We start from the raw sequence: 72,089 nt of genomic DNA, 5'->3' as shown, positions 1-72,089 counted from the left end.
GCCAGTTAGAAAAAGAGCTATTTACCACCATCCTTTGGGTGCAGCCTGCCAGCCAATTCCCCACCCACTGCACAGACCACTTTTCTAGGCATCAATTTCTCCATTTTTCCAAATTCTCCAAATTCTCCAAATTTTCTTTTATATGAGCATAAAACACAAAAGTTCCTTACTTGCAAATTATTACAGGGTGTCAGCAGAGATATTGCTTGTTTTATTTTTTTTGTAAAAGAAAGTAAGCCTGCTGGAGGCATAAAAAAAAACCCACTAAAAACTCCTTCATTTTTCTCAGTTTGGTGTGTTACATCTGTATATGAACACTGCCGAGCCCCACTGGATTCAGGGTTGGATTTTGCCAGCCATTACGTCCCCACAAGAGACAGTTACTTCGGAGGACCAAGGGTTCAGAGGTCATTGAGCTCATAACTTGGTTTCTGCTCACTTAGGGCTCTAAGGAAAAGAGGAGAGACCTGAAACAGTGTCAGGCTAAAGAAACACTTGCTGCTGGTAAGGCAGCCACTGCCAGCGGCGCAGTACTGGGTTAGACTCAGATCAAGCTCAGCAAAGCTGCGGCTTCCCTAAAGACCTGAGTATTTCTGAGGACTGAAAATTAATGTGATCCATGTGTGGTAGTATAGGACATGTACTTTATATATGCTAATACAAAATTTGTATTCCTGTGTGATCCCAAGGTGCTGTCTGTAAGCTAGATTCTCTTAAAATCTTTATTTATACTAGCTTCACCTGGACTCCACAGCTGAAAAGCTGCTGGGCAGAGAAGCCTGTGGCCCCAAGGCAACCCATAAACCATGCCTCTTGCACTGGAACAGGTGGGAGCTGGGACAAACACTGTCCTCACACCCTCCCTGAGGGAGCTTGCTTACCTGCATCATGCACGCCGTGTCATTTCCTCCTCCGCATTAGCTTCCCGCGTTATGAGACAACAGAAGTGTCCATGCGGACAGGCAACTTGTGCTTGATTTATTGTTGCCGATGCTGACACAAGTAATAAATTCAAAAGAGGATGAAAATTGCCTAGCAAGAATGATTCAAATAACACCTGCTTTCTTGGGCAAAGGAGCACTTATTTGCTTCTCCTCCACTGACAACATACTCACTGACCTTTACAGGAATGGTGAAAACTGCACACATGCCAATATTTAAGAAATTAATGCCTTTTTATATCTCACCCCTAAACAAACATAAAGAAAAGAGCACTTACTATATGGCAAAAACATGAAGATTAGCTCTCCTACCAACAAAGGGTAGAAATCCTACTTACTTAATAAAAATGTAAAGATGTATTAGAATGATGTAGAAGATGTATCCATTCTGAAATGTTGATGAATATTTTGAAATGATGTGTTGAATAAGTGATTTTTGTAGCAGCCAGTACTCTCAGAAATATGCCAATAAATGTTTCTGTCCACATATTAAGTGCAAGTTGCAATTCTCCCAAGTGAATGAAATTAAGATTTGAAGTTGACGAGCAATTTGCATCTTAAAACCACTATACCTCATTGAGCACAGTTGATAATAGCATTCTGCCTATTCGCATGCCTTCTGGGTTTCAAGACAGGAAATAGTTGTTGGAAATGTAGTATGTCTTTCTGCATCTTTATAGCTGGAGATCCTCCTATATAAAAATATAGACGAATATGCTTTTACACCCAAAAAGCCTGCAGAGACAGTGGTATCTCCATGCGAAAGATTCAAAACTCAAGTTCAGAAGGCCTTGAGCAACCTTCCTTCGCTGGACCCCCTTTCAGAGTGGGAGCCTGGACCAGAAGACCTCTGGAGATCCCTTCCAGCTACTTTGTCCTGTGAGTTCCTGAAACACTATGTGCTTCCTTGCCAGTTCATACACGCTTTGCTTTAAGAATCCTGTGATTTCTGAAGGAGTTAAAAGGCTAATAGGTGATGCAAAGGAGGGGTGAGTGGAGAAGTCAAAGAAGCGGATTTGTTAGGGTCAGGGCCGTCAACTTTTCTCGTGCCTCTCTACCCCCTTTTTTAATTAGAAGCAAAGTCTGGAACTAAGCCTGTCCTTAGAAAGTGAGGAACAGTTTTGTGTAAAAGGTGTAATATAGATAATGTGAAGCTCTCTTCAGGATGGTGCTGTTGGTGGACGAGCAGCAATGGAGAATGCTGAGCTCTGGCATGTCACACCCTCAAGAGCAGTCCTTCGAGGAGTGAGGTAACCAGCATGTCACATAGCTGTCTCATGGGCTGGTCTGATTCCTGCCTTGCCCCAAAGCAGCAGGCAAAGGAAGGCAGAAAGATCACCAAGACTTTTATTTGTTCTCCCCTTCTTAACTGCGCCGTGACTGCTATGTCTAAGAGGGTGATATGCTACAGCCATTAAAAGTCTAGTAATTTTATTTCCTCTTACAGGGACCCTGTCTCTACTAAGTGTATTCTTTTAATGCACAGATTTGTTAACGGTGTTTCTTTCAATGCAGAGTACTGTTTGGCTGTTCTCTTTCTTCTTTTTTTTTTTTTTTTTTTACCCTCCAGGGTTTAGCTCAACACAGCTGTAGTAATGTATAAGCATTTAAGCAATTAGCACCAGGTATGTTTTAAAATAAATGGCAGTATGTTGTCTCAAGGTAGAAACACCAACAGAGACATTCAGGTATGTGTGGTACTAAGCAAAACTCAATGTTTTACTATTTTATGATAAGATAATATGACTTGAGGGACTGTAGTTAGGTCTCTATCCCTTTCACTTGTGAGAGCTTGAGATGGCTCGAGCACCAAAATGAAAAGAAACGGGCTGCCAATTTCTCTGGTCCCACTGGGGTTGGAAATGAACAGCTCTTCACACTACAGCTGCGCACCAGACACATGCTTTTTTTCATTTAGCACTTGGGACTGACCAAACCTGGAGTCTGATGGACTGCTCAGCAGATGAGTATAAAAGTTCTTTTTTATCATAACTTACACTGCACTGTTTGGTCAACTTCCGTTGTAGCCGTCTCCTATGATGATAGATAGCCCATAACATTTGAGTCACCAAATATTCCTTCCCAAATTAAGTAAAGGAAGAAAAAAGCTTAAAATGTTTATAATGAAAGCCTGCATATCAAGTTATAGATAACCTCAGTTCTGAGAGGGAGTCAGATATCCTCATTTTTCTTGTGTAAATCTGGACCTTTTGGTATGAGTCTAACACAGGTCATAGCCCATGGGTTTCTGAGCAGGAGGCTGATAACACTATAAGTTGTGACTGTGGGACCGAGAGATAGGAATATCCTTTAAAGTGTGAGTAATAGACAGAAATGTTTTCTACAATGACCAAATATTATTTTTCATCAGCCCTCTAAAAAGTTTCAACCTGCCCTAATTTTCTCCATTGAATCTAATAGAACTGGATTAAACTACAGGGGAGATGAGAACATAAATTTGATTCCTTTCATTCCATGTAATATTAGGGTTTGTATTCTTTCAAGCTGTAATAACCTCTAGACTTCAGCAAAATTGAAAACCTTTAAATAGCCTTTCACAACCTTTCAGTGTAGTAATGAAGTTTTAAGTGCTCACTGGGGATTTTCAGTTCAGAAAAATCTAAGCAGCAGTAGATATTAAAATCTAATGTTTACTTCAACTCTTTTACAGCCTAATGGGTTTTTCTGACAGTGTAATTTTTAAAAGGTTGGGTTTCATTTATTAATATAGTATACTCACCCTGGAAATCTTTCTTCTTTAAGGACTCTGGTGGGAGCCTTACACTTACACTTTGTTGGAACACCTGAAAAGCCAGCTAGAACAGGGAAAAGAGAAACTTGCTAAGACCCAACTAGAACAACAAGCAGGTTAAAAAAAAGAAACACTCATGATTTAAACACCACAGGAGGCAAAAAACAAATTAAGGATGTAGATTCCCTGTGTGCACATAATTACAAGTATGCGAGTCACTGGAGTCAGCACGGTTGCTCATCTACCTAAAGACCTAGAGAGGATGTCTGGCTGCACTCAACTCGGGGAGAAGCTAAACGGATTTTATTTATTTATTTATTAAGCTGTTGCTCAAGGGGGTAGCAGTGGGGAGAGAAAATTGCAGGGTGAATTTACACTGATTAAAGAAACACAGTCTGTGTACACAGGCGTTTCTGAGGCACAGTGTGGGGCTGGAAGGATTCTGGTTTTGTGTGCTGCTAAATTAGCAGAGAAAAGAGGATCTGAGTTTCGTTGAGACAATAACAGTATAAGTCCCAGAGGGATATTTTTCATTGCTGTCTCACTCTATATACAATGTTTTATACATATATATTTTTATTATGCATACAAACAGTTATTAATATTTGCTGGGAACATATAGTAATGTGACTGGGAGCTTTGCTTCCTTTCATAGTAATGCATTCAGATGGCACTTAAATATCTTTTGTTGATAGTTTTTCATCTTCTGCTTAAATCATAAAATAAAAGCAGAAGGAAATACAGAAATAAGAACATAACAAAATGTTCTAATATTCTTGTATCTAACAAGTAAAAGTCCAGTGCTTCTAATGCAACAAATTACAGTATATTTTCATTAAGAAAATAACCAAGTAGGAGAGGGAGGATTTGCTTATGAATATTTCTTAAGTACATAAACACATGCAAATGAAAAGAAACAGGTCCCAACATAGACATATATGTAATAGCAAAGCATCCCATGACTGGCTTCTAATTTCTAGCTAATTTTAACTCATCAGTGTGTGCTTAACTTTAAGAGCACATTTATTTCTATTGCTTAAACAAAATGCTGTTGGGCTAACAACCAGTGCAGTGCCCCAAGCCACCTACTGGAATCCCTGTTATAGGTCCTTGTTTACCCATTCAGGCCAGTGCTGGCTCCTCGGGGAAAGGAGCTTCCCGACTTGTCTATGATGCTCTGCTGCTGCTCTCAGGCTCTACTTCATGGAGAACTGAAAGGAGAGTCACAGATTGGTGGTCGTAAGAGCTTGTCCTGGTTTCGGCTGGGATAGAGTTGATTTTCTTCCCGGTAGCTGTTATAGTGCTGTGTTTTGCATTTAGTACTAGAAGAGAATGTTGATAACACACTGACGTTTTGATTGTTGCTGAGTAGTGCTTACACCAGTCAAGGACTTCTCAGCTCTCAGCTCTGCCAGGTGCACAAGAAGCTGGGAGGGGGCACAGCCAGGACAGCTGACCCCAGCTGACGAAAGGGATATCCCATACCATATGATATCGTGCTCAGCATATAGGGCTAGGGGAAGAAGAAGGAAGGGGAGGACATTTGGAGTGATGGTGTTTGTCTTCCCAAGTCACCATTACGTGTAATGGAGCCCTGCTCTCCTGGAGATGGCTGAGCACCTGCCAGCTGGTGGGAAGCAGGGAATGAATTCTTCGCTTTGCTTTGCACGCAGCTTTTGCCTTGCCTATTAAACTGTCTTAATCTCAACCCACGAGATTTCTCACTTTTACCCTTCTGATTCTCTCCCCCATCCCACCGTGGGGGGAGTGAGCAAGCGGCTGTGTGGGGCTTTGTTGCCAGCCAGGGTTAAACCATGACAGAATCAAAATGAAAAGTTGCCAGCTTCTAGTTCCTGGCAGACATACTTCAACTGTTCAGCACTCCTTGCTCAACAACAGCAAAGTGTTAACATCTCAGAGGATGTCAGTTGTCAAGCAGCACAAAATGGCACAACTCTTCAATCTTCCCGAGTAGTGTACAGTGGAAGAGGTTTGAGAGAGGCATTGCTGGTTCAGAAAATTCAGTCATACAAACATTGCAAGGAAAGTTACTTCACGAGAAAGTCTAAGAGACTGAAATGTGGAATTTCCCATTTCACGTGTCATGTGATGCTCAGGATTAAATACTTTTGTTGGCTGAGACATTTCCAAGGAGTCATTTGAGCCCCTGTCATGGGTATGGTTGGGGCTGCTCCTTCTGCGGGGGATGAAAATCTCTAGTCGGCTTTCCTCCCTGTCTCCAGATATATGAACTCTTTCTGACCATGTGAATGCAGCTTTCTGCAATATGCATGGTATAGAAATGCAGTGCCAATGGAGCAAGTCACTTGCTTTTTGTCTTTGCAGGCAAAAGTCCCATTCAAATTACTTTCCCATGAATTTATTTAAATCAGTTTTGGGTAGATAGGAGAGGAAGAAAACAAAAGGTTAGGAGCAAGAGGGAATGCTGACAGAGAAGGAAAGCAGGTTAGAAAGAATAATTGAGACCTAGAAGAAAAAATGACAAAATGGATTACCCACACCTCCTCTGTTCTCACACAGTAACAGAAAGAAGCAGGGGAATGAACAAAAGGGAAAATGCGATGCAAAGAAATGATAGTTGAGGGATACAAAAAGCTCAGAACAGCTGGTAATACATGCTGGGCTAGCTCCCTCACTTGGTGTAACTCCACAAATATTGTGGGTATTTGGAAGTAGCTTTATCAGGGCAGGCATGTGTGTCAGACCCACAGAGGGAAGCAAACCCAGGTCTACTTCTAAAGAAGTCAAGGTGATATCCTGGCCTTTCCTTAGAGTTAAGACTTGGCATTCAGTCTCTGCTCTTGGGAGATTTGTGTGCCTCGGCCGTTCCCCACTGGTCTCCAGCCTTGTGCCCCAACGGAGCAAAGCATGAAATTCAGGCAGACCAAAACGAAAGCACCAGGCAGCACAGTGGTAAATGAGAACACTGCTGATGAAGACAGGCTAATGGACATCAGAGAGAATAATCTGAGGTATTCATGCACATTGCTGCTTTGAAATTAGCTGTAACCACTAAGGAAAAAGCCCAGGATATCGCTCTGGGCAGGTCACCGTAAACCTCTGCTTAATATGCAAATGCAAAGCAGTAGATTAAGAAGTGACCCAGCCAAGCTGGTTATCTGAGGAACTGGATGCAGAATAATACCGAAAACAGTGACAGTACCATGATTTGAAAAGATTCCTTTCTCCCTCCAGTTCTATGCTGTTCCTCAGCTCAAGCAACTCCATCTTGGAAAGATATAACAAGAGGGAGGGGCTTCAAAAGGCAAATTTCTGGCACAGTTTAGGACAGAGCAAGATTTTGGTTTGACCAGATGATCTTTCATGTTCCCTTCCAACCTGGGCTGTTCTATGATTCTATAATTTTGAAATGAGAAGAGGCTGAAAAATATGTACGGAAAGGTCATTACCCAGAAGAGGTAGTTTACTCCTATGTCCCCTTTTGCTTAAGAACATATGTGAGAAGACAAAGGAAAGCCGAAAAACAATGAACTTTAAAAAAAAAAAAAATTATTTTAAGCAATATATCCAGTCACTAAAGATGCTTCCAGATCCTGGGAGCTGAAATAAGAACTGAACGTTTGCATGGGCAATGAAAACCTCGATCCTATTTCCAGATACATGGTTCTTCTTACATAGTTCTTACTGATTGGGATTATAAAAACTGACGTTGTTGGGCATGAACCAACTGCCAGCACATGTCTCCATTGCAGGATGGTCATATCTGCTGTGCAGATATGACTGAATTAACTGAGCAAGAGGTGGGCAGATATCTCACCCAGAATTGTACCCGCTGTCACTCCAGGCACTTGAGATTATTACATTTATACAGAGTTTGGGTATGTCTTCATGGCCCTGCACTCTGCCTGCTGCCTTAAAAGTGACAATGCTAGATAAGAACTTCTCTTGTCAGAGATTGCTTTATATGCCTTGCACCTTTCTCTGATTTGAGAGTCATGCAAAAAGACAGACTGAGAAAAGAGTTCAAGGTCATCCTAGTCTGTCTCTCTTTGACAGAGCTGGGCCAACAAAGCTATGTGTCCTCATGCACATTTGTCTATCTTTGAGACCAAATTATGGACATTCCATAGCCTGCTCATCCACCACTGTCACGAAAAATAGATTATTTCCTTTGTTTTTAAAGAAGTCTTTTTTTGGTGCTTGCTATTGTCTCTTTCAGTCTCGTGAAATGATCCATAGTAGAACATTCACATTTGTCTTTCCAGATGCTCTCCAACACCGTACAGTTTTCTTGAGTGTCTTCAAAACTCAGCGTGGTATTTTAGCTGGAGATTCTTCACTGCTGGATGATTATTTTGTGAGCATCTCCCTATGCTTCTTGACCTCTCATGACAGCATTTTTGAAACAACAGTGCTTTGGTTATTCACGTTAGTAAGGTGGTATCCTTTTTAAGTTTTACACTCTGTTCTGTCATGCAGGTGGCTAATGAAAATATCAGCGAACAGCAGACTCAGGTGCAATGCACTGCAGAGCCCTGCTTGATATAGTCCTCTGTTTGATATCGACCACTGGTAGCTACATTTAAACTACCTTTTTTTCCAGCAGTTATACCCATCCTGAAATAATTTCCCACAGAACAATTTTCCCTAGCTTTCTCATGAGACGGTGTCAAAAACCTTACTGCAGAGAAGGTGTGTGACATCTACTATAGCTTCCATATCCACTAGTCATTCTCCTGTCACAGGAAGAAATTAGATTGTTTTGATGTGATTGTTCCTGACAAATCAACTCAGACTGTTGCTTATTTTGTTTTCTTTTCAGGGCTTATGAAAAGTCCTTTGTTTAATTGTTTGTTCCACTGCTTTTGGGGGATTTGAAATTGAGCTGGTAATTCTCTGGCTCCTCCTGTATAAACATCAGCTTTCTGTTGGACCTTCCCAGTTTCCTAATATCTCACTAGTCACCCATGAATCCTCAAAGACAGTGGGTAATGATTCTGGCATTGCTTCAGCCAGATCTTTAAATACAATAATCGAACTAATTACTTTTTAACCTCTTATTTGCCTGCATTAACCTGAGGTACTACCCCACTGCCATTGGTATTGCTGGCTACCATATTGTAGCTGGCCTCTGTAGTAAAGACAGATACAAAAAAGCAGTAAGCTTTGGTCTTCTTATTACTGCCTGTTGATAATTTTTCCTTTGCAATTTGTGTTCTAACACCTTTTTGCATCTCTTAGTATTACCAATGTTCTTGAATGATTTCTAGTTATGCACCACGTCACTTCATAGGTGTATCTCATTTCATGCTTTTGTGAATCTGTCTCTATCATCTTTTGCTATTTCTGTAAGCCTGTCTGTAAGCTGACACAACTTTTGCCTCCTGTATGTCTTCAAGCATTCCTGGTAAGGGAAAAGATTATAGTTTACTGAACTCTCTCTGTTAGTTTCTCCTTATTATAGTTTGCACTTGTGTCTTTAGTACAGTCGTGTTGAGGAACTGTCATTTTTCCTTGACTATTTTTCCATTTCCTTGCAGAGTTCCTGGAGAGCTGAGCAGACAATTTTTTGAGGTTATCAACATCTTGAAGTCCATTGGTTTCTGTTTTGTTGTTCTTTCTCCACAGTGATGCTGACTTGAACTGGTTTTTGTATTCAGGTTTTCAACTGACTCGTGCCATTAGTTAGAATCAAATGTAGAAATACTTTGTTTCTGGAGGTTTCTCTGCTTTCTGTATCAAGTAGTTGTTGCCACAGCATCTAAAGGAGAATGGGATTATGTGTCCCGGTGTATCCAGTTTCCATTAGTTGCCTGCATAGCTGAAATGCTTGAGTGCCACCAAGTTCTTTCATTTAAATGATTCTGCTTATTGCTCATAAAAGCCTATTGCACCAGATCATCCTGGTTTGGTGAACTTCAATAGATTCCCCACCACATGCATTTCCCTTTAATCATTACTTAAGAGCTCTTCAGCTGCTCAAAAGCCCTCTACATTCTAGGATCTCAAAGTAAATAAATATGTCCTTAGTATTTGAAACACCACATGCTTCCTTTTTCCTCTACCTGCACTTCTTGAGCAAGTTTCTTATCACCTCATATGCTAGTTCTGAGAACGTGATTGGGTTGAGCCTCTCAGGTTAAGTAAGCAATAATTTTGATCATGTATGAAGACTTCAATCTTCTCTTGTTTATTCTACATACTTGTGTATAGGTATGCACATGCCTAAGATAATTACTGAATTTTATCCATTATTCTCTTCCTTGTCTCATCTCTGATCTTATCCATTCCCCCAAAAATGCTATGGCCTGACCAGATAACTCCTGTGAGTATGTACGTATCTATGGTGGCTTAGCTTGCTTTGTCACCTCTTCCTCTCAGTCCCAAAGACAGCTCACATAGGCTTTACTGGCCCATCTACAAAGATTGACCTCAGGTGGATTAGAGGGGCTACTGGTGTGACTCATTTAGGCTGTTCCTGCACCTCCTATATATCTATATACTTTCAAGCTGAAGTTCCTGAGAGTGGCAGGGGAGACCCCACTTTGTGTTTTCTGTATCTGCATGAGCTGGAGCCTGATGGCTCCGCAGGTGATCTATCTCTCAAAGTCCCTCTACTTCATTTATCTTGAAGTATAAACCTGAGAGTTTTAGATGTGTTTTATTTATAAGCACAGCCTGGGGAGGGAAGTGCAGCAAGTGGGAAACTAGGGGGAAATAACTTCTCTGCAGCTGCGTTGGATTTCCTTCTGCATTATCCATTCCACAAATGGAAGAGCTTGTGAGTAGCTGTCTGGAAATCACAACATGGTCCTGAGCTTACAGTATAGACTCAGAACTTTATTTTCCTCTTAATATCTTGATGTGGATATATTTGAGAATTTTATTCTGGACAGTATATGCAGCCAAGCAAGCGGTGTGCTTTACTCTAGACTACACTTTACTCTAGACTACACTGTGTGTTGTCAAATTAGCTTTTACTCCAGTGGTACAGCATTCACCTTTTCACCCTCTGCACTCTTCAGTGCAGCTACAGCAGCACAACAAGTGTGCATCCAGCACAGTGTAAATCAGCATGCTTGTTTTTAGATTTTTTTGTGTCTGATGTCTTTGTTTGGATAGGTATTTTAATTTCCACAAAGCCACATGTGTGAGAAGTGTTTTCTCCTCCTTGCTCTTCAGGAGATGGTGCATATTCATTTCCAGGATGGTATAAAGAACATGGAGCAAAACCAATGACTTGAAAAATTCAGGGAATGCCTGAGTAGCTATACTGCTGGTGTGTCCACTCCGGGCTGCCGAGGAGAAGTGCCCAGCCCAGGGTGTGCCCGAAAAGGTATCTTCCCCTGGGCTGCACAGCTGGATTGGGGCTCCTCCTGGGACACCTGGTCTTTCTCAGGCTACCAGGCAGCCTGGTGGGAGAGGAAGACATGGGGATGGAGGAGGAGGAGGTTAGCTCTTGCCCAAGTGTCTTGTGGTGAGAGTGGTCACCTCATCCTGGAGGGGTTTCATTAAGTCAGCAGAGAGGGGAGAGGAATCCAGGGACCTCTTTTCTCCCACTGACTTTTTCAACCAATAAACATTCTCCTCCCACCTGCTTACTAGTTTTGGAGGGGGTTTGTATCTTTTTTCTTTTTTACTGAAAATTGCATGATTTCTTTAAAAGACTTGATTTTTCACTGAGGGATGCTGAGAAACATATTCAAGTGCAGGAGTTGGGTGGACATGAAACTGCTGCTTGTCTTCTTTTAACTTTGTCTTCCTGCTATTAGAGATTTATTTTTAAAATTGCGTGTAAATACATTTCACATACTACTGTGAAAGACTGAGTTAGTTAAGAACCGCATGAGCTGCTTTTATACTACAGACTTAGATTGGATAAATAAGGGGAAATTCCAGATCTGGGGAGTGGTGGGGGGGGAGGCCAAATTACAGGCAGTAAAAGTAAATGTTGCCAAATCCTATACATTTTAAACAACAAAAAATGATCTTTTTAAGCTCTTTTCTTTTGGCAGTGCATTGTGTTGAACTGTTCTGATGGACAAGACTACAAAGCCATGGGGAAATTCTTCAAAGGTCTAGCACAATCTGGACCCTTGGTGTGCTTTGATGAATTTAATCGTATAGAGCTGGAGGTAATTGTAGTACCAGTTTCTTAGCAAAGTTGCTATTCAGCGGAAGTGACAAGCTTGACAACTTCATTAACAGTACTGACATTAAACAACATTGACTGAAGCTTACTGTTAAATGAGAAAAAATACAATTTTAGTACATTTTAATCAAACTCAACTGGTTGTCTATGCCAAATCTGTCCTTGTGATTTTTTTATGGCTTCTGCATTCTCTACTGTAAATGTAGCCAGAGAAATATTGCTGTTGCAACCTTCTGAGCACAGTGACAGAGGGAGGTTTGTGGGGAGACATTGTATTTTGTTCATGATAGATTAGCGGCGAGATTTCTCTTCTGCACTGGTATGCCACCTGCCACTCATAGTGTTTTGAAAGAGGGACAAGACAAGACAACAAAAAACAAAAGCAACCCTGCAAAGAGGGATCTGCAACAAATGAGAGCTCTGGGTGTTGGGTTTTTTTTCCTTCATTATTCAGAATAGCATTTAAGAAGGTAATTTATTACACTTGCACAAAACATAATTAAATGTCCATATAGGGAAATACTGCATAACATATTTTCATGTATAAACTGAGGTGATGTGGTTGATCTTTTATAGCTCCTACATTTTTCTGATTTTTTTTTTCTTTCTTTTTAAATCACAGCTATTGGCAACCCTTGGTAGAAGGTATTGACATTGAATTAGGTTATAACCATTCATTTAAATTTCTGCTTCTGAGGTAGCACAGAAACAGGCTTTAAAAATACAATATGCTTGCTGTATTTTCCATTATCACGTATTAGACCATTAGAGATACATAGCTATTTCTGGAAGATGCTATGGCTTTAGCATTTTCATTCATTTAGCAGGTTATCATTTGATGCATAGGGAATTTTCCAATGCATTGGGCAATTTATTAGCTTAAGGGTGTGATGGATTTTTGGTTTTATTACATTTAGTAGCACATTAAAACATCATTTTAAAGTTTAAAAACGAATGTACTGGTGTTTTCAAACCAAAAGCATGTCGGAGGGCTCGCTTTGCACTTCCCTTCAATGCTCTTTGTAGCTGTTCAGCAAATGTTGACCCTTCGGGACGCCGGGTCTGAGCAGGTGCAGGTGTAGGAAGATATGTCTGGACTCACCCCCCACCATGTTTATTATCAGCAATTTGGGTGGGCTGGCAGAGTGGAACTGTCAAACAATCCAGAAGGAACAATAGTATAACAATTTTGCTAAGGTGGACAAAATTACAGGATCATTTCTTCCTTATTGCTGTTTGCTCCTCTGCTAGACTTTAGAAAGATTTTCTCACTAGATTGCAGTACCATGAAGAGCAACTGTGCCTGCATTGGTTCTTTTTCAATAAAAACCAGCATGCACCCCTTTTTATATTAGAGTGCAGCGTAGACCAAGTAACAGCCTGAGTGAAATCTCTTTTGCCTGTGCACACTTTTTTCCTTTGCCCACTGACAGGAGATCCCTCAAGACCAGCACTAAGCTCCTCTTCATTAGAACCCAGTTTTCAATTTAAATTTTAATTAGAATGGATGACTAGACTACTTACCATTCACTGTAATTTCTGCCTACCACTAATCAACAACCAGAAGAATACTTCTTCGTTCTATTTCTAAAAACTAAGTTCCTTTTCTGCAAAAGGTTTGTTGCTGACAGTTAAAATTATTTTAGCTCATCCCATATAGTTTCATTTTTAATGGGTTTTGGGACATTTCTTTTTCATTCTTTTAATGTAAGGTCACCTAGAGCCTGGATTCTTACATTAACTTAGGGCTAGGGTGCAGTTAAGGTTATGGCTAAATTGTAAACATGTGCAGTCCAAAATGTGCTTTATGATCCATTATGATATATTATGTTATGTTAATTAATATATTACATACACTGGATGTAGGAATATATACTCGATGTGATTCAAGTGGAGGATTACACCTCTCCAGTGTTGATTTTACTTGTCTTTTTTATCATTATTTTTTGTTTGTTTTTCTTCTGAGACCTAGCTTGAATTCTAGATAACTTCAAATTGAAAAATAAACCATTAGGAGAGCTAAATATTACCTATGTGGTATTTCTGGTCCTCGAACTGCTGAAGAAATTTATTTCCAAAGAAAGAAATGCCATACAAATGGCAAAGGATTTTATCTAACCAAAATGCAATATACCTGAATAAGGTATTTCTCAGCCTCTGGCAGCCGGAAGCTGCCATAGGCAGAGTGAGCTGGTACAGGATAACTTTAGTAGAAGCCACCCAGACATTTGAATGGTTTGATATCATCTGAAGGCTTTTATAGCATATTTAGAACAGTGCTTGGAAATCCATCAGAGGCCAGTAGGTATCTTCTGGTTCAGGTTGCTGGTCAATCCCTGCAATCATTCCCAGCCACCACTCATGATCACTGTAATTGCCTGGCAGAATGACAGTTAGGTCTGTGCCGGAGCACTAACCTCAGAGCTGTGAGTCAGGAAAGACTTTGGGGTTTCTGAGGCTTTTTCATGTCCTAAAAAGAGCTTAGAACTAACGCAGTTCCTAGTATGTAGGCTTCAATTGCAAAAAAAAAAAAAAAAAAAGAAAGTCATCTTTACAACATATCTGGTTTCTTCCCTCAGTCCAATACCGTGACTTCACTCTCATCTGCACAAGCTCGGCTAAGCTGCTGTCATCCACTCTTGAATCTAGGTATTCACAAAGTTATTCATTCCTCTGTAAGTGTCGAAACAGATGAGAGAAAAACACAGAGACTGTAAATGTCCTGTAGGGAGAACCATTGGGAACTCCACTGGGAATTTTGCCATTAAAGTGAGTAGAACCAAAATTTTGCCTCCTCATCTTTAATTGCTCTTCAAAAGCTCTAACACTGTCACTCTTAATTTTATATGAGTATTTGCACAAGAACATTCAGAATACACAGTGGGGTTTTTGATATTTCTAAATATTTTTAAAGTCACACACTTGAAAATTTTCTTAACGACACACTGTAGGAAAGAATAAATGGCAGAAATGGGAATTTAAAAATTCCCTTAGAATTTTGAGTGCTAAAATCTAAGTTACCGTAAGTTCACCACTGGTGTGTTACAGGGCCTGAAACTGTGTCATGGGGGTAAGTATTTACAAGAATTTCAGACTGTAGAGGAAGCTGGCTAATGTGCTACTGCATCAGGCCAGATATCACATTATAATAGATCACACAATTCAAATAACTTTAGAATTCCTCTCATTTCATAGGAAGATATTATGCTGCTTAAAGAAAGTACACTTTGACACAGCTATAATCACAAGAAAAGTAATACCCTAACAGGAAAATGAAATAGAACATTATCATGCTGGTAGATAGCAAAAGAAGTGGACTCATCTTTTCTGAAAGTGTATTCCCCAAACTAGAGATAAAAACAGTGATTTAATTTCTGTAATAAATATTCTAAGAGAGAGAAATCCAACCTTTTGCTTTCTGACACCAACAATATTTGTTATTCATAATAAAGTGTTTAGATTACTAGCCTCAGCTATTTTTCCTTTTTTTTTTTCTTTTCTTTAATCTGTTCCTTTGTGTTCTGTTTTTTGGGGGTTTTGTTGTTTTCTTTTGTTTTTTTTTTTTACGGTGCCTCAGTAAGTAACATGATTCCAAGTGCGGAAACTGTAGCTATGCAGGTGCTGTAGAGAAACAAGCAGTACAGTCTTAGGGTGTATATCAATAATATTTCTTTGTCATTCTCCTTCTGTAGCTCCCATGGACTGTCACCCACCCTAAGGGTGCCACCCACCCAGGTGCCCCGCTCAGGCATGAGGGGGAAGGAGACATAGCATCAGGCCATGTCATCACTGCAAGGTCAGCTCACTGGGATGAATCTGGTTTTCACCAGCAGAAATAGAGGACGCGTGTGAAAGCTGTTTCACATATGCTTTGGCTAAGCTAGAGCAAAGATGGTGACGTTATGAAGTATTCTTGAAGAAGGTGGTATCCATCGATGCAAAAATTTCTTCAGCCAGTCATTGAGCTAGTGGTTGGTTTCAAGGTATCTAATATCTGCTTTGTTACTTGCATTTATAAATCAGAGAAATTGGTGAAATTATCTAAAAGGAGGGCTTTGCTCCCAATTCACATCAGGTAAACCAGGAAATAAGTCTCTTCTTTTTGCCTCCCTGCACCTGCTTGATTTGAACCCCAGCATGTACTTTCCCTCACTGACAATTTTTGTATCCCTATGTTCAGCAGCACCCTTCTCTTCCCAGCTTCCTCACTTCACCTACCTGTTCTCTGCCACTGATTGAAGTCCAGTTTGGGTTCCTTATTTCTATATTATCTTGTAGAAGCTGAAGCACACACACAGGTTCAGTTTTAACACTATCTTCATAGCCGCGTGGTCTACTCTGTGACAACGATAGAAATATTAACTTGAAATTTGAGAGTCCTCAAAGGATGACTTATTAGTGCTTCCTCCCCTGATCTGTAACCAGTTCCCTCACCTGCAACCCACTCTAGCACATTGATCTTTGTGCACTCAAAATATTGGTAAAATAGATTCCAGTACCTTCTCCAGCTTTTCCACCATCCTGAAAAATGTAACACCCTCCAAGTACAGGATGTGGCTAACTGAAGGCATTGAGTTGAGCAGGCAGAGGGCTAAGGAAGTCTTGCACCACACCCATACATTGCCCGACACTGGTCCTGTAAATTTTGTGCATGAATTCTTTCCAAAATGTGCTTTTCCCATCAGTCAAACATCCTCTGGTGTGTATCTCTGTATATCAGTGATGGTTGTCTATTTTTGTTAATTTTACAATACATGTTTATTTTGTGGTAGCTTGCAAGGCTGTTCAGTTTTCACTACCGTTATTTGACATGCTCTTCTGCAAGGGATCACTTTACTATTGTTCTTCTCTTTTTTTTATGTGCACATGTTCGCACAGCAGCCTTGAGAACAGCACGGCATGATCATTTTTCCTTACAAATGGAGGGAATAGCTGACTTCTCCTATTCATTTTCCAAATGTCACTTCATAAATTCAGCTGGTTTATAACCACTGAAAATGTCCTGGGTAGGTTCTGCTGTTTACTTATTTCCATAAGCAAACTTTTAAAGTAATTTGTCCCATTTCTAACATCTTCAATACTCTTTCCTTGAAAGCTACAAAGACGACTCAGGATAATTATTTTCAATGTTGAAATCCCATTTTTTCTTATGGGTTGTCTTGATATTCATGACCATGGGGGTGAAATATCAGCTACTTATAGACTTTTTTCCAAACAAAATGAAGTATGAAAACATTTGCTTTATCCTAAAGAAATAATTATGTTTAAAAATAGTCCTTTACTATACCCTCCTAAAATTCTCATCCAGTGTACCTCTGACTATCTTTTATATCACATGTGTTCAGTTTAGAAGACTGAACCCCAAGCATCTTAAGATCTTAACCTCTTAAGTTGGATCTGGACTTTTTTCTGCTACTTAAAATTTTGTGCAGTGCAAAGAGTGTGCCCTGGGAATGCTTACCAGCACCTTTGCTAACAGTGCAGAAGGCAAGAGAGGATTTAGATCATTCCTCCAAAGCTCTGCACTAGCTCTGCAGTACTAGTCTTGGTAAAAATGTTTAACATCTATGTAGTAAAGCCACTTGAAATCCTGACCTTACAGCCATAAAAGAAAGCCTAGCCATTAATACTGAAGGCATTATATGCCCTCTTGCTAATTTAGCAATCCATGTTAGCATGTGACTAATGAAACGAACTGCTCAAATTGGTTTACTTGACTGGGGCTTGGATCTGTGCAGATTTCAAAATGTATAGAATATATGTGCTTTTAAATTCATTTTTCTCCTGTGACTACAGTCCTATAAAACATTGAATCTTTACTGGATAGTTGTTTTGTTTAGGACAATGGTCTTAAGTGAACAATTCACATGTCAGAGTGGTATTTTCTTCATGGACATATTGCCAAATTTATATCAAAATCCACTTCAAAATCTATTCTTCACTCGCTATATTTTTGCTGTTTATTTTATGTGCAAGGAATAGATACTCTGAGTGGCCCAAAACTGATATTGTAGCAGAATTGTTCATCACCCTGGCCATTTTAGATGTCCACTAACTTTTCAAAGCTTTTGATTATTTGTCATTAAATGTATGTGAAAGTTGCACTCAGGTAATGGGACCGATATGTTTATAGCATGTAAAAGACTCACTTGCATTTCAACAATGTATTTGACTATGCTGGTATTTATTTCAAGTATATAAATTTCCGAAATTGATGACCACACATCTGTGTATATATTTCACCCTGGTGAAAGGTTGCAGTATTTTCCCCAAAGAAAATACATCCCATATTTTGTTTCCTCATGCAGCTACTGTTGAGAGAGGTTTGGGGTTTTTTTTTAAACTAAGGGCTCAAGACAATATTTATTTTCTTATTTGTTTATTTGTTTAAAACAAGAGTTAGGTCACTACACTTAAGTGTACAGCCCTGTTTCTTTGAAAATGAATGGGAAAACAGGCTTCTAGTTAACTGGAATGTTTGAAAGGATTTCTTCTGAAAAGGCAGATTCTTCTGTTGGAATTTTATATTTCCTTACCTTCAGCAGGGCCAGACTTTAAAGGCCTGAAAGCAGCTCCCATTGATTTTTCTGAAAGTCCCTAATCAAGTATCCAAGAAAGAAATTTGACCCTAAATAGGGATTTCTAGGGCAAGGGGGATTTGTCTGGGCAGTCTGCTTCTGAAGGAAAAAAGCCATATTCTTTCCTCGCTTGAAAGGCAGCTGATGAAAGAAACATAAGGAACGGCTTGACAAAAGGAAAACAAAAAGGTTCTAAACTGCAGGTAGAAACAATATATCTTTTGATAAAGCTAATGTTGCTTTGTGTTAAAAGCAGAGCTCAGATTGCCGGGAGTTACACTCTTTGTGCGATGATTTCCCACCTCACGCCATCAAAGACTTGCAAGCACCGTGTTGAATAAACTACCACTCAAAAAGAGAAACCAGGGGGGAAAAAACCAACCCTGAAGGTAAGAGATGATGAACAGGTGTTGCACTGTCTTTTACAGAGTGTGGGATGCAGATCTTGAAGAGCCAGGTGATGGGGGCAGAGAGGTGGCGGGGTGGCGTGTTTCAGCCCCCTCAGTGCCGTGCCTCAGAGCAGAAACAGAGCACACAGTTGGTCTGATGTTCAAGCGAAAAGCCCCCAAAATGCCATTATCCCATAGAGAAAGTAAAAGAAGTGTTTGGACTTGGATTTTTCTGCAGAACAAGGGCGGACTGTACCCAGTCCCCAGCCCAGAGCAGCTGAGCCACCCTAGAAGGTGGCTGTTCTGCCCCAGAGGACTGCATCCCCAAACCAGGCAGGGGCCTGAGCTCCAGGCAGGATGGCTTTGGGGGTGACTCCCTGCCCTGCCAGATGCCTTACCTATGGCATGGAGACAGCCACTGTCAATGGCATCGGGGAGAGGAATGACACCCTGGAGGCAGCAGGAGGAAAGCGTGACACTGCACAGGCGGCTGCAGAGGTGTGTACTTGCAGAGGTACCCCAACCCCAACCGAGTAGTTGCCCATTTCCCTTTATTTATTTATTTGTTTGTTTATTTATTTATTTTATTGGTTTCTTCCTGCTTGTGGTGCTTTTGCTTCTTTTTTTAAGAACCAAATTCCTAACCAAGAAAGTCGGTGATGTAATAATCAACAAAACAAAATCCTAAACTTCTGAGTAAATTTTCTATCTGCTGCCTCAGCTTCAATAAACTAGTAGCTCCATTTCAAGTAGGTAAGGAATAGGTTATATTTAGCATGCTCATATTAAAAAGGGGCTGTTTATCTATGTTCTTTTTAATACAACTTGGGGAAAGTGATTAAAAGTCAAAATAAAATGGAATATTTATTATTTTGCCCATCTGTTAGTTACATTTGGTTTTTGCATCCCTGGACAGGGTGGAAAATAAGTTTGCATTAATTAATCCAAGCGATTCTCTGTTGTACTATCCAAACATGATGTCTAATATTTGCAGCCTATTTCAGCTCTTGACATGGGTGAAGGGAAATGAAATAGATATATTTGAACGGCTGTAGTGATAACTTAGCAAGGGATCTTTTAGGGGTGAGGGGGGTTGTGGTTTGGGGGAGGTTTTTGTTTCATTTTGGTGTTGGTTTTTTATTTCTTGATGTAATTGCCTTCACACACACATGAAAAAAAAACCTGTAAAAATAATCACTGAACTTCCTCCTTGCTATCTGCAGTTAAGTTGGAAACAATGCATTCCCTGTACTTTGTGCCCCTGCCCTGTATGACAGCACTATATCTTTGATGCTAGATTTCCAGTAGGTAACCTTGTTACTTTGATGAAATGTCTTTGAGAGGTGGGTTCACAGTAGAGAGTTCGCTAGTCTTACTGTCATAAAATGGGAATTTTAGAAGGAACAACAAGAATGTAAGCTGCTTGCTCTTTAGTCTTGAGGAAGGCTTTGTTTCACTCCAAAGCCTGCAGATTTCATGCATAACCCAAATAGAAATTATTTTCCTATTAACTAGGCCTCTTTTCCTGACCATTATATTTTATTTTATTTTATTTTATTTTACTTTATTTTATTTTATTTCTTACTGGTTCATTTCAGAGCTATGATCAGCAGCCTAGTATAGAGAGCAAGGCACATCACCACTCCTCTCCACATGCCACTGCCACTCCCTAGGTTGGAAGAAGAAAAGAACCCAGTATGGCTCCTACTGGGATCCTACCAACCCCCAGTAGGATGTCAGGATGGGCCAGTGGTGAGGGTTGAAAATGTGGGAGTCAGCAGAGTTCTGGCACCTATTGTAAACAAAGCCACCGTTTCATTATGTGGCTGGTGGCAACTCACCAGCGTTTCTTTCCAACAGTCAACCTTGCTGTTAAACTGTGGAAAAGCAAAACCTTGCGGCAAAGCAAATATTTCATCTAAGCTGAATTGTCTCTGGTAAATAAATTTTTTAAAGACAATTTGCTTGAGGTTTGCCATTATATCCAGGAGAGATTTATCAAACCTTTTTCATGTTTCCGTGTGTAATTTTAGGAACTCCAGCTAGCGTAACATTTTTACAGCTAAATAAGTAGCTCAGCTTCACTGGGGACTCAGCTACAGAGACTGCAAACACTGACAGTTTTGCTGAGATAGTTTCATGGCCTTCTAGCACAAAATGATGAGCAAAGAAAACACCAACTCTTGATTAAAAAGAAATCCACTTATTTAACATTCTTGCTTTTAATACCAATTTAGCCTTCAAGTAGCCAGGGTGAAAGCAGATGCAACATTGCATGTCTTGCTGGTACGCATTAATCCCTTGAATGCTTTCATTTTAATTTGGTGCTGAAGTTTGACCTAATTTAAAGTTTTCCAGTTTTATAATTATAAATTGGATGTATTCCAATGGCTAGTGTTATATCAGATGTACTTTTAAAATGAGTTCCAGATTTTTAGTTCTTGTCACAAGATCTGTCTTTGCAACCCATGGGTGACAAGAGTAAAACCTGTCCTCATCCCCACTGGAAATCTGAAAGTTAATTTCCAGACACAGGAAGTGTTGGTTCCCAGCGAAACGATCAGTGATGCCAGTTTGCCATTGCTGACTCTTCATGATGGTGGCAGAGGGCATTGTACTTCGAGGTGTCTGTTTTATACTCCAATTCCCTATTGTCTGCTGGTTCTCGGGAGGAACTGGTGGAGTGACAGAGCCAACTTCCTCCTGCCCCGCTGCCAAAATCACTTTTCTGACCATTATGGAGAAAAAAGCCCTGTGAAACTATTTCAGTTTCAAGTGTGTTAGCACATTCAAGCTTGACCTATCAACTATTTACAATAGAAAGCTTCCTTGAATGTTTATGCTGTGCTTTTGCATTGCAAACCAGCTTCCTTTTTACCCAGGAATTCATAGACATAGCTTTAAAAAACTCCTCTGTGCAGAGGGCTGAGGGTTTCTGGGGTGCCAGGCTGGGAGATCAGAAGCAAATGCCCTCCTGCAGGAACACTAACCACCTCCTCACTTTGCCACCTCCAGGGCAAGAAGCGCCTCTTGGACCTCTCGGCCCCTGACACAAGCATGGAGCAACATGCGTGTTTGTTTAAAACCAGAACCAAACCAAAGGCCCTGACAAAACTGAGTGCTCCACTGCACTCCCTGCTCTCCCCCTGGAGAGGAGAGCAGAGAGGGAATAAAAGATAAATGGCAGGTATCAAATGTGGTGCTGAACACGTGGCTGGAGGGTATGCCTGTGAGAGCTATACTATACACTGGTAAAGAACAGAAATGCATAGTATATAATAAAATTATATATATAAATATATATTAACAATATGTTTGAATTCCCATTTATGCTATGCAGTAGTATTATTGTTAAAAAACTAGTATGATGTGTTGTTTAAAAATGAAAAGCTGACATCTTTTGTCAGGATGATTTAAGACCATATACAGTAAAAATAATCTATCATAGAGAAGAATTTGGCTGGAGATGAGACCAGCATGTGGTCATTGGAGGTTACGTACTGGCAATGTAATGTGTTGTCACCCATCAGAGGAGCTGCCCTGATTGCCCCTGTGTGCAGGGTGATCCTGGCTGAATGGGGAGGTGAAGTGGGTTAGTCCAAACTTCAGTAAAATAGGCTGAGGTTAATGCAGTTAGGAAGAAGTTTCAGCTGCTGCATTCTGGCTTATCATTGGGGAAGGCTCTATCAGATCAAAGTTGGGGTTTGGTTGCTCAGCGGAGAGGCAGTAAGCTATTAAGGCATTGTAATTCAGTCTCATTCACTTGAGAGCTTGCATCTGTTAGTGCTGCTGTGGGTGGATGGGAACTGACTCGCCGGTCCTGCGGATGCTGAGCACGACGTGTATCCTCAGTGCTGCCCTTCCTTACAGCCCACCAACTCGTACATTTCTTTGCCTTCATTTTTTTTTTTTTTTTATTTTACTAGTGTTATTCCCCCACTTGGTTTTGGTCAATCAAGAACGTGTTTCTTGGTGTTTTTCTCTGGGGAAGTCTACATCAGGTTTTCTGGGAGGACAACCATCCCAGGAAGTCACTGGGAAAAAAAAGTGCCTCTTAGATGATCCAAACCCTGAACTGGGATTTCCACTATATTTAAGCAAGCTATGATCTCTGCATATCAGAAATCACATCTCAGTGGAGACTTTATCAGACGTACTCAGTATGGCCCATTATGGTTGGCAATATGACACTTTAAATCAAAATTATTTTAGGAGGCTATTTGTTGCTGGAAATGAAAAGTGATATATTCTAAATGGGCTTTTAAACTAGGGAAATAAAAGACTCAGTGCTTCATTGCTGGATTTGGAAACTCTCCAAGGAAGATTTTTAAAGTTTATATCTTGTTTATAGTGTGTTCTCACTCACATATCAGATAAAATGTTATGTTTTCTTACCTTAACAGTTACTGATGAAAAAGTTTAACAAACAGCCTAACACAGGAATTTACGAAAAATAATGTCCAGAAGGATATAGAAGACAGTTCTATCAAAGATGAACAGTGTAGCTCATCAAAGTAGAAACATTTCATTTTATTTATTTCTACCATCAGTTTGGATGTAGATTCATAAGGCTCACACCAAGTTTGAATTCAGTTCGTTTTGTCTTATCTTTTTTTTAAGACAAGAAAATGAAAACAAAGCCATTAATATCTCCAGTTCATGTTTTCCCCAGTTTATAATGACATACCAGGAGACTCATAAGGACTAGAAATAAATGTCTGCAAAAAGCCGCTGCGTTCTTTTTCTTCTTAGCAGGCAATTGTACAATCAGAGTTGTCTTTTTACTTCAATTGGTGTATGAAGAAAATCCTGTATAAAACATTGAAGATTCTATTCTAAAATCAATCAAGCATTTTCCTGACATGAAACCCCCAGTTCAGATCCACCTTATGTTGTAAATGATAAAGCAGGAGCAATTGCATTTTCTTGTTACAGTTTTGAAAAAAATTGTGAACTCTATGCAATAAGGATTTAACACCTATGTTCTGAAGGTGTAATCCTACAAGAGTAGCAATTTGCCAAACTTGAGTAATTTTTTTTTTTTAATAGGGATGATGTTTTTGGTCTGTTTTGCATTCTGAAAGTGAGAGGAAAGGGGTTGTCCCTTACAGTTGTAGCTGTACCGTATTTATGAAGCCTTCTAAAACTGGTATGAACAGAGCCGTCTTTTCAACAGCTATCACATCGACCTGCAGAGTAGAAAGCAGGCAGGGGTTGCTCTATGCAGGTTGAGAAGCAAAAAAATATGGGCTTTGTGGAAGAGGCAGGGCATTATCCAAAGGATTTTTGTTACTTGCAGATCTTCCCAACCTTGAGTGCATGCGTAATAAACTGTGTCTGGTTAAGGAATCTCTTCGTTGAGCATTTATTCCTAGTTCATAGCATGAAAAGTACATGATTTCTGGGTTAAATACAGCTTTTTTGGTATCTATTGTCAATTCTATTTACAAACACAGGGCTGCTGTTTGGTTTTAGTTGGACCAGGCTTGGAAAGGTGCATCTTTTGGGGCTGGGGACTTCAGGCACAGCATTCTCAATAAAAATAGCTAGAGGATATTTTCAACATGATGCCTCTTTAAATCCTTATAGATTTTTAAGGTGAGGCTTTGCAAGGAGATTCTATTTATAAACAGATTATAAAAGATTAATGGCTTTTTTTACCTAGTGGTTAACCAAATCTTACAGCATACCTCCTGACAGGTTACTTATGTTGATTCTGTTTATGACCTCATGACCATCTGTACTTTGCAGCTGCCTTTTGCTTCACCTCATAAACATGTGGGACACTTTACACTCATGCATCAAGTACACTGAACCATTAAACTCTCCGCTAATCTCTTCCAACCTGTACCTAAAAATGATGTACTCTGGATGCACTGAACCCCCTGAGATTCAACTCAAATAATTTTATGGCAATAATAGAATTATGAACACCCACCAATATATAATTTATAATAAAATCTTCTCTGATTTTGAAAGATACTGTAAATTCTGTATTAGAAAAATTTTAAGTGGTGAAAACGTAAAAAACCAAAATGCTGCTCCCAAACACTACATAAATCAGGTGTTTTTACTGCAAAATGCTCTCTAACTTTTCTGTATGAGGAAATCATTGTCTGGTTAACCAGACAGAAATTCTGGAGCATAAAAAACACGAATTGTATAAGTACTCCTTGAAAAAATGGCTGTTGCTCCATTTTGAACTGGGGAAGAGAAAGAATAGTCTAGTAGCTAGTTGGGCTTGAAAAGGTGAGATTTTTTTTTCCTGGTATTGCACTTTAGGTGAATCACTTAGGCTGGGCTACATTTCATCTGACTCTGATCTAATATTAAGATGTCTAAGTTTGAGCTAACGACTTTGCGCTGCCCTGGCAGGAGAGGTCGAGGCAGGGATATTTCCAGAGGGTTATTCAGTGGACGAGCCTGGGGTGACATCTAACTTTAGCTACCCGAATTAGGGCAGACAAACGTTGTGCTTTGTTTCTGTGACTCATAGGATAATGGCACAGAGAGGCTGGGCAGTAAACGTGTTTTGTGCAGAGAGGTACTCGGGCAGCCTGCTGTTGGAGGCAATATCAGTATCTCAAATGGATAGACAGACAGATATTGCCAGGACATTCCCAGACAGGAGAGCACTTCCAGGGGTTCTGGGATTTGGTTTGGTTTATTTTTAGGGTCTGTTCAAAGTATGAGTGAGGCTTTAATCGGTGGGAAGTCAGGAGAATAAAGCTCCTTTGGTAAAGTAATTAACATTACTTTAATTAATGTTGAGTAATTAATGTTCCTTTAATATTAAGTGAGAGGAAAGATATTTACTGCTCATGCCCTGATTTTTATTTTTAACCACTTTTGTGGGAACTTTAAAGAAATGTTCATGATTTCGTAAGTCTGAAGCTGCTGAGCTGCTGTGAACTAACTGGAACACCTGGAAATGGGGAAAATGAATCAGTAGCACCAGATCTGCACTGATCCGGCTCTTATTTGCTATTCACATACCTGATCAATTTACAAAGTTCCCACCCCACAGTCAAAGAAAATTCCTCATAGAATAGGTGTTACCAGCTTTATAATAACTGAAAGCAGATTGCAGCATTCACAGAAAGCTAGGATTTTTATTTGAGATAAATATTAAATAGAAAGTATAGCATTTAACATTGCAGTTTGTATATATTTTTATATCACCATTTTATTACCATTTTTGATACCCCTGTGAAGCTGTTCCAAGAAAAACCTTTCTTTCAGTTAGAATTCATTTTTCTTCTCGATTTGCATGGTAAGAGGCATAGTTACTTGTATTAAACATGAGTATTCATAGCAACAGATTTCAATTTCGCAAGAAAATTCCAAGTATCTGTAAAGAACCTTAGTATGCTATACTTTAAATTCTGAGGAGGGCACTATCTAGTCTGGAGCAGTTTCGTGGTTCTGCTAAATAAATTGATAGAAACAAATTAAAAGTTAACTGACTTTTATTTAATTATCACGTCGCTAAAGTTTTAAATGGCAGATGTCACTTGGAATAGATCCTATTCTCCAGATCCACAATCAAAATAATCAATAAAACATATTTGCTTCAATGTTTTCTCTGCCTGTAGAAAATAGAAATTCCGTCTCTCATCTGCAATGTGCAGCTCCTGATTCTTATGTGTTAAAGGTGCTGTTTTCCATGGTGCAAATTAAGAGGAAGAAGAAAACGTTTTCTGTATACCCAGCTATTTAAGTCCGCTCCAAAGAGCTGGCTGGAACCAGCATTTTCACACAGATGCAGGCAGCGATAGTCAGATGTCTCCGTAAGAGCTGCTGCTCAGTTTTGGGTGCAGTTCTGGCCATGCTCAGGCTGTAATTTTTTCTGTACAACAGCACTGTCCTTTCTCACCTATATAAATCCCAGAAGTAAGAAGGGATAAGTGGGAGAGGGGTGTGCATGCTCAGGATTTCATGGGAATAGCAGCCATTTCTATACTATCTGTCTTAAAATGGAGACCAGTCAGGGTTTGCTCGTTCTACAGAGAGATAATTTTCTGCTTGAGATCCTGCAAATTAATTGCCAAGTGTCTCAGCTATCCCAGGAGAGGCAGCGAAAGGTGTATTGATAGTACCTGCAGATAGCTGGGAGATATGAGCAGTTAATGGGATTCACCAAGTCACCTCCCCGATGGGGGAATGCGCTTCTGGTCTTAACTTAAAAATCGAATTCACCCCTTGGAGAAGCTCTCCAGCTTTGCAGGCTCAGAGTTTCTCTCCACAACCATGATTTCTAGGCTTAACTGCATGATTTCTGCACAAAGGGAGGTGACTTTGTGAAGCCTTGTCCCTGTCACCACAGCGTAAGTCCTTGGGATAGCCAGTGGAGACTGCCCTGCTACGGCTCCTTCCTGACCTAGTCCTGGGGATGTGGTTTGGGAAGGGGTGGGAAAATTCCCTGCGGTGATGCTGTAAAAGATGGACTTAACCAAGTATCTATGGCAGGGTATATATATAAGCCATGTGCAACACTGCTCCCAGCTGCACGGAAGGAACCGCTGGACTGCCCGCCATGGGCTGCCACAGAGGGTGGGAGCGCTGCCCTTATTCCTCATCAGTTCCAGGGATGTGTCAATTAAAAGCCAGGAAACTATTGCCTCATGAGGCTTTACTGGTAAGGCTTGTAAAATGAATGAAGGAGCATCTCCTGTTTTAGCATGCTGGTGCCTGTGAAACCTCCAACCCCTTAAGAATCAGGGTAATTTTGCATAGCCTCTGCCCTGCTAAGTTGTGGAAGTAATTCCTCACATGCATAAACCCAGTGCCACTGCAGGCTCCAGCAGATTTCAATGGCAGGGTCACAGGATTTTCAGCAGGTTTAAGTAACAGTGGAACCATCTGCATGCACAGGGCTGACAGCCAGACAACAAGGTAAGATGCTAACATCCACAGGTTGTATCCAGTGGTGCCATTCGGTAGAGAGCAACCTGGGGGAGCTCAGCAGACCATGGAGTACGGAGGTGTTGAGCATTCGGGTGAAGTATGGGCAGACAAGCACATGTAGTAGTGATGTGGTGAAAGCATAAGTGTGTTACAGATTCCTTGTTCACAAATTTTACTCAGAAAAATATCTATGAAAGCAAGGTCACTGTCAACGACTAATTCAAGCAGAATGAAAGCCTTAAGAATTAAGAAATCAGGACTGTTTCTTGAAAAACGAATAAGAGGCTTTTCTCCTCTCAAAATTTTTATTAATGCCAGTGAGACTGGGTGACTGGGGCTGAGGGAGAGGAGTGATAGACACCAGGTTGGATCAGCTGAAAATGCTGCACATCAAATGCTGCAATCAATCCATACTACAGGGACACATATACAAAGTTCTATAATTTTGCCACCCCAAATGAGTGCCTGTAAGCCTTAGTTAATACTGCACTTATCTGTGTGTGCGGATGCTCAACGTGTCTGATGAAATAAGAAATGTTACACGCTCTCATCTGCAAGTGAAAATGAAGTAAAGACTTTCTCAGGTTTGAAAAGTTCAGTTCTATGAATTTTTCAAATCATCACTGCCTTTTCAAACTGTTCTGCGCTGTCTGGGAAGGGAGAGTAAAAACATTTACCATCTCACAGTTAAGCTTGTTTACAAGAGATTTAAGGTTGGTCTTGCAGGCCCAAGGGGCTCAGCTAATCGCCTGGACCATGGTAGTGAAACGACCTCCAAATGGTTGCAAGTTCACTCATCACTACTCCGCAGTGAAACTAATGGGTACAATTATGTCTTTGTTTGCAGCTGGGGAGGGGGGCAGCCATACTTGGCTCTGTGCTGCATTTCATACCAGGCATGATGGGGTCCCTGCACCAGGTTCTCCAAATCTCCCCCCCAAGCCTTTCTCTCTGCTTCCAGCCGCCTTCCTTGCCTTCTCTCCCAGCTCTTCCCAGCTTCTGCTTCCAGATCCAAGGTGGTTGTTAGTCCCAGCTGGGGTACTCCAGAACTCACGGGCCTCAGGCAGCATGTGTCAATTACTAAAACTAACAGCTGATTTAACACATTTCCCAATTATGATGTGCAAAGACGTCATGCAAAACAACCCCAGAACTCTGTAAAAGTTTGACTTTTACAGAAATAGCAATGGAAGGGGCAAAACTTTCCAGAGGCAGGGAAGGGGACGTGGGAAGGAGGCTGACAAGGGAGGTGTGAGAGGATGGAGCAGGACTGTACATCTGGTCTGACTTGCCTTGCACCACAGCTGGGCTGTGCAAGGCGTCTGAATGCCACCTCTTTGTATCAGACACTCCAGCAGCTGCTTTTGGGACATGTGTGTGGGGAAAAGGATATTTTAGATGTCTGAGCCTATTTCCTGCATGGAAAATGAATAGACCTTGGACATGGAAGATTGGGTCTCTGAAGAACCTTGCTAGCTTCTTCCTTAATCACCATCTTTCACACCCTTCTCCTCCAGATACCCCTTTGTATTTGGATTTTCCGTGGCAATGGGCTAAGAATGGTGTTATATATGTATTTGGTAAATAAAGGCATGATTGCCATTGCATCAGAGAACACGAGCAGTGGCTCTTGCTCTTCACAGAAAGTTACCTACTCAGTACAAAAGGCCGGGGGGAAACAGTGTGAAGGAGCCATTTCAGCTGGGCTTAGCCACATCTTCTGTCAAACAAAGAAAGCATATGTAATTATAACTAATTACAGAAAGAGGACCCTAATATTTGCATAGTTTGGGGGTGAAGTTCCTTGGAAAAAGGAGAAACCAAGTGGGATGAATCTAGACAAGGAAAACAGGTCTATACTAATGCATCCTTAATAGACCTCCCCAACAGATGAATAAGAGAATCTATTTTCTTGCTTAGATATATATTGCCTATGTGTATGTAGATATAAATATAATGAAAGCTTTATACCCTACCATGCCATGTTTTCCTAATGCAATTGCCTACTACTTTCCTACCGAATTCCTGCCTCCAGTTCCTGCTCTCTTCTCTCCCTGGGAGATATGGATTTGCAACATCTGACAGGTCTGCTCTGACCCTAATAGAATTACTTCCAATCTATGCTGGCATCGATGAGAGGGATGTCTTGTCCTTTTCTGTGCCTATTGTCAGCAAAAAATCATTCTTTCACAGTTGCTACAATATGTGGGTGGAGAGTGCCCAGGATACAGTTGCAGATATTGGGAGTTTTTAAGTGAAAGGGTTTTACCTATGTGAATCTAGACCGTCTAATCTATAAGAGAAATAGAACACAGAATTTCTTTGCTGATCAAACTTAATTTCATTAGTCATGTAATTAAAAGCAATATGTCCATTTTCCTGTCTGGCCAGACAGCTCATGGTAGGTCTTGCTGATGCCACCAAATGAAGGGGACCGCTGAGAGCACAAAACTGGTTAGAGAGGAACTGAATACTGATGGCCTCATTGCAAGTCTAGTTCTCTATGCTGTAGACATCTATAGCTTCTTTTTATGAAGTATGATTTCTATGCTGGGCACCTTCTCCAATGATAACCCTGAATTTAAGAAGCATGCTGTCACAAGAGAGTGGAGTGAATAGGAAATTGCTAAGGATATTCTCTCTTCCTAAAGCAAGAGGTATTTTACTGTGAGAGAGATGTAAATCACAGCAGGGAAATTGGCCAACTAAACTACCACGGGGCTAGGTCTGGGGAAGAATTAAAGCTAGTTTCTTTATTACATACCTGATGAAGATGCAACATTTGAGATGCAGCTACGAGGATGACAACCTCATGTCTGCTGCACACACAGCCGCAACAAGCTGCTCCTTGGGTCCCTTTTGGAGTGCCGGCTGCCCCATGGGGTAGCTGCCCTGGGATGTGTTAGCCTCCCCAGAGGCTCCCTGCCTGCTTGGACAGAAAGTTAGGACCCAAGGGCAGCTTTGAGGCAACTTTTGTAAGATTTTCCAATTTCCCATAGTTGCTGCAGCTTGCAGTGCCTCCAACTTGCTGCTGCCAGGGCCATGGAGCAAAAAGTGCAATTTTTCTTTTTCCTATACCCTTAGCCAACAGAGATCCTAAAGACATATTTTTTACCTCTTTGTGATCTTGCACAGAAGGAGATGACTTGCAAATATGTCCCCCTATGCTAGACCCTATTTCTTTATTTCCATGACGTTCCGCATTGTGCATTTGCCAAGTAATTCCAGGTTGTAATTCATTCAAAACAAAGGGGTTTGTGTGGTGTTTATTCTTTAATGATTGGACAGTGGATTAGAGCAGACTTTTGGCAGAGATCCTTCAAACTTGTTTACATTTCCATCTGTCTCTGCATCTTCTTGAGGTTTTTCAGGTTATTGTGCATGTACGTTATTTCATATTCCTAAGAGGAAAAAGCATTTTAAAAATAGAAGTAAATTAGATATTTCAGGTTTTGAAATTTCACACTTAGGTATCCCTCACTGTCTAACAGGCAGGTTTTTAGTTGCCTTAGAATTCTGAACACTTTTGTTTCTTCTACAGCTAATTTATTATGCCCTCCTCGAGAGAACCAGATTGCTTGTTTTTTAGCCTTTAAATACTTTGGTATAGCTTTTAGTCGTTGTCTTGCATTAATGTGGTGGATCTATAGTTAGGGAGACTAAGAAATATTTCACTTTCATGTGTTGGCTTCAACACTTTGAAAAATAGATCTTAGACTTGGTGTTTCATATTCATCTCCATTTTGCTTTTGAACACGCATGGAAAAGTGGCATGGTAATTTAAGTTGTTTTGGCAGGGAATTTGCTAGTAGCCTTTACTCCTTGAAATGCATTTGGAAATGCTTTTTTATTGTTTGAAAAATCTCAAAGTGTCATTACAGCCATGCAGAGTTATTAAATATATATTTTAATGGAATCTATGAGCTGTTATTTTCCCTTGGATGCACATCTGTATGGGGGGGGGGTGAGGAGGAAGAGGCTTTTCTTCTGGAAGTTGCCATTCCCCTTGTTGATCTGAATTATGTTTATTGTGTAATAAATTTCTTATTTTTTTTTATGGTATGAAACGTCCTTTCAGTGTGCTTATACTGCCTTGCAGCAACCCGAATGTTTTAAATGTCACAGTGAGCAGTTTAGTTCAAGGTATCTATGTGATTTGATCACAGAGCAGTTTTCAGCTGTTTCTTTTGGGCATGATTGCAACCTAATCTCTGGTAGGACTAAAAGCACACTGACAAACAAGATAGTTTTTGCCATTTGAAATCTGGATTTTAGAGATTTTTGTGTGTTGAAGTAATATGGCACTTGTGATCTTAGAAATGTGAATAATGTCATTTGTCCATACTTTATCTGAAATAGTAGCGCTCTTTCAAACTACCCGTTTGTGAAACCCAGTCTAGCTCTGCTAGCTCAAGAGGGGAGATCAAATTAGCTCATCTCAGAAAGCTAACTGTTCAAATCAGGTCTCTTTAAATGCCATTAAACTAAACAACCAGAAACGATTCACTGTTGGGTGTCTTCAGCATGTATATCCAACATACAATATGCACATACGCTGTGTTTTGCTCTTTGTCCTTGCATATAAAGGTACATCGTTTAGCAGAGAGACACAGCGTGTACTTCTGTATTGACGTGGCAGAAAGAAGAGAGATGCCTATTCGTGTATCCCGCTGAAAAACAACAGCTTGCTGGTCCCGGCCATCTTCCATAGCTGCAATATCATCACTAGAGTATCCTCAGCTTGTGTAATGGTCTCAGGGGACACCCCTGCCAGGGTCCCTCTCTGTGCAAGTGGTTGTCAGCAGGAGTGAGCCTCCCCTCCCAGGACCTCTACCTCCTTCTGATGCTGCACGCTGGGAGGATGAGGCTGGAAGGTAAGGAGCAGAGACAGGCCCCAAAGAGGTTGGTTGTCTGGATGCAGGTAGGGTGTCATCTGCTTTCAAAGCTACAGGAGAAAACCTCTCCAAAATGCAGAAACTTGTTGGTTCAATTTCAAACACACTGTTGAAGAGAGACATGGAAGTGCTTGACTGAGTGGGCTGATTCAGAGTAGATTCATTTATTTTCCTAGGTTCATATATCTATCTCTAGATATATAATAAGAACAATAGAAATTATGAAGAGTAACGGTGTCTCCTTGCATGTTAAAACAACGCCATGTCCTAAATCTCTCAAGGCAGCACCACTGCTCACTCTGTAGGTCATTCTGATGGCAAAAAGTTTAGAAGAAATATCCTTTATGGGGGAGAAAAAAAGGACAAACTTTCAGATGCACGGGTTCTTTTCTGGTTCTGAAACAGAATCAGGAAAGGGTCTCTTTTACAGTTGTTGTTGTTAAGCTCTTTGGGCTGGATGGGGTTTTTTTATGTATTCCCTCCAGAGACTCTTACTACACAATAAGATATTCAGAAGTGAAAGAGGTAGTCCTGGCTATACAACAGATGAAAAAACAATCACATAGAAAGCAAATACGTAGAGAAGAACGGAAAAAGATCTTTTTTCCTATGGCAGTGTAGCTCTGGAGCTGATCCATGGTGCCTGCAGCACACTCGTGTCCTCTCATTAGCATCTGGCTTTGGTCAGAAGGGAGACCCCATTTTGGAGCCCTTTTGGCTCTTCCCTGCTCCTCTTCCCTTCAGTATTACAGTCTCTTGGGCAGGCTGGTGAGCCCAGCGGGCTCTGTGCCCCTTGGGGGTGGCAGTCCCTCCATGTACCCTAGTCACCCTGCTGGCACCTTCCCATCCCTGCGCAGAGTGGCACCAGCTCCTTGGCCAGAGCTCTTCAGTAGCCAGGGATATCCAAGCAGGGCTCATCCCACAGCACATCACCTCACCTGGCACAGCCAGGCTGGAAGAAAAAGAGAGGATGCAATGGTTTGCAGATAGGCCTGACTGCATTCCCTCAGCTCCCAGCACCCAGGCTGGGACCAGCACGGGTCTGTGTTACGCCACTAAGGGGAAGGCACTCAGGCTCTCGCCTTCCTTACGTACTGCGTCAGGCTTATCTCTGTGTATTAAACAGGACTTTGTTCAGCAATCCAGAGCTGTGAAAATAGCCTTTTTGTGTGAGTTGCATGTGCAAATGTCTCATCTGGGTCTAAAAGAACACAAAATATGTGTATGCAGTTTCTTTTTCACATCATTATTGTCAGTACTGTTATGAGAGTCCACGTTTAACAATTAATTTGGGGTCTTTTCCCTGGACGTATTCACAGAATCATAGAATGTTTTGGGTTGCAAGGGACCCCTAGAAGTCATCTAGTCCAACCCCCAACTCCCATCCTTCCATGTACCCAGTCTTTCTGACACTGTTAGGTATGAGAAAGATAATCTGCACCTTTAATGCGTTACCTTTTATTTTAAATGAAAAATTATTTTCCAAAACAGATTGAATGCTCATTCTCTTTGATGCCAGCTCAGTATACCACCGAGTATCGTCTTCGCTTATATCTTCACTGCTCTGTGGTGGGATTTCAACAATAAACTGTTCATTTTTGGCAGTTTTTTAACTTGTCACCCTCAGAGATGTTTGAAAGAGACTTTTGATTCACAAAGTTTTATATATATTTTAGATGATGAAAGGCCAGAATTTTACTTTTATGTTTCAGCAATAAATGTGGAACCCTCTGAACTTTTTTTAAATAGCAAATCTTATTAATTGTAGATGAAGGATTAAAGGAGATTTAAATAAGAGAAGCTAAAATGATTATGTTAGTGGTGGCCCTGGCCACACATTCCTTATCTGTTTTTCTTTTTTTTTTAATTTTCTGTGCCTGTCCCACAGCATTCTGTTCTCTGATAGCATCATTTCTGACCTCTTCCCAGGGGTTGTTTTACCAGCTCCTGACCATGGCATCCTGAATGTATCCATCAGGGAAATCATACAGAAAATGAATCTGCAGCTGGTTCCCGTGTTCATTGGCTAGATAATACAAACCAGGACATCTTTCTATTTAATACTTTAAAATGTGAATGCAGAATTCTTTCGTTTAAGAAAATAATGTGAAAGCATTTCAGTGGAATCTTACATAGCCTTTCATATGTTTAAACAATTATTGTTTTGAACTACATATATGCACTGTTTAAGCAAGCAGATAAATGGACCTCCAGGGCAAAAGCTTTAGAAATGAAAAAGGGTATCCCTGGAGAAAAGCAACCTTTCCTTTAAATCCACCCTTCTCCCCTTCCTTCCCCAATATCCCGCTCTCTTTATTTAGAAAAGTCGCAATATATGGGGTGTACTACCAGGCCTTCTGTAATCTTCCATTAGAAAACAAACAAGCAAACAGACTTTTTTTAGGACGTAATGTAAATCTTGTCTTATTAGGGGGCAAATTTAGACTATGCATAGCAACTGCTGTCATGGAAAACTGAATGATCTCTTGATTAAACATTTTATACCCATAAATAAATGTGTGTGGGGGGGGTTGTCTTTGAAAGGTCTATAAATGAGTGCTAGTTTGGTATGGTTTAGTGTTGGTGGGAAGCCCTCTGGAGTGCAAAAACCTCGGCTTTGAAAGTACTTGCCGGATTCTTGAACAGCGAGAAGGAAAAGGTCTAACGGATGAACACAGAGTAGAGCATGTTTTCATGCGCCCAAGAACTATCACTATAGAGCAGTTGTATGGCAGATTTGATCCAATTTCACATGAATGGAGTGGTGGCTGGTGTTTCAGAAAGCAGAACAGGGCTCCTGTAGTGAAAACTACTAACCACTTTAATTATATTTTCATGCGTGGCCTATTTTATAGTGCAATTTTCCTGAAAGGCTTACAATTTGATTTCTCAGAGTCGGGAGATTAGTTTGGTTAGGGTTTTCTTTGAAAACTAATGGACACCTGGCAAGCTTTTTCTTTTTTTTTCTTCATGTGTGAACATATGTTACAAATAAACCTTACAAATAAACCCTTAAAACTATTTTTAAATGTGATAATGAGTAAAAGGCCAGCCTTAACCAGCAGTGTTCAATGTGAATAAGTGAACTGTAAAAGGCTGAGGAGCTGGTTGCGATGAAGTGCCTGGCTACTGTTCACCTTGGTTCAGAAATTGCCTTTGCAGTGCAGGACTGAAGTGGACAGGATGACTGTGCACATACATATGCATATTTATCTGTCTGTAAAGCAATGGCTTGGCCTTTCTGCATGGTTCCTGCTCTGACTTACAGGCTGGTGTGTCCCTGAATAATAGCACACTTAAGCAAGTTGAAGATCAGAACAGGATTTTGCTATGGGGTGGAGAATAAATTCTAAGCCCTTGTTTCTGACTATATAAATATTGGAGGAAAAAATGTTATGGATTCACTCTATTTACAGAATGCATCTTCCTTTCAGTACAGTCCCTGTTAGTATTTGCTGTGAATTGGATAGTATAAAGAGATTATTTTGCAGTATAGTTTAATCTGTTTCTGAAACAAACTGTCATAAGGGAGCACAATGCAGAAGCTGTCCAGAGATATCAAAAAGAAAGACATTTAGCCAACATGATTTTCCAAAAGGAAAACAAAATTGTGTCTTGAATCGGTAGTATATAATCATGAACAGACTCGTTTTCCTAATGTCCTTGAAACAAATCTGCCATATGAGATAAAAACATAATGTATAAAGATACAGTGGCAAATGCAATGCAACAAGCTACTTCGGTATAACCTGGATCCAGGAATCTGAGACAACGTTAAATAACAATATTAACATATAAAATGATATTGCTGAGAGAAAAGAAAAGGAATTAAGGAGGGCAAGGGAGAGAACATGTTGCCAGCAGTGAATTGAAGTGAGATGGAAAATGGGTGAGACAGATGATATAGGAAGAAGTTTCTCGCAGATGGTGGGAGTGTGGAGGGAGGGGGGGTGAATGCTCCTGAGAGTATCAGGCGTTTCAGCAAAGGGGGGATGGCAGTGCCAGCTTAGTGGAGGGAAGGAGAGCGTAACAGCAGAAAATAATTCCACATTCTATTATATGCACGTTAAAAAACTGGCGCTGGTGTATTTTCGTGGCATGTCTGTGCGTTCATCAATGAAGACCCTGGTTTAGTTTTGTAGGGGCAGCTGCTCAGGCTCCCAATAGTTCTCCTACATGAGGATCGCCTGCTCACAAAGAACTGCAAATAATAGAAATTTTTTTCTCATCTTTTCAGGAAGATAAAATCCATGGAGATCATGTTCATTATAACAGGGTCATAGGTTTGCCAACGGGACTGCTCTGAGACTTATCTGGCAAGAAATGATTTGTTTGGTGCAGGTCTTTTTTTCTGCCCCAGATTCCTCACCTGCTATCAGTTCTTCAGCCAGCTGGGACTTCACTACCCACCTCCATACTGCTGGGCAAAGTGGCTTACCTTTTCTCATGTCATGGTTCAGGGCACCCAACACATTTCTTCAGCTCTGGTTTAGCGGGGCAGACCACGTGTTTCATACTGCCAGCCTATGTAGAGTAGGGCAGAAAGACCTGACACAGTAAATAATGTGCAGGAGCAGTCTGTCCACTGCCTCTTGCAGTTTCCTTTTGGGCCAACTTACCCTGCCAGCATGGGACCTTCTCCCCCCTAACCAAGTGGACGTATCCTAGATCTCTAGTCTTTAAGTGACTTCATTAAAGTTTGATCAGGAGTCTGTGCATGAAACCAAAAGTGCCTTTTGGATGACTGATCCTGCCTTCTAGACGAAAAAAAAAAACAATGATTTGTTCTTACTTGGAGGAATCTGTTCCATTCTTCTCCACTCATCTCTTCTCAAGGATCATCGAGATGTAAGATCTCAATGATTGTACAACAGAGGTGCAGTAAGAATAGCTATCAGCAGGGACGTCTGTCCTTTGCAAGAAGGTTTCCAGGAATTCTAGAGTGGATACAGTGACGTAGACCAGTACAACACAAGGAGATGACACAACAAGACAAAGAAAAGACAAATCAGGGACGGCAAGACAAAGAAAAAACAGTTCAAAGGAAGAGGTGACCCCAAAGATGAAGAGGAGGCCACACAACCAGTTTTCTTCATGTGAGAAAAATCTCACTAAAGAGAATTAGAATCTGTAAATACTTCTGTAATATGTCTATTCTGCACACACAGCTACTGCAAGTGCTCCAGGGATGTTGTGTAATCGTGACTGGGAGGCTGGGAGGGAGGGTGATCACTCTATTAGAATGTGGCCCACACTGTGAGAAAATAATAATAAATGGATTGCTGCATCTTCAACTCTTAATTTAATTTAATTTAATTGCATTTAATTAATATGATTTTTTAATCAAAAGCAAAATCTAATGTATGATAATAACTCTGCTCTTCATGAGAGCCTGTGAAAATCATGCATCTTGTTTGTAGATGGTACCAAAAGCTGTTTAGCCTGGGGGATAGATGCCTTATATTTCAAGGATATTGAGTTCAAACCCTATGTAGTTTGTACTTTCATTAAAATTTCTATTAACTTTTTCCATTGGTATAGGACTTATGATTTAATTCTTTCTATTTTTTCCAAAGCAGAAATTGATTTATAAGCTAACTTATTTCTCATGTAAGAGAGATAAATTAACTGAGAGGCAAAGTAAGTGCTCATCAGCTAGTGACTTTCTTTATGCCATTTTGGTAATATATTTGTTTATTTCCAATATTCAGGTTTCTTTTAATACAATAACCGTTCTTTAAAATACTCAGAAAAGCTAAGATCTGATTCAGGTGTTGCGCTGCTTTTTATATTCTCCTGCTGTAAAGGCTACAGCTCCACATTTGTATAAATACATATATAACAGGCTCCCGTGAGGTGTCCAATATCTAAACTCACATGCCATAATGCTGAACAATTAGCTTCACTTCATACCCTGGAACACGATGGACTGTCAGTGAAAATCTTCTGTGATACTTCTGCCTTTTTTCCTTGAACACAATGAAATGATAAACCTTCAGAATGCTAATAAATCTGTAGGATGTGTTCCTCACTTGCTGACACCAAACTGTGAATTTTCATTTCCATGGGGCAAATGCCAAGTCCACATTTGTGAAGCTCTTTTCTGGCTATGTAGATGAACATCCTGGTGAGGGCAATTTGGCCTACAGCACCCACAACACACTTTAGACTTCTGTTCCATATGGCCCAGTTGCCTGGAACTAAAATATCAACATAGAGCTGTAGGATGTCTCATCCGGATGACAAGGGTGTTATTAACATGTTAGTAGAATAATAATAATAATAATAATAATAATAATAATAATAATAATAATAATAGTAATAAAGTACTGAGATAGTTCTTCTCATATACTATGCATAACTTTTTATTATTGTTGATATTTAAAAATGTACCTTTCAGGCTTGGTTCTGACTCTATTTGTCACATTGCTGTTTTTCAAGGTCCCTTTTTCCTATACTGATGTATTATTCTCCAGTGTCGTGGTTTAATCCCAGCCAGCAACTGAGCACCACAGAGCCACTTGCTCATTTCCCCCCAGTGGGGTGGGGGAGAGAATCAGAAGGGTAAAAGTGAGAATTCTCATGGGCTGACATAAAGGCAGTTTAATGGGTAAAGCAAAAGCTGTGCATGCAAGCAAAGCAAAACAGGGAATTCATTCCCTGCTTCCCATGGGCAGGCGGCGTTCAGCCATCTCCAGGACAGCAGGGCTCCATCACGCATGAAGGGGACTTGGGAAGACAAACGCCATCACTCCCAACATCCCCCCCTTCCTTCTTCTTCCCCCAGCTCTATACGCTGAGCATGGTGTCATAAGGTGTGGGATACCCCTTTGGTCAGTTGGGGTCAGCTGTCCCGGCTGTGCCCCCTCCCAGCTTCTCATGCCCCCCCAGCCTGCTCGCTGGTGGGGTGGGGTGAGAGGCAGGGAAGGCCCTGGGTCTGTGTGGGCGCTGCTCTTTTAAAAGCATCCCTGTGATACCGACCCTGTTCTCAGCACAAACCCAAAACACAGCCCCGTACCAGCTACTATGGAAAAAAATTAACTCTATCCCAGTCAAAAACCAGCACATCCAGGCTGAAAAGTAATTGCAAGTCCTGGAGGCTCATAAGGGATTTGAATCCTTTGCTGGCCAAGGATGACATTTAAAGAAATGCTCGTAGTTAAGCAGGTATGTAGAAGCTGTTTTACACTGGAACCTCAATGTGCTCTAAGTGGAGTTTGGTACTATAAAGCACAAAGATATTTTTCACAAAAGGACCTTCTCGGAAAGGTCTTGCATGAAGAAAAAGAAATGAGTAAGAACAAGCAACTGAACTTTCTGAACTGCTCTTTCATAATCCTCCCTCTGTCCTTTCACTCCTCTAATCTTGAAAAGAAGTGACAGAATGACCATTTTATTGCACCACGAACAAAAAAATGGCTAAACTCATCTTGGTTTCTTTGGATGTGGCAGACCAGCAACATATGCACCTTCAGAGGACAGGGACATCTGAGGAGCTGCTCAGCCAGGCTGAACTTTGGCCACTCGTTGCACTTGCGGTTAGAGTTCCCTTCTCTGGGTAAATGCAGCAATGGTTTTGGTTTGTGCTGCCTGTTCATATTAAAAATAAAAAAGTGTACAGGGTATATTATTATTATTATTATTGTTGTTGTTGTTGTTGTTGTTGTTGTTGTTGTTGTTGTTGTTATTATTATTATTATTATTATTATTATTATTTGGCTTTCCACCCCACCCCTTGTTTTTTCCTGTTGTCTCTGTGGCTTTCCAGAACTGTCAGCAGCAATTTTGGCTGGTCTGTGAGGAGAGCACCACACTACGCCTGGCATCAGGTGAAGCAAAATGGAAGAAAATGTTCTTCTCAACAGCTTTGCTGAAAAATGCCCCTTATTGTTCTAAACACAGGAAGGGGTGCTTGGGATGCAAAACAGAGGAGCCAGCCATGTACTCGTGTACTGTTTCTCTCCCTCACATTTGATCACTGGCTTTATGCCTTTCTCTTCTGCCTGCAGGTTTTATAAAGCCAGAGAAGAGACAAGAAGCCCCTCAGTTGCAGACTCTCCGGTTCTTTCCCTCTTTGGCCCTGAACTAGCGGCTGCTGGAAGGACTGGGTCCTCAGTGACCACAGCGACGTATGCGCTCATCCCTCCACAGCACAGCAGCATAGGGGAAAGCTCAGCCACTCCTTCCTCTCTGCCTCTGCTGCCTTGCATTTGCTCTGCTCAAGCTGACCTCAGGTTTTCCTCCTTCCCCTGCTAAATCTGTGGTTCTTCCCACAGTGCTCAAATCCTGGCTTTGGTTTTGCCTGGAAAGACATTAACATGGCTCTGAGCACAGGCCTGATATCTGGGAAGCAGCTGTCAAATGCAACAAGTTTTGCTGAACCTCTATTTGCAGTGAATTCAGCAGAGTCAAGGAAAGACCCTGGTGAGCAAGTGCTTTTTGGTGTCAGGCTGTGGGAAGTCCAGAGGTCTGGGACCGTAATTTCCCACATCAAACAAACCTGACTAGAGAGCAATGTCCCCTAGTGACTTACAGCCTCTCTCTATCATCTCACTGTACCTTTTCTTTATTCTCTCAGATGCCTGGATCTAAGATATTTAAATCACCTAAATGTCTTGGCATACTCTGCTGCTATGGCACCAGTCATCAGGCCCTGAACCGTCGGGTGGAGGCACGGGGCTGTCAGCAGCAAGGGGACACGGATCTCAGGTGAGGTTCTGCATTTGGACACTAAACTGGTGGTGTTTTCAGGGGTAACTGCTGGGCATGCTTAATTTTTACATTTCCTTTCAAGCTGCCTGAGCTAACCTGAAGATCTACAACCTGGAGTAATTTCTGACTGTGCTTGGACTCACGGAAGGTAGCACTGCAGTTCATAGTGGTTTCTCTCAGCTTTTCTTGCTCTCAGCCTTAAAAGCGCTCGATGCTGCTGCTGTGACTACTAGCTGAAGGAGACCGTGGGACAGACATTGACTGTGATTTGTATTGAGATTATTAAACCACCTCCTTCCCAGTACTTTAAATGCATCCCAAAGATTCTCTAGGCTAATGGTATCTTGACCCTGGTTTCCTCCAGAAACAAGGTTTCTGTGATGCTGTCTGCATGTTTCTGTGTCTAATGACTAGTGAACCAGTCAGCCAATGTCAATCAGACCTGCCATAGAGGCACAGGGATCAGAGAACAAATTCCCAGACATATTCACACTTTCCTGCCCATGCATGGTATAGCCCGACCTGTGATCCTTGTACAAGAGGCATTCACCTTTTCTCCCTCTGTACAGATTTTATTTCCAAGCCCAGGTGTTGCCCTGATGTATGGAACACTTGCACCAGAGACCATGAAGAGCTTCTGTGTTCCATACTGCAGACAGGAAAAACAGAAAAATCTTGAAATCCTTCAAGTTTCATGCAAATAGAAGGAGCAGGAGAGAACCAAGATTTCTGGAGTGGCTCACGCTGGAGGGAAGGCTCTGGCATCATCCTGTCCTGTGCAAGACTTCAGCAAATCTGTGCCAGTAAGATGTCCTTGAAGCATGCTGTGCACTCGTGACCCTCCCAGCTGCAAGGAAAGCTTTGCTTGCAGCTTGTGCTTTGTCAGCCAGCGGGCAGACCAAGCAGAAGACACAAATACATTGGAAACTCATTTTCATTAGTTCTGCTGTTCACAAATATTTGTCTGGGAAAAAAAAGCACAATACCATTTCCTTCCTTCTTTCTTCCAACTCATATGATTCTACCTTCGCACTGTGCTAGCCCTAAGCCTCAGTGTGTGCAATATTTTGTTAGAGACTATAACTGGTTTAGAGGCTGAAAGTCAAAAGCTCTTGAGATTTAACCTCAAGCAATGTTTTCTTAGGAAATGGGTAACTTTCAAAGGGGCTCAATGAACACCAAAATTAGATATTAGAAGTTAAATTTATTGAATTATTATATACAAAAATGATCCTGGTAACTTCTATAAGTTTTTGTTTCCCTCAAGGCCTATAAAATAGCATTTGGAGTATTAAAACATCTCTTGCTTTATAAATAAGTAAGTGGGAAAACAGTGTATTTAAAAAGCAATGATTCAAAAGATTTCTGAAACAGGTAATTATAAAATATGTGGTGTCTCTAAAAAATGTATTACTAAATGATGTGTCAGTCTAGAAACTGGGACTGGTAACCAGGGGTTCTGTAGCTGGGGCTAGAGCAGAGAAAAGGAAGGTCAGAAGAAAGCACAAACTGGGTTGGGGATAGTTCAGGATAAATTAGAGTTTGTGCCCTGCCAGAAAGTTGCCAGGCAGTCATTTTGTTGAGCAAGTTACAAACAACAGGTTCCTCCTCTTGAAATACAGAAAGTTCCTAGTTTGATACTGCTGACAAAAAAAACCCTAAACAGGTATTTGCATTTTGAGTGCCCAGACAAATCCCATGAGTAGAAGCTCATAAGAAAGTGAATAGTTTTGTCTACAAAGTCTGATGTGCAGAAAACAGCATAGGTCTATAGGGTGAAGGCTGAGGATGCTGAATTTAGCCTTTGGTTAAAAACAGATTTCCTCGATTCTCATACTTGCAGGGTGGTTGCCTGAGGGTCGTGTCCCTGGTAGGAGCAGGTCTCGTGGCCGAGTCACCTCTATTCCAGCCCAGCCAGGGAACAGTCCTGGCTGGTGTTTTCAGCCCCAGCTGTCCATGGATCCAGAGGTACTGGGAGATCCTTTGCTCAGCCAGAACCTCTGGAGGTCAACAAAGGAATAAACTTCCATTTCATTAAAAGCAAAAGTAGTTCCACTGAAAGGGCAATACACAGAAAGTGGAAGAGGTTTTGCGGTTCGAGTTTATACAACTTTATGGAGTCATTTACTTTACTACTGTGACCTTGTCTCTGTGACATTAAAATTCCTTTAATATCTAGTTTATGTATGTGTAAAAGATGTGCATGCATTTGTTAATATAAATACACTTCTACAGTCATTTTCAATCATTTTCATACTGCTAGATATGCATAGGTATAGGGAGACTATCAGTAAATTGAGGAGAAATAGTGCTGATAACAAGCAAGATCACCCCAGGGTAGAAAATGAGAAAAGGTGCTGCAGTAGCTTAAAGACAGAAAATAAACATGGAAAATTATTTAAAATTTCTTTGGGATAAGTCAAGTACGGACATCATTAAAAGAAAGAAAGAACAAGATAGAAAGAAAAGTGTAGAATAAGTAGGACATAGTCAAAGAATACAAAGTTTATTCAATAGAAGATTTCCTAGCTAAAGTTTGTAATGCAATATAACCAGAAATGAAATATAACCAGATTTCCAGTGAGGCAAGAGAAATATGTACCAAGATCTAACCCCGTTGTGCATCAGTGCCTATTATGTACAGACCACAGGCTGATGATCCCTGGCCCTCAGATTTTCTTTACCTTGCTTACAGAACTTCAGTCCCACCCCTCTCCTCCTTTCAGCACTGCTCTGGGCTCCTCATACACATGCAGTGGCTTTAGTTTCGGTCCATTAGCTTGAAGTCATTCTTATTCTTGTTTGGATGTGTGACCAGAAAGACTATATTCTGCTATCTCCTATCATGTGTCTCCACCTCTTGAAATACAGAAAAGAGTGGGGAAAAAAGTTATTTTTATATCTATCTATGTATGGCAAAAGGAACATAAAAGTTGCAAAGTCCAGCGTTGAAAAATTAGGCAATGTCAGACTGAATTTCTCAGGGCATCCTTAATTTTGCCTCCTGGTGAATATGCATTATGATACAGTTTTAATTACAAGGTTGCATACTATTACTTTTCCCCAGGACACCTGCTTCAGCAGGGCACAGGGTGGATGGTGCTCACTTAATGAGCAGCTATTCAATATGTTCTTTTATCCTCATTGCTTGGCGTTTGGCCCCAGGCCTTATTTACTGCACACTGCTCAGGCATGGCTCTAAAGACAGAATTATTCATTTCCTACTCGACTGTTCTGCAGTTCTTCCCACTCCATCTGAACATGTTACAAACTTTAATGAATCTTTACAATGCCCTAGGAAGAGCAGGGTCAGCTGACCGCCTTTCATAGGTAGGGACCTGCAACATTTCCACTTAGCCTTCGTTTTAACATTCATTTGAATTGCTTTCTCCTCCCTCCTTTCAAGAGAAACCTTTTCTTTTTTTTTTCCCCCTAAATGGGCAAAAGAGTCTTCCCACATCTTATTTGCTGAATGTTGTGGCTGAAAATTTCAAAGAAACAGTACAAAGTGAGGTAGCAATCCCACACAGAGTGATAAGCTCCACGAAAACATGGCACTGCCTCTGCAAGACACAGGAGTGACAGGTGTCACTCTCAGTTACAGAAACTGTGACTAGTCTTTCCCATAGTGTTTATATAGGTGGCAATTTATGTACATGTGCACAAGATGTATGTAGCATGCAGCCAGCCATGTATAGGGATACGTATAGAAAGTCCTATGTACAGAAAGTGTATATACAGGAACAAGGCTGAACCCTTCCCCAAGCAGCCTTTCCCTGGGCTTCAGCGCAGCTTTGCCAAGTCTCTCCAGCTGAGAAGCTGGTTATATTTGTTTTAAACCCTGGACTATTTGCCTGCATATTACACTCTAAAGCCTTCTGTAGCATGCCTGTTTCTAGTAACATGTGTAGTTTTAACCCACCTTTGTCTAAAAAGAAAAGGAAACTGGGGGCACAAAAATTGGATCTTCCCTTTCCTTGTTTAACCTCTTCTGTTTACCACATAAAAGCAGAGAGTAAAAATAAAGACCTGGTGATATTCTACCTTGGGCCAGTGAAATTCAATATCCAATATCCTTTGGTGGATTTTTTGGCTTAAGAAGGTGGCAGTTTGCAGGTGCCTCGGAGAGATTAGCCTCTGTTCAGCAATCACTGAGAGGAAATGGTAGAAATGACAGCAGGAAGAATCTCTTTGGTGTGCAGCTGGAAGAAGATTAAAACATTGGCAAATTACTTAAGCAATGATGTATTTTTTTTATTTTCTTTTATAGAAATCAGTACAGGCCAGTTGGGTAAGTTATACAATTTTTTTTAGCTGAATATATTTGCTGAAGTTCAGCAGAAAACTCAGCCAAGTTGAGATTAGCTGCAGAATTGCTGGTGTGCAAGATGAAAACCCCTGAACCTCCAGAACCAGCTGACCAGCTTTTTTAATAAGCAGGTAGACAGGCATGAGGTTCAAAGCCAATTGCTTTTGCCATTTTTCCTTTTTTTATTTTCTTTTTCTTTTGGCTGGTCAGAGCGTTCAAGCACTTTGAATACCCTGATCAATCTTCTCTGCATTCATCACTCCAGTCTGTGAATCTGTGCCTTTAAATAGACCATCCTCATTGATGGTTTTCTGAACTTTGTTCTCTATATAAGAATATATTCTTTTTCTAGATGATATGAAATCTACCTAGTAGGAGAGAAGGATCCACAAGATTATGGAATAGTGTCTGTAGCTAAACTTTTTCACTGTTCATGAATGCCCATATCTGATGCTGCAGTTTTGAGTATCTCAGAGTTCAGATGCAAATTCAGATGTTCCCAGGCTTTGGTTAGGGCATATGAGGTTCAGAAATCAAGATTTTTTTGGAAGTCATAAAAGTATTTCTGGACAGAGGACCCCAAAACAGCCCTACCCTCTATGGCCTTTGTGCAAGGATTTTGTAGTCACTTTGGTTCGCCAGTAGAAGACCTCTCCTCTTCTCTTTTGGCACTGATGATACAATGACATTTTTTTAGCTTTGGCAACTAATGAACACTGTCTTCTGAAATGCCATGAGATCAAGGAGAGAACTTTGGATGAACTAGATTAATCACGACTGTGTTGTTTTTCCCTTTTCCGGTTCATGGCATATTCTCATTTAGTTCACAGTTTACAGTGCAAGATAAATGGGCAAAATACAATTACAGGAGACTGAATTTTCTTTCTTCTCTTGCCTGGTATTTGTTGCGTGTACGTTCTCTTTCTAACTTTCCTGCTCTTAGGCTTAAAGAGAAACTATATCTTTCCCAAGGGACTGATGGGAGAAGGAATATGTGTTCTCCTTAAAAAAATACATCTTCAAAGACTTTATTAAAAATTTCTTAGACAGTAATAACAATTAAAAATAACCTGTAGAATGTGTGTAATTGGATTTTCAGGTGGTTTGGTATTCCAGTGGTAACAAGATTTTCAGGTGTTCTCCATCTTCTTCTGTTGTGTCCCATTCCATATAAATCTTTCTTTGACCATCTGCTGAACTACTTTTCAGAATTCCAGTCCAGATATTTTTGGCTTTTATTTTTCCTTTTTTTACCCCTTGGAATCTTAACAGACTGGTTTTTTAAATTAGAGGGTATGTAACCTGTTTAGAAAATGACCTCAGTTTGGATAGTAATATAATTTGCACTGATTTTGCACCATTAAATATAATATAGAGAAAAGGCTTTTGCTCCATAAGGTTTCCTGGCATTTCATTGTCCTTCACCATCAAGAATGTTCACACCCAGATAGTTCAACTACCAAGGAAATGGCAATATAAAGGAATAGTGATTGACAGGAACCTGGAAATTAAAAGGCAACTTCATTGGGCAGGTACTTCACTGCTCTGCTCTTCCTGTGATAAGCCTTAGTAAGTGCCTCCAAAAGTAATAGCTTATTCTTAACATTGATCACCTCCCTCTACTTCTATCACTGTTTAAATCTTTAGTATATTTATCCCAGGCTTTGCCATGAGAGTTTCAGCAGACTCCATTTGCAAGGAACTCAATTTGGTTTCTGTAATTAACACGATTCTGATACCAGGTATGGCTGGTTTTCGTTTGAAAGGGGAATACATTAATCTGCCATAATACTTCTTCTTCACCTAAGCCATGAGAAAAAAGCAGATTCTGAGAAGCAAGGTGAAAAGTTCCTGTCCTTGTACCTCCCCTCTGGTGGATGCTCCAAGCAACAAGATTCAAAAGATACTCTGAAAAATCCAGCAAGTTCAACATCAATTATCTCCCTGTGGTGTTTTCCCCATCCTGGTGACTGGTGGCACACGATACGGTGCCAGAGAGTCATCAGTCTGGCAGCTGGGGTGTTTGTGTTTTATTTTGTGTTGCTTTGCTTTGCTTTTCTAACACTGATCCAGTAAATATTTGCTGGGCCATTTGCACCATCTGCCATGCAAATGTTAGTCCAAGGAAGAATGGCAGACATAGGGGAATATCTATGTTAAAGCGCCATTTAAAGTGGAAATGCTGGTGCCAGTGGCGTGAAACTATGAGAACAAAGAAGCTGAGCAAGAAATGCAGAGGAGAAAAGGACACAGCCTCTGCAGCTTTTTAGAAAATCATCTGTTTCCCAGCACCTCTGAGCAAAAATAGGGACCAGGCATTTAACATGTTCCTCTTTCCCCAAGACACTATGAACATGGAAAACCAAGACCTACATGCAAGTGGCTTGGCAGTAGGAGAGGACAAACTGGTTTGGCTCAATTAGAAAACAAACTGAGCCTTCGTCCAATATCTGCAACTAAAAATACAAATTTATGTGGCTCAAAACCGCTTTGGTTTCTGTTTGTTGCTGTTGTGTTCTCAGGGGTGTCTGTCTGAGTCAGAAGCTGGAGGAGGCGTGATTTACAGCCAAGTAGGGATCATCTTGATCTTATGGCAGCATTGTTACAAACAAAGTGCCGTGAGATGCACTGATGTAATGAAATGCCCATGTTGCCTCGGGCCAAAGAGGAGAACTTGTGATATTCTTATGATAAGTACCTGAGCTTTGGTGCCTTCCTCAATTGCGTGAGTCAGCTCCGCATTTAATGGATGAAAAACTCATCATGTTTCTGAATGCTTTTCCTTTTAATGGACCCAGCTTCCTTTTGAATTTCTTTGATATCCACTGGATCACTTCAGATGAACTCTAAAAAAAAAAAAAAAAAAAAGAGAGAGAATAAAATGCACCTTCCTTTTGTTTGACCTGCAGTACAGAGAAAGGGGAAAAGACCATGATATTGATTTTCAGATGGCGCATACCTCACCGCAGGTCAAGTCGGTTTACAGTAAAACACAAGGATCTGTGTAACACAAAGGGAAACAATAAAAGGTGATTTCCTGGGCATCAGCCACTCACTGTTATTGTTGCTGCAGCTATACAAAACCCCTGCGTACTCCTGATGCTTGACCTTCAATCACTGCAACAATGACGCGTGGTTATGAAAGCGCTGCATTTCACTTTCTTCCATTGTAGCATTCTCCACTGGCATTTGTGACAGGAATGATTGCTGTGAGAGAAAATGAGGTGTCAAGATGCTTGGACAAAGCCTCACAGACATCCATAGTGTTAGGAAATCACATAAACAAACCAACGATGTCATGACCAGTGTACATTAATGGAAGAATGATTGTTTCAACAGGGGGAAATAAAAACAACCCTCAAAACAGAAAGCATAGTTCTCCTTTGGGAAAGTGATGAAGCAATTACCAGTGGTATTGTTCTTATTAGTGACTCCTGCTTATGTATTTCCAGCTAATATTTGATGCATTTTTGCAGCCTGGTGGTATTTCTGGTCATTTTTCTTCACCATGGTGAAACCAAAAGGATTCCTCTTTGCAACAAAGTGCAAAGTACCAACCTTCTAGCTCAGCTCAAGTCACAGTTAGAGTTCACAGTCAAAGGGACACTGATCAGCTGCATCTTTTGATGTTTCAATGGAAAGTAAAACCAAAACCTAATCATCCTTCCCATTGGAAGAAGGTATAACAAATGACAGTTGGGAAAGCCAGGGCTGAACAAACTTACTTATTCACTTTTAATGTATAAAAAATACAATGGTTTTCCATGTGTTTGGTTGTGTTGGGTTGATATTTCTCATTTTGTATGCGCACAACAGTGAGAGAGAGTTTTAATTTTTCTTTCCCATCCGTTTTCTCGGTGAATTCACTGACTCTTTCAAATCTGAAAAATACAAATTATACTGTCAGAAGGGAAATCAGGATGGCATTTCTTGCTTCCAGACTTCCTTTGCTGCCATGTAGGTTATGCTTGCCTGTGTTGGAATGAGGAGCGTTATACGCAGTATCAGTGATGGAGTTGCTGTTGTGGATTTGCAAAAAGACAGTGATGTGAGTGAATTTGAAACTGTCATCTTTTTATTGTTTGGTGAGACAAAAGGTAATTTTTAATGCAGTCCCATGTGTCATTCACATGTATTCAGCATTCTCTGCAGCACCATCCCTCTGCCACCTTCACCCAACCTGAGGAGTAGGAAGCCCACCTCTAGCAAATGGAAAGCATACATTAAAAATAATGAGCACTGTTTTTGCAGGATTCCAGAGCAATTTTTTCACTGATGTACATGTGAAGGCTTATTTATTTCAACTGAATTTTGGTTTTGTTGTTTAACTTTCGTAACAGTTATAACAACTATCGACCACTAATTGGTTAATCATAGATGTATTGATTAATCACAGACATCGAAGAAGGTCAGTGCCCAACTGTTTCCAATTTTAATTCCAAAGGATGTTTTTTACCATTTGATTTAGTGGGGTCCCACTATACTCAGTTCTTTGTGTCTTGCTATGAGAGGGATGTATCTTCCTTTCCTTTCAAGCTGATTGACAGCCACTTCCAGGCAGGAGATAGCAGCTGCAGCAAACTCACATTCTTGTCTTCCTTGTTTGCCCCAAGTGAGATGAAACTATATAAAGGGAGTTTATTCTCTGAGATCACTAACACTGAGACTTGGGGCACTGTTCTCCCATGTGCTACGGGACTGCTGTAGATAAACCCTACAGTTTTCAGAAACAAAATTTCACATGCTTTTCTGAAAGGGATTTAAAGTTTTGGAAAGATGAAACATATTTCTGAAAGTAGCTGTGTAATGGCCGTCTAGGAATACGCCTTTCATAAAGGGCATATTGTTATGTTACAATTTGCAGCGTCACTGCTACTGGGACACCACAGATGTATGCAGTGCTTTAGAGGGCCTGCATAGTTTAACATCTCCCATATATTGTATTTCTCAGAGCAATTGCCTGTTGCCTGGGGGAGAGGAGAAATTAACTATATTAAGCAATAAATATGTGTAATTGTGTTTAAATGTAAACTCATATTTTAATGTTACCTTTTTTTTCTGAACGGGACATCCTGAATGTAATAATTAATTACAAAGGATGGCTGGGCATTAGGAGTGACTTTATGAAATTCTAAGGCATCCCTTGACATTCAAAATCTGTTGGTCTGTGATGTCTGCACATGCCTGTTTTTTGTTTCCTCACCTTTTCTGGATATCTGCGTTGGGCATGAACTGAACAACACATGATATCAATTGCAGACGCACACAAGGTGCCAGAGCATCAGAGCATTTAACCTTGTCAAAATGAGATCTATGGCACTGTGAGGATCAGGTAGGGTGTTTGGCATTCATTTTGTGTCACTTCTGCACGCTTGTTTTGCCTTTCAGACAGATGGACCTCAGCACCACTTTGTTTAGGCCAGACTCCAATGTTTATATTCTCCAGGTAGGTTCTCACAATCTGCAGTCATCATCTTGGGGCTTGAGAAAGGCCACTCACGCTACCTTTATTAACTGAGGATGCGGTAAGATTTCCCCTGCTCTGAGAGTGCATGTTATCCATCAGCATCACAGGGTTTCTAGAGGCGTGCATGCTTGTCTTCTCTGGTTGGGGTCAGTGATGATTTTGGACATTTCTGAGTGCTGTTCAGTCAACTTCGAAGGCAGAAGGAGAGAACTGCAGGACTTCTGGCTCCGTTCCCCAGAGGGGAAACTCAGGGACTGAGACTGATGTGCCAGAACCTGATGGGGCTTTCTAGACAGCATGCTAACATGAAGGAAGAGGTAGATAGCATTAAGCCTTCAGGACATCAGTTAGCTAAGTTAGGATAAACAGTAGTATTTCTCAGGCTGTTTTGTTTCCTGATACCAATCAAGCATAACTAATCTGTACAGAAATATTATAATTATGTAGGAAGATAAGGATACATGAATTGCACCTAGCTGAAACTTCTTTCTGAAATATTTCTTGAGAAATAAGTCCTTTTTCTAGTGGCTTTTCTTGTTTGCTTGAAAATCAATTTCCATTCATGTCTGAGAAGGTGGGGGAAGGCGACTAAAATAATTTCTGACATTTTTTCTTTTATTCATTATTTTTGCCTTGATTGAATCTAGTCAGTGAGCAAGCCACAGGTGACTCAGAGGCTGAATGTATGGATGCTGTTGCTGGGAGGAAGTGTTGCTGAAACACGGGGACGGGAGTCTCATGTAAGTACAACTACTCACATCCAAGTGTCTTTGAAGCTCTGGGCTTCAGTCCATTACATATTGCAACCTGCAAGGCAGATCATTTAGCAACTGATGGAATTCATTAGAGTAGAACAATGATGACATTTGTATTGGCAGCTGTCTAGCAGCAAATATTTTAGTTTCATGCTAAGCATGATCAAGCCAAACAGGAATTGATTATAAACCCAAGTCAATATTTTGATGGCAAAAGTAAAGTATTCAGTGAGAAAAAAGTGGCCACTTTTCAGAGAAACTTATTGTAATGTATTATTAATGCAAAGATGATCAGATAAAAACTGGAACTTGGCAAGCTGTCAAAAACTCGGAGTGAATCAAAAATTTATAAAACGCTATTGAGTTATAACAATCCTATTATATATCCTAGCAATCATTTTTGCTGAAGCACGCTCCTTAGATTATTTTACTGTTGAGACATTAGGATACAAGGATTTAAAGCTTTGAAACTTCCCCCTCTCTCTCTCTCATTCACTCTCTTTTCTTTTGGAATAGCATAAAATTAAAAATGAAATTTACACAGTAAATTATTTAGCTTCGGTTCACATTTGGATTGAATAAGAACAATAGAGTTTAAAATAATGGCAGTATTTTTCCTTTATGGATTGTATTTTGCTGACTTACATGAAAAATTACTGCTATTACATTCAAGCAGAATGAATTTCTTTATGAAATCTGTAAACTTAATTTGTGCATGCACTCAACCACTAGCTGCAGACATGATGCTTTCAGGAAAAAAAAAATAACCCTGGTGAGGTAAAATGTTTCTCTGTCTATAGATTTCCTCTGCTTGTGAATGTTTTAAATTTTTATTACCTGTGTCATTCTTATATATGAGATCCATTCTTCCCAAATGCTGGGCAGTGACATTAGGTGGATACATTCTGAAATGGGCACCCCTAACCGTCCATATCTCTGTCCCTTTTTGTAAGCGGATTTCTAAAGTGCCTATATCACTCTTGTATTTAAGCTTCATTTTTCTTGCAGATAGCTTAAAGCAAGGGATGTCTCGAAATATCTGTTCTTCTGCCAGATTTCAGCTTTGTCTGTCTCACTTAGGACTAAGCAATTTTTGTTCCCTAAAAGTAAGGCCAGCCCTGGAGGTTTGCAACTTTAAAGAAATGTAGTTCTGAAATAAGGATAAAATTTCACTTTCTTTCTTAGCACAGGAGTCTCAGAGCAGAACATGAGCTTCCAGCTCCTGTCCGTCCTAGGTACTGCCATACAACCATAACAAGGTGTTACCCATACTTTCCTCTGCTGGGTTTTTGTCAGATTGCCAGCTCTTTCAATTTGTATTCATATATTAATTTTTCTAAGTGATAAGATAGCTGCTTTGTACTAATTGACTGTCAGCGCAGGGAGCAAGATGTTCAGAAGGGGCCTGGGAGATCCTTCTTTTAAACAGCAGCTCTCCCAGGGCTAAGGCATGCCATCGCAGAAGAGTGCAGGCAGACGTGGGCAAAGTTTGTCCACAGAGTGCAACATGGTTCCCTTACAAAATACAGAAAGCCACATTGGCACGATACTAAGACTGAGCCAATGTCCCAGCTTCCCCAGCTGGCTGGCTAGCCACCTTAAGCGCCATGGTAGCCACAGACTCCCAGAGTCTTGCTCTGGGTTAATGCAGATCCTGCAGGCGCAGGCTGCAAGCAGAGCCCACCAGCATTTGCCTGCCCCCCATGGTGCAGACCAGCTTGTGTTCTCATTTTAGGAACATGGGGAAAATGGAGACTCTTTGTAGGTATTTGAATAATTGATAATCTTGAAATTGAATAGATTAAGCTTTTCTTCACTTGCCAGCTCACCTAAAGTCTGAATGCCAGAGCAGCTTTTGTCTGCTCACAGACATAATGTAATGAAACCACAGTTGATACCATGACCCATGAATTGTTATTTTTAACTTGACATTTCTTTCACGTCACTGCAGATGTTTTGAGGAATAGGAAATAAATGAAATTACTGGGTTCTTTTGAACTAACAGTCTATTGTCAGGTTTATCATGTTACAGTGGTAACAGCAATTGCCTTAAGTGATTTTTAATGGATAACAGTACACATCAAGTTATGATCTTGTCAGATGTGAAAACTAACCAGGGTTAAGTTTCATCAATATTTGAATAGAAAAATAAAGAAAATCCTGAGGGCAAAAGAAAGCTGGGAGAAGAAGAGGTTATTAGGAAAAGAGAATAACAACAAGAAAACTTATTACAGTTAATTAAAATTAATTGACCATCCTGTTTTCAAAAAAATTAATGTGATTGCAGCTGTTTATGCAAAATACGGATGATTACTTTATAATGAAGAAGAACAGAAATTTGATAAACACAGTCACAATTACTTCATTTACACGTGTGTATGTGTGTATGTACGTATATATATATGATTGGCTTCATATTGTCCCGTCTGGCATTTGCCAGGTGAAGATGTCACAGTGCAATTCTGAGTATACACATCATGAAGAGCCAAGTTCTGCTGTTCTGATATCATGTAGGATCTAATATGTAACCAGTAGCTTAAGATCAGTAATATAAACTTACATTGTGATATAGTCCAAAATGGTTGGTTCTTGGATCCCCTTAAGCTAGACTCTGGCAAGCAGAAAAAAAGAAACTATCCCCAGCTTTTCCAGTCAGACAGAGGCAAGGGGACTGGAGATAGACCATGTAAACAAAGAAACAAGAAGAAGAGTTAACTTTGGCTAATTTACATGAATCACAATTTTGCTCATTTTTAACTAGGATGAATAAGGGCAAGAGAAGAAAGGCAACCACAAAGAAGAGAAATAGTCGTGGTGCATGACATTCAGTTTAAGATGCCTAAATTTAGGTGGCTACGTGTAAGTGTCTTCATCTGTGCATGTCTAAGCTCCTGCTGTGTTCAGCGGAGATTTAGCTGAGACGGGGGAATGAAAAGAGCCATTCAGCTTGCATACCTAGTGGTTTATCAGCCAGATTGCTCCCAGAAGACAGTGCTACAGGCGTGGAAAGGAACCTACTCCTGCATTGGAAGGGACTTACTCTTTCAGTAAACCATTATACTGAGTATGGTAATCACTTTCCCACCTGAATGCATTGCTTTATAACGTTCAAAATACCCTTAATTTATTCCCTTAGTTGAGGCAATATTTGTATGAGGGAATATCTGTGACGTGGCTGCAATATCACAGAGGCTTTCCTCTTATCCTATGAGATGAAGGAGATCCACCTCAGCCATACAAATCTTCCCCAGCCCTTCCACAGCACAGGTGTGAATTTCTGGTTCAGATGTAACTGTTTATTTTTATTATAGTGCCTTTATTTCCTCTTATTTGGACTGCTCACTTGAATGACACTCCACACAGGTAAACTTAAACAGACTTTTATTTGGGCTTTTGAAAAACACTCCTTGCTCTCAGCATCTGAACTTGGCAACCATGCAGAGCGAGTGAGCAGCAAACAATCTCCTGGAGTCATTTTAAGAGCCTTTCTGTAAATGATGTTGCACCAGTTACCTAATGGTGCATGAAAGTGGCATAAAACTGGAGATGCTCTTACCAATGTTTCTGTGTAATCACAGCATTAGGACGTCAGTTCTTTTGGGCTTGAACTTTTTGAGTGGCGTAGTATAGTTCAAGTATCACTTGATGCTCAGGCCTGAATCATGTCCCTTCTGCACAGCAAGTGGCATTAAAGTCATAGTGGGATTGTAGTTGGTGGTTTTCTCAGATGCTGTTTCAGCATCGTGAATCAGATTTTTATCAGGGGAGAAGAGTAGCTGCATGGCCAGAGCTGTCTTCTAGCAGCTGAGGTTAATCTTGGCTGTCTCCATTTTCTACCTGTATTGCAGATAAAGTGAATTGTTCCACAAGGTACTGTTTTCACACTAGGATGCCACCAGCCACGTCATTATCTCTGAGCTACCTAGAACTGCATTGTAGTTTCTTGAATGATCATGCTGGGCTTGCTGCCTCCTTCCCCTCTCTGCTCCCCACTGTCCTATTTGGCTGTTATTTGCAGCTCTGGGCTGTAGAAGGAGCATGCCATGGCACTTATGAGTAGAGTTTTCAGCTTATTAGCATCTCAGCCAGTAAAGCATCTGATTCCATATGGGCTTGTCAGCAAACCTAAAGGAAGGTCTTGTCTGCATTAGTATCTGTTTGGCTATTTGTAAGTGTTGGCCAGCCCATTAAACTATCAGTAATAAGAACTACCAGCTGCATTTAAAGCCCCAGTACTTCACAAATCTTCAAAATTCCTCCAACGTATATGGTGACCCATTATCTCAAATGAGCTCATTGCAGATACAGTGTTTGGTGAGTATTACCTCAGTGTGATTCACTAGAGTGCTGGCTAATGTGTTGCTTACTTCTGTTAGTTTCAAAAGAACAACTGTAATAATCAATTATCAGCGGGCGGCGGTATCCTCCATGGTCGAATACATCAATTGCCAGTTGCTGCCAAGCACCGCTGGGTGCATCACAAATTGTCATAGCCTCCCGGTGCTTCTGTCTCGGATACTTTGCACAGTGGCAATGATTTCTGACCATTTTTACTGTCTGTGCATTCATGTTGGCCCAATAAAGTCTGCTTGTTGCCCAGTCTTTTGCATAACGCCATCTGAGGTGTCCTCATGAATCTTTTTCAGACTCTCTTGGTGCATTTTAATTGGAGTCTCTTTTCCCCTCTTTCTGCACTTGCTCATTCTCTCAGTCACCTCTGGGTTTTTTCCATTCCAAAAGTCTCCGGTAGTCAAGGGAACTAGTTTCTGTGCAGCCCAGTCTGAGCTTATTATTTCTTTTAAAGGACTCATTGCATTGTCACTCTCAGTTTCTCTCTGTTTTTCAACTCGCGTGTTTTGCAGATCTCATAACCATTATGGCAGCGTGTGTGCTTGCTCTTCCAAATACATTTCTTTGGCTTTTTGTTTCGTTTTATTCTGTTCTGCATTTGTCCTTCTTTGAAATTACTCGGTTTTCTATTTCATATTTGAGATGTACTTTTACAACCGTGGCACTAAGCATGGAAATCACTGTGGCACAAAAGACAAAGGTTTGTCAAGAATGTCCCTGTACTCACATTAAATAGTGTAAGAGCAGCCAGACTGGGTTGAGCAAAGGTCTATCCAGCCCTTGTATCTTACCCCTGGCAATGGCTGACAGCAGATGCTAAAGGATGAGTCTGAAAAGCTGTTGGCCGTCTATGATAATACCAAAACATTCTCCAAGTGTCCTACAAGTTGCAGGTCAGTGGTTTCCTAAACCAACATATTGGGGTGGTTGGGGTGGTTTATTTATTTATTTACTTATTTAGCATTTAATTACCCTCGAAAAATTTTTCTTCTCTCGTTGCTTTTGAATCTATGTAAACTGCTATGTAAATCCTCAACAATCTGAAGCAAGAATTTCTGCACCTGAAGTATAAGCTGTGTGAAGAACAACTTGCTTTCATTTTTTTTTGGTGAACCTACCACCTTCTAGTACCAAGTGATGCTTTCTTGTTCTTGTGCAGGAATAGAGGACAAATACTTCTTTTCTGGCTGATCTCTCCCTGCCCTTCACAATTTCATAGTCTTCTATTCTGTAGCTCCCTCAGCCATTGCTTTTCAAAGCATAATGTAGCTTTGTGGTTTTTCCTGTGTTCTTTTCCTGGTAATAGTTTATGTTGGTTTTTTGGTTTTTTTAACCATAACTCCCCACACTGCCAACATTTTCAATGAATTTTCTACTTATTCATTACAAGCCTAGGATCTTGATCCTGAATGGTAATATAAAACAAAACTGCACAGTTATAAATCAGAAGACTTTCCACATTTTCCTTGTTGTACATTTCTCTACATTGAGTTCTGATGTCCAGTCATTCAGCTTTAAGAGGTCCTTATACAGTTTTCCACTCTTGGTCTTCAACTTTCCTACCCTGAATAACCCAGTACTCTCAGTAAACTTCGTCACTTCACTGCCCACCCTCTGTTTCACAGCATTTAAGAATATGTTAAACAGCACGAGTCCCAGCACAGTCCCTGTGGGACTCCATTGGTGACCTCCCTCTACTGTGAAAATTGGCCATTTACTCTTACCCTTTCTTCCAATTGTTTCATCAATTATTTATTCATGCAACAACGTTCCTTTTTTATCCCATGCCTGTTTAGTGACTTTAGGAGCCTTTGTAGAGGGATCTTGCTGAATGTCTTTCGGAAAGCCATGTAGACTGTATCAGACAGATCTCTTTTATCCACATGAATGAAATAAGCATTTTTTAAAGTGTGAATAATCTGACCTATTTCCAGTCACCTACATTAAGATGAAGTGTTACCCTTGGAGTGCTTATTCACTCCATTGACTTGAGAGGGAATCGAGACATACAGCTGTTGGCTTCGGTGAGCTTTCCACTAGGCACCACAGGTATCCCTGCCTTTCTGTATAAAATGTGTAAGGAAATATGTCTACACCTTCCTGGCCCACAGATCATTCACATCTGAAATAGCTCTTGCTCCAGAGTCCATCCATTTGTTCTCCTGTTCTATTTGGTACCCAAATTTTGCCATTATTCCGACTTTATGCCTTACTTTTCTTTGAATTCTCACCAAAATGGAGAATTCTGAGCAGGACATGGAAAACTAATAGACAAATTTCAACAGGGCTTTTAAAGACTGACCTCACTCTTATCAGCTCAGATCCATACACCTGGACACAGAAGAAGAAGCAGGATCCCAAGACACTTCCTTTGTGCCCTCAGGGGTTCCCATCTGGCAATTTGTCACATAACGCTGTCCGAAAACATGTATTTTCCATTATTTAATATGTTTATTTTCAAAACTCTGGGGCTTGGTTTTAAACTGGCTTTTTGGTTTCTCTAGCTTGCCTTTTTTTCCATAGACTGTCTAATTTTCTTTCAGAATGACCCCTTCCCATGAATGAAAAGGTACAGATTAACATGTTCAATATCTAGCTTAAATATTTCATCTGCTCATATAAATTGAGAGAAGTATTGGTATATCTGTCAGATATTCTTATTGTGACAGAGAAATAACTATGCATTTAATTCATTATATTACTATAACAACTATTAATATTTGACCTTGCGAATATGTTTCTGTAGATGCTTGTCATTTGAGAGTTTCTTTATTCAAAGGTTTCAAACAGTTGTTAGAATTAACCCAATCAGTTTTCCTTTATGTTAATGATATTAATTACTAGAACCGAGATAGCTCTGCTTCTCTCTCTGTATCATCTTAGCATACCAATTCAGATTTATGTAACAGTTTGGTTGGCTGCATTTCCACCAATAAAGAATTTGTGTGAAACAGCTTCTTGGTCCTTCTGGTCTACTGCCTTTTTTGTTTTCAGTTTCCTAACACTGCCTGCTTATCTACACTATCTTTTCCTTTGTCTGTTGAGTTTATTATTATATATGATTTAATATTATTTAATATAATTTTAGTATAAGTTTATTATTGAATATTATTAATTCTGAAGTATTTTCTTCCATATCTCAGATCATATAGTACTACCTATTTCAAAAGCTTGCTGGCAGCTTTTGATTAGGTAATTTTAGTCTGAATGAGTTTGAAGTCTTATACGTTATTCGTAGGCAACAACTACAGCTTTTTTTCTTGATTTAAACTAAATGCCTATAATTCTGTAGCTAATTAAATTAAATCTTTGAATGCCCTATCTCTAGACTTAAATATCAGACTACTTTAGAAATATGAATATTTTAGGTGGTTAAAATTAGATGATTTATAGAAATGTATCTGGGGATTTTATTATGCCTCCTTTGAAATACATAACATTATTTAATGCCAGATTAATATATCTATCAGCAAGTCCCTCAGTATTTCTGACTTGTTCTTCACACGCTCTTGTTCTTACACTTGGCTACTGTTGCTCTTGCCCACAGTCCCACACTAGGCCTGTCAAATGTCACTTATTTTTGCCCTCGACCTCACAATCTTTCATGATGGTATTTCTTCCTCATGTGTTTGTGTTATAGTGCTGAGGCACCTCTCCTGCATTTGAGCCTCAGCAACAGCTCTGGAGTCTGGGTCTTCTACCGAAGTGTGCCTGACATGAGGACCTCCTGTGAGGAATAGACAATGCAGAGCTCCAGCCTCCAGCAGGACTTTCCTTGTCATTTCCTTGTCACCCCCATGGGTACCCCCTGGGGTACCTGCTGATTTTTACCTACTTGCACAGGACATGGTTCTTAGTCCCACCATGTTGCCCCAGCCACAGAAGGTGGTTTCCCAGAGCAGGGACAGCCCTCACCAAGGGTAGGGCCACAGCAGGATGGATGTATACAAACACACCATGTCACATCCCATTTTCCGCTTGTTTGATAAAGCAGGCAAAGGCTAGAGGAAATGGAGGCTGGTTGCTGCCATGTGTGTGGTGGGGGAAGCAGAATCATGGAGAGATGGACTTGCTTCCCCACCGTTACACAGGAAGCATGTCCCAACTGCCCAACAGAGCCTTAGCTGTAAGACTGAATGTCTCCGCTGTGATGATGAACTGTTTTTTGGATGAGTTGCAAAGCAGTTAGCTTGCTCCTCTGCAGTCATTAAAGATCCCAAGATTGCTCTTCATGAGCTTCCAGTAGCGTTACTTAGCTGAGTGTCCTGGCTACAGTCCAGCCTGGTGTACTGCAGGCTGCATCTCTAGCCTTCCTTCATTACAGCTGTGTAACATAAACTGTCCTACCACATCACTCAGCACTGCTGATGTTGCTAAAAAGTTACATAGGGTTTCTCCATGGCCACTGTAAAGCCATGAAGTGAAGCATTCCTTTAATGCAAATGCTGTATGCAAAGTATAGTCTGTCTGTCTGCATTTTCAATGGATGGGATTTTTCATTGTTTCTAATATCGTTATTTTTATCATGCACATTCATACATAATCTCACGGACCAAGGAGCTCTGCAAAATGGCAGTCTTTTGCCCTGAAGTTGGAACTTATTAGACACACAGAAGTCAAGATAATGTTTCGATAACAGCTTTTTTGGAAATTCTGGATACAGACAGAAAGGGATGAATAATTGTGATGGCTCTTCAGATTCTTAGGCAGACTCCTAAGAAATTTCTGAATACCTCTTGAGAATTTTCTCTTCATTTTCATATTAAAACACCCATAGGGTCTGAATTAATCTTCTTCATTTTCTGCTGGATGGTCCTCTCCAGACAAGCAATGCCAATGTTAATGAAGTGTGTATGATCCCGGGGCATTCAGATCCAGCAGATTTGTTGTGTACTTTCCCAGGTTTGACTGGCCTGTCTAGTTCCAAGGTGAAGTCCCACACAGTCAATGATTTTCACTTTTCCATGTTTTGCTAATGGGGCAAGGTCATGTATTCAACACTTCACCTCCTTAGGGATATAGTCAGGAAGCAAGTCCCAACACAGGGTACAGCTTCCTTGGCTATAACCCACACCAGGCACACCTTAGGCCAGCACTTATGAATCACTTCCAACATGTATGCTAAGCCCAGAAGATGTTATAAGCCTTGCATTTGTAGTTTTATTAGTTTTTTAAATACATCATGCTAATTTTATGAAAGTATTGCATTGACTCCATATGACAATTTTACGAAATCTACTCTTAAGCACCAGCAAGATACTCGTCAGGTTTCTTAAGAATTTTGCCCATTCTCTGTGCAGAGACTTTTGCCTCCCACTGCTTAAAATAGCGTTCAGGTTCAGCTTGAGTTTCTTCCATGGAATTTTCCACTGTTCTATTTTTATGTACTCATTTCAAAGCCAGTATAGTTCTTTTTCAGATATGTAGAGAGGGTCAAAAATTCTCCAAGCGCAAGACCATCAGTAGACTTCAGTTGCTTGCCTTCTTTTCAGCTAAGTATGTATAATATGTCAACGCTGGTTTTTGATGTAAAGCCCTGTGTATGTGGAGCTGGTTTAGGTTATCTGATTTTATTGTCTTCATTGTTTCAGAGTCTAATCCATTATAGCAATGCTGTATGATATGACTGGAATAGCATGGAAGACTTGATTGGAATATTTATTGTCCCTGAGAGTTATTTCTTTCCTGGGACAAAGATTTTGGAACTTTTCTGCATAAGAAGTGGTTAGTAATTTTTTCTTATTGTCCTGTTTCAACTGTATTTCTTACATTAGTTAGAAGTGTGAGTTAGTGTTTGAGACCTCTCAATAGATTTTCACTTTCTAGAACCCTGACAAATGTGCCACGCCATTGTCAGCCTGCCTTTTTGTTATACATCCTTAAAAAATTTGCTAAAAATATCCATTCTTGTTAAATGAAATCCAACACTTGTTATACATACTCACAGAAATGTGCTCTAGAAATTGAAAAATATAACCAACTTGATAAAATAAAATCAATCAGTACCTCATCCACTAGATTAACAGAGCTTGATTTAAAAAAAAAAAAAAGTTGCTAAAAAGAAAGGCCCAGAAAACCAAAATGTAAATTCCCCTTGTCACGTTCCTGTGTTATTGGCAGATGCCCCAGGCAACTCTGTTTTCTCTGTCTCAGAAAGTAGAAACCGTTACCCTAGAGCATGGTGTCTGAAGAGATCTCTGAGCTCAGATAAACTCCAGGGCAGCAGACTGGGTTAACAGGGATGAGGGATGACGGGGGCAAGGATTGCCAAATCCCGCCACCTGCAGTTCTCTTTTATTGGAAACCTGAATGCTTGGGTGCACGTTTCATTTTCAATACTTTCTATCCATGGACGAAGTGGGTATTGAGCTGTTCAGGGCTGTCGACTCAGCCAGCTCTGTCTGTCCTTTTGTGCTGTTTGTCCTCCCAGCAGAACAAGCTAGGGACAAGCTTTACCGACTAATGGCAACAATTTGCTCTTAACACCTCATTTCTTCCACATGCTCTTTATGCTCTGTCCTTCCAGAGAATATGGGTCTGCTTTCTTCAATCCATCTGCAGTAATTTGTGATGACACCAGATATCATGTGGTGGGAGCAAGCATGACCCCACTGCAGGACTCTGGCTCCTGCCTAGCAACAGCATCCACCGGCGTGCTGGTGGTGTGCTCTTCCTCCCCTCGCTAGAAGAACAAATGCTAATATTCTTCACATGTGACTCCAGAAACTGAATAATAGGAGCTGACCTGACCAGAAATGCCAGGATCACAAAGTCTCAGGAGTTTAGTCGCTAGCATAATGCATCATTACGCTGGTGAACCAAACTCCTTGCTTGGTGTTCGCAGCCACATTAAATATAAATAAGAGAACTAAACAAACCACTGAAAAATAGTCTAATTAAATTGTGCAGTGAGATAGGCCCATGGCTTTTAGTGCTTTTAATTCCCCATAAAAAAAAAAGTGTATTCTCTTTCCTTCTTTTTCATGACATTTATTCCCACACAGAAAGCTAAAACAGCTGATGTTGGCTTGCTGTTAATAAAGGACTTTTGCCTGTGAGCTTGCCTGTGAATGACTTTGCAGGGTTAAGCAAAGCATCTGCAGGACCAAAACAAGACTTAAATCAACAGTCAATACAGTGAGTATGATCAAACTTCTTCTGTGTGCCTGCCTACCGCCTCTGCAGAATAATCCCAGTGCCTGGAAGGGCCCTTTGCTCTCTGGCCTGAAGAAGGGGGGAGTTGGGGGCATGGCTGGCACGGTACGGCACAGTACAGTATGGCGTGGCATGGCATGGTACGGCATGGCATGGCATGGCATGGCACAGCACGCTGTCACTGTGCCAGGTCCTCTTCTCCATCCAGGCTGAAGACCATGCTCAGCTGTAAGCACATCCTTTGGGAGGCAGTGTTATTACTCACAGGCTGAAAGATAAGCCAGTGCCTAAGTGCTGTGTAAGCCAAGGTCTAATTGGGAGTACTTGTATCTCCTCCATAGGAAGCGTTTCCTTTGCAAATTTTACAAAAGTTAGAAGTGACGGACTCCATAAGTAGCACTTACAGTCTTCTGGTTTTCAGTGCTCCTTCTCATTTGAAGGGTTCGTAAAAGAACTTTCTTCAGCCCTAGCTATCTGCACTTCTCCCCAAAGGAGAAATACCTATTAAACTTTTTATGATGTGTAAACAGGTATATTTCCTTTAAAAATGACAGTCTTTTCACAAACAATGCCCCAGTCCCTGGATTTAGCTCCAGAGAGGTGCTTCATGGAAAATACCTTCCAGTCACTCTGCTTCTGATTACAACAGCAGATCTGAAAAATGGCCACTTGCCACACAGTCCTGCAAGCACTCGTAATATCCCCCTTCTCCCAAATCAAACACATTTGAATTTCTTTGCCTCGTAGAATCCAGCAGCTTTTTTGGGTGAGGGAAAACACATATTCTGGAAAATGAGAGGCTGAATATTTCCCTCTGGATTCAGATTGATAAATATTAAAGAATGGCAGCGGTTCTGATTCGCAGAGAAGAAAAAAGACACTACTCCAATCTCCTGTGCCATATTGGAAAGCTTATTTTATTTAGCAGAGTGATGAAAATTGCCCTGGAGATGTCAACACTTTGGTAGCCCTGCAGCATTTTGGCACCCTCTGATCACAGGAACTGAATCGAGAGAGACTGCCCCGTTGCTGTGCTCGCTGCCTGGCCTAACAGGTGTATCAGGGAACGTTTGCCAATAGGCGGAGAATGGTGCATTTCTGATGAGCCAGTGGATGCCATTTAGCCAGAGAAGTAGCTTGATGATAATAATATGTAAAAACACAAGCAAAACATAACCTTGTGTGAATCTTGAGTGTTGTTGTTGGTTTGGGTTTTTTTTTTTTCCTGCAGTCTGTAGCCTCTTGAAAGTGTTAGGATTAGGCAATATATTTTAAATCACGTCGACAGCCATTTTTAGAAAAGAACACGCTGTCTGGGCTCTACGGCTCAGCAATCACATAAAATGAAATAGGCCACAAACACCTAAACCAAACTGCTCTTTTGGTCCTTAATCAAAATGTATAACACTCTAAAATCCTCTAGCAACAGTGTGTCTGAAAATAGACATATAGGCTATCAGCACAGAGTATTCTTCTAACCTTTTCAAGTGTGTGCAAATGACAAAATTGTTCCTATTGTAATTAATGGCATTATGTTGAGGAATATTGGGGAAACGCACCTAAAGGCTCCGACAATAATTTTGTTACTAATATATTCCCCTGGTTTGCCTTTGAACTCTGTCATTCCTTGCCTTGCAGCTGTGTTTAATGAGTGGTGAGATTATTCAAATGAGCCCAGAGCAGAACATTCTTTCCTGAGTTCCTAGATCTTGAGAAGACATCTCCTGCCACAGTCGGTAGGTAAAACCTGAATCACTACCTTAGCATCTAATTCAATTTTATGCTCAAGGGTTTGTAAGTACCTTTGTACCCTATAAATATAATTGCGCTCAGTTGTGATGGAGCTGATCTCTACTTACAGCAGCTGCCAATGAGCCAGCAATAAAACAAAGGGAGAAACAGCTCAGCCTGTCACCGATGAGTGAGAAGCCAAATGTGGCTGTACTCACGCCGTGGCATACAGGCTTCTGTGAGTAGATTGCAAAGAGAGCTTACAGGACGCTCAGACGCAGCAGATTTGTATATGGGAGCTTGTTGCCATCTGTTATTTCCCATTCCTAACCACTGGGTTTAGTCCCTGGGAAAGAAAAGGGAGACAGAAATCTAATTCTGTACGAAGACATATTGCGTGAGAGACGTTTTCCAGCATGGAAAAAAAATTAATAAGGTCCAATTTAAAACTGATAAATAGTCAATTCAGTATGGTAGGATTAAGGATTTTTCCTAAGGAATTTACAGAGAGATAAGCATCTCATGAATAAATAAATTCAGCTGCAGCACACTAACGTATTTATTGATTCACAAGCCATTTGTTTGAGAGTTTGCCCCTGAGGACCAGAAGGTAGCCTATTATTATTGATAATATAAGAGTTACAGTTATATTCAGAAACGACAAACTACATTTAAATGATGTCTCGGGGTTAGAACAAGAGCCCACCAAAGCCAGGAAATTCAAAGTTAAGTCTGACACTATGTCAGACTGCATGGTGTCAGGAAAAATGACAGTTGTGTCTTTGCATGTCTTGGCTTCTGTGGTTTATATCTCAATTTTAATGGCATAGAAGTGATATCATTTTCCTCTAAATTAATTTTAGTTTTACTTTATTATAAATAAAAAAGAAGAGTGCAGGACTGTGTATATGGAAAGAGGCCACAACAGCTCTCCTGGGGTAATACCTGCCCATGGTAGAAATGACTCTTTACCACCTGTATAAAAACCTACTTTCCAAATTGATTAATATTTATTAGTTGCACATTTGCCTGGTTAAACAATTTACTGATAGCTTTTGCAAGCAGATATAAGGACAAAATACCTGGCCAAGAAGCTTATGGAGAAGACAGGCAATGGAAAAACAAGGCTTGCTAGGGAGACAAGCAAAATCCTGTGAGTGTGGCTCTGAGCTTTTTGAAAAACAGAAGGATTTTTTTTTTCCAGTTATCCCTTTTGCTAACATCTATTGGGGGAAAACACCTTAAAAACAACATTCACTGTCCTGGAGACTCAACTGTTACACCCGTGCTTTGCAGCTGCCGGTGTTCCTACCTCCAGTTAGCTGCTGCATAGTCAGGGCAGCTGGGCTGGTTTATCCCAACTGTTTTCACCAAGGAGCACGTACCCTCGCTTGGGGGGGGTCATGGGGGAGATCTTGTGAGAAACCATTGATCATCTCATAATCCACATCCCTGAAGGAACAGAAGGATCTCCTGCCTGTGTACAAGCTAGCCATGCTGTACATGTAATTTCCTCATGGGTGGAAAAGTTTTAGTTAAAACTGTGCTTTCATAGGTAAGGAAAAACCCACATTTGCCTTCACTGTGCCCTGGGAGGCAATTCACAAAGCTTAAATTATAATTGGTAGGAATAAGCTATGCTCCTAATCTTTATTTGTGTAGCTAACAGGGGTCTCCCAGGTTACACAAACTTTTGCCCTTCTGTATCTCAGCTTCTGGATCCAAATGGGAAACCTAGAGCTGTGTATACAGTGAATTCATTGCACGTTGCAGAGGACACTGCATCTGTTTGCCAGTGGCAGGATTATATTCACAGATCAACGTATGCACAGAAATTGCAAAGGTTACGCTCCAGGTTAATTTCCAGGCAGCAAGTGGGGAATCCATACACTTTAAGGAGGGCAGCTCAGGAATGCTGGCCTACTTAAAGGGCTGATACAAGAAGTGTTCAACAGGCTATTTTTCATGTGTATGACAAAACCGGCAACCTAGACCCTCTCTTTATGTATCTCAGTGCAGTAAAAGATGCAAGGTAGATGCCCAAGTGAGGATCCTCTGTTTGAATATGGGGCCCATTAACTATATTTCCTTTGAAGGTATCCCAGGAGAGGTTTGCCATCAAAACCAAACACTTGAATGGGTTGCCCAGAGAGGCAGTGAAGGCCCCATCCCTGGAAACATTCAAGGCCAGGTTGGACGGGGCTCTGAGCAACCTGATCTAGTTAGTGGTGTCCCTGCTCACTGCAGGGGGGTTGGACTAGATGACCTCTAGGGGTCCCTTCCAACCCAAACCATTCTATGTTTCTATATATATTTTTCCCCACAGTGAGCAAGTTCACAGGTAGCAACTCTTCTGAGATGTTTATGCTGATAAAAATCCATCATAGTAATAATTAGATTTTTCTCAAAAGTTGAAGAAATAAAGCCACAGATGTGATGAATTTCAGGAGGCCATTAATAGTTAGAACTTGGCTAAGTTACAAAACTGCCAGAAATTTTCACCAAAAAAAAAAAAAAAACTATGAAAAGCTGGTGCAGGTGAGATCTGTTTGATCTGTTTATTGGAAGCAGGGTGGGAGATAATGCTCTTTGAAGGTAATTTTACAAATAATTTCTGCTAGGCTTGGTCAGCATTTCAGCATGTGGCTAATAACTAGGCTCATGGACAGGGGCTTTTTTTTTTTTTTTTATCCCTGATACCGTTACAGCAGTAATCATGCATCTTGTCAGTTGTTACAAAGATAAAGACAAATGTAGTCCATTGCTGTACTGTCAGCGCATTTCAGAACAAGCAGAAGGGTAGCACAGCACACCTGTTAGATGCATGGAATATACCATTTGTCTTGTCATAGCTGCAGAATCAGGTGTACCCTAAGATGACAGGTTCTTCAGCCCAGGAAAAATTTAGGTCTGCTCTTTACGGTGCCGTTGACCATTCTGCTGCCACCTGTGCACCTCCTCCAGGTTCTTCAATACATTAGGAGATAGGGAGCGAGAGTCTCTCCAAAACCGTTACTTTTTACATGCGGAAAAAACTTGCCTTTTAACTTGGCACACATCATAGAGAAAACCAGCGAGCTATACATTCGTTATGAAATACACGCAGTGTGACTTGGAGGCAGAAGTTCATGATCGTGACCTTTCTTCTTTTATTACATTCAGCTTTTGAAGAAACAGATGGGGTTTAGCTTAACTGTTAACATAAATTGCCATATGGAACAAAACACAGCTGATTATTATATTAACACCAATTTTAATATGTTTCATCATGTTATTGCGGCTCCAGTTGTCATGCTATTCTGTTCAGTATATTCATTCAAGAAATTTAATGTTGTATCTTACAAATTGAGATCCTATTACAAACATATGGTGTATAAATAGATTTTGCCACCTGGTGACTGTTAAAAATCTGTAAGGAAGAGATTGCCATAGTGTTAACTCCTCCCTGCTGGAAGTCAATTTTCCAATCACAGACATTTTAAAGAAACACTAAGAGGTGGAAACTCTTGATTTGCTGCTGTGACAAAGGGTTAATTGCACTAATTGCATTGTAATACCTGCTCAGTTTAAAGTCTTTCCCTGTTGTGATTGTCTTGGGAGTCAAATTGTTTTTAAATTGGTTTGTCACTTGAATGCATTTGGAACTTTGTGATTAGGGTTGTGGAAACCGAGATAATGTCTAAGTTATATAACAGTTCCTTCCATAATCAATCACTGTCTCATTTTAGATCTACCTAAGAAGGTTCCTGCACACATGGGAATATGCCGATTGATGTAATGGATGAGGTAAGCTAGCTGCTTGCTGGCTCTGTACGTTTGCGTTTCTTTCCACCAGCAAGTGCTATATGGAATATTTGTGGGCTTTCTGCTTTCTAGAGTCAGGCCCATGACCTCCGTGAGTTATGGTACTCCATGAAATGAGCAGTTAAAAAAAAACCACCTCTCCTAAATCTTAATGTTTGCTTAATTGTGTTGCTCTTGTCTGCTCTAAAAAACAAATAAGGCAGCAGACCTTATTCAACACCCACTCAAGTCAATGGACTGATTTTTATGGGCTGTGCACCTGGTCTGGGGATCTGGTAATCTGCAAAGTGATTGGGGAGCATTGTTACTCATAGCAGCCTGTCCCACTGTGCCTGGCAGAAAGTACCTACAAGTCCTGTGGGCTTGTTCCTTTGTTTATAGACTGGCAAAGGTATTGAAATGTATATGTGAGGTAGTGAGAAAGGGAGGAGGCTACTAGTAAGAATAATTAATGCGTTGAGTTTTAAGGAAGTGGCTTCAATGGTAAGTGGTGATCTTGGGAAAGGTGGCGGTGCCTATGCTCTGTAATGACCTGAGCACCATAAACGCTGAAGATAGATGGGTAGACTTGATAGGAATACAGTTACTCCAACAGTGTTATAGGGGCCAAGTAAAGGGCAAGTAATTCCCTAGGGAGGAAACTGATAAAAGGCATCAGGGTAGATTGATGGAAGGAACAAGAAATGGGTTAGCTGAAATTTATTGCAGACCTGGGCAGTGCTTGCTGTGGATAGAGTGGAAATATGAAAGAGAATTGAGTGGCAGTAACAGCCAGATAGACAAAGTGGAAGCAGCTAAAGGGGAAAGGAGACTGAAGAGGTGATTCACATACTGGATGGAGAAATATGTGAAGGTGGGAGCTGGGTGCACAAAAGGCAGGTGTGTGAGGCTGGGACATGGGGGATGAGCAGCGGAGTGGGACATGGGGGGTGGTTCAAGGACGTGTGAGGATGAGCAGCGAAGAAGGGAACAATGATGAAAGGGGACAGTGAGCGTTGCAAGCAGGCTGTGAATGTAGTGAGCTGTGATAGGGACAGAAGGACGAGCCGAAAACTGTAGCATCCTTAGCATGCTGGGGAACAAGGGGTAGGAAACTTTTTCTCTTAGGCCTGTGTGCAGCTCTGAGGTGATGGGGCCTTTGCCCATGGCTATGGGGTGCCTAATAAAAAGTCATTGCCTTGGGTACAGACTGATGAAAATATGGGGACCGTCAGCAGCAAAAGATAAAGCAACACAGAGAAGTGAATTCTCTCCCCAGCACGTCCTTGATTCACTGCACAGTCAGCCACCTTAAACCAGCTCTGCCAGGCAAGCAACAGGAGGACTATGGAAAAATTACTGAAGCCTTTTGTATCTAAAGCAAGTATCAGAGGTGCTATCAGGGCTGGAAACAAAATGGATGACACAGAGGACTTGTCAGGCCATTCATGTGTCCCACCTCAATCCATTTGTGTCCAGCTGTTGCATCACGGCAGGTTCTGGGTACCCAACGATCTTTGTCACCCAGTGACGCGTGTTCATTGGGTTTCCTTGGCTGTTAACCCACAACTGAAAGGAAAGTCTAAAGAGCTGGTCATCACCAGAATTCCTGTCTTAGCTTTGGAATAATCAGATCCCTCTCTGTTTTGATCTTTCTGTGGGCAACCTATTCTAATTTTGACTACTGCAAGCAGGAGTGTGTTTTAATTTGTTCATTTTATTACCTGCTCTGGACCTGGTTATTTTCCCTCAGTTTACACTTTGCTGAAAATAGGACCAAGTTTCTGCTGGAACCTTGTGTTGTGCATCTGACCCTACTTGTGCCAATTCTTTTTCCTGTAGAAATGCTTAAATTGCTACAGTAGTTTTAATGATGAAAATACTGTATAACATATGATATCATGATGATCACAAAGAATTTTACAATCAAGATAAATTATTGTCGGTATTTTTTCTAGTATCTTTTGTCAGATATAAAGTGCATATAATGCAACTTATTACTGAGACAGAAATGTACTGTATCAAGCTACTGTTCTGTGGCTTCTAAATGACTTTAAATCACATTGTATCCGATAATTACTAATGCTCCATTAAAGATCGGAAAGGCAATTTATTAGGAACTCCCAAAAGTCTTCTTTAAGCAGTACAATCTGTGTTTGGTATAAAGTTTACATAAAATCAATACAAAATTATAGCAGCATAAATAGTTAAACAGCTCTCAGTTAATGTTACACTTGAATCTGTTCTACTCTCGACAGTTTGGAAAACGTAAGTTACAGAGGAAGGGTAGCTGAGATCTCGGGGAAGGAGGATGTAAATGATTTTGCTGTTCTGAATGCCATGTGGAATGGAAGAGCATCAATCTATTACTTCCCAGTGATGCCTTTGTAGCTGTTTTTTTTCATCACCTGGAGGAATCTTGAAAGTGTCATCAAAATAATAGCAAGAGTGAGTTTTTACTGCATGCTAGTTCTTGCTAGCAAAATGTTTAATATCTTTACGTGGTAAGAAGTGATTCCAATTTTAATTAAGGTCCAAATCATCTCCTCTCTACACAAAATAAGAACAGTAAAGCAGCAGGTGCTGAGGCTGGGGAGTAAGTGTTTCATCCCTTAAAATAAAATTGAGGACAAAAAAACCCTCCCAACAAACCACAAGTGAAAAATAAACTAAGGAAAATTACTTTCACCTCCACCTACTCTGCCAATTTATTCAGTAGGACATTATTTACCTCTGTCTAAAAGTCTTATAACCTTAAAAAAAAAAGGGCTAAACCACTTATCAATTTTCCAGCCTTGCAGGGTGTTTTCAGCTGTTTGATTATGAACTGAACGTTATGTTCTACTTACTGAACTAAAGCAATGGATTAGCCATGGCTGGTGTTGAAAGTTGTTTTTGTTTACAAAGTGGCTGTGTTGGGTATGTCTAAAGAAAGACTCCCAAAAGTCACATTTATACCACAAGCAAATAGTTCACACCTCAAGCTGGAGACATACGTATTAATTCTCTTTCTCTGCTTGGCAAGTAACATAAAAGAAATCATCTCGAAAGTCAGTTTGGAGCACTGCTGTTAAGAGGGACATAACTTGCGCAAAACAGAGTAGGGGCAGGGGTGGGCAGTCTGTTGATTCCCATTGTATTACTCAAGGATAACGGAAGGCTGGTTTGTATCTGATTTGGAAGGGCATAAGCAACAAAGTACTTGTAAACTACTTAACCAGTGCCCCATAT

This window comes from Egretta garzetta, unplaced genomic scaffold, assembly GCF_000687185.1.
Source record: "Egretta garzetta isolate BGI_Z169 unplaced genomic scaffold, ASM68718v1 scaffold38, whole genome shotgun sequence".
Taxonomy (NCBI): Eukaryota; Metazoa; Chordata; class Aves; order Pelecaniformes; family Ardeidae; genus Egretta; species Egretta garzetta.
The sequence above is the reverse complement of the archived record's forward strand: the minus strand, read 5'-3'. Positions refer to the sequence as shown.